At 38.3% G+C, this 72,089-nt stretch overlaps 2 protein-coding genes across 2 annotated transcripts in view; both read left to right on the top strand.

The window, feature by feature from the left end:
* The window catches only part of LOC145784472 (kidney mitochondrial carrier protein 1-like), an 8,193-nt gene extending 1,430 nt beyond the window's left edge, over positions 1-6,763 (top strand). Inside the window, exons 4-10 of the mRNA XM_082596293.1 lie at positions 541-629; positions 1,381-1,464; positions 2,360-2,484; positions 3,088-3,148; positions 3,687-3,752; positions 4,258-4,338; positions 5,082-6,763. Coding sequence (XP_082452419.1) covers positions 541-629; positions 1,381-1,464; positions 2,360-2,484; positions 3,088-3,148; positions 3,687-3,752; positions 4,258-4,338; positions 5,082-5,108 — 533 coding nt within the window. The 3' untranslated portion in view covers positions 5,109-6,763. The remainder of the gene's footprint in view (positions 1-540; positions 630-1,380; positions 1,465-2,359; positions 2,485-3,087; positions 3,149-3,686; positions 3,753-4,257; positions 4,339-5,081) is intronic.
* Positions 6,764-14,206: 7,443 nt separating this feature from the next.
* Positions 14,207-44,429, top strand: LOC145784559 (condensin-2 complex subunit G2-like). The gene is made up of 27 exons (XM_082596402.1): positions 14,207-14,374; positions 15,841-15,954; positions 20,605-20,725; positions 20,987-21,150; positions 21,382-21,510; positions 21,915-22,013; positions 24,019-24,321; positions 24,796-24,961; positions 25,253-25,392; positions 25,800-25,952; positions 27,815-27,937; positions 28,083-28,182; positions 28,528-28,610; positions 29,211-29,325; positions 29,735-29,915; positions 30,814-31,018; positions 31,395-31,619; positions 32,807-32,942; positions 33,225-33,340; positions 33,882-34,065; positions 34,607-34,719; positions 37,119-37,205; positions 37,468-37,613; positions 38,706-38,923; positions 39,183-39,229; positions 40,259-40,311; positions 44,097-44,429. The coding sequence occupies exons 1-27, from the start codon at positions 14,207-14,209 to the stop codon at positions 44,128-44,130; spliced, it is 3,723 nt and encodes a 1,240-aa protein (XP_082452528.1). The 3' UTR covers positions 44,131-44,429.
* The last annotated feature ends 27,660 nt before the right edge of the window (positions 44,430-72,089 follow it).

Raw genomic sequence — 72,089 nt, 5'->3', positions numbered from 1 at the left:
AGCGCTGACAGTTCGATTGATTCGAGGACAGCAGCGCAAACACGCACCAATTGTACGAAAGTGTTGAAGAATACAAACTTCCATGCAACGAAAAAACAATGATTGTCGAATATGAGTTTATTACTTTTCAACATTTAATAACAGATATTTTGCGCGACCTGAACATTTACGGTAGCAAACAACGAGTTAAAAATTAGATTACACGGCTACACATCAATTGTACACCCCTGTTGGTGTTACCCCAATAACGATCTACATCTACAGACGGGCTTTTACAGCAGATACGCCATGGTCCCGGCGCCGCGATTTTAGCACGTTGTTGATTCTCAAGGGATATCAGTGATATTCCAGCCAGGGAATTAGTCGTTTTAGCTTCAATTTAACGTCTGCAGGTCTACGTTAAATCGACGCAGTGGTTGCTGACTGGAATACGTTGTGTGGATTCCAATCCAGTTAGAAAACCAAATCACTAAACGTATCATTGTGTGTTTTGTAGCTTCCTTTTATTGTTTGACTGAATGCACAGCGTTTTATTTGCAGCACCACCTGGTTTTTCACTCAATTTTATCATGGCTTTCACATCTGGAGCTACTTCAGCTGTCCTCTGCAACCCTGTTGACATATTGAAGGCGAGTTACTGGTTCGGTGGCTTATGACTCTGCCGTTTACTGTTGGTTGGGCTCTCTAGTTGAGCTTCTTGAAAATACGTATTTACAGAATATTTTTAAGACAAGTTTTGATTCGTTTTTTATCGTTTTTATTCAGAGAAAGATCACCTATTTTTACATTTCATTTAAGTTATTGTACACATTGCAGATATCAACTTATTAGTTCGAGCTAAACCGTGCAAGCCTTTGTGGTAGGATCGTTGTAGTTGTTAAACTTTAGTAGCCAGTAAGTTGCAAGACAGTACTAAAATAAGATGACTTGATGACTACAATCAACATATGGATGTCTTCATGCTATACAAACTCACGGTTTCGATTTGTTTTGTTAAACTTTCGTCATATTACGCTGCTCATAATATTAATATATTTTTTAAACCGCACGAGAAAATGTGTCATGCGCAAACAAACGGTACACGACATCTGGGCGAGACAAACTGGGCGATACCCACTTGGGCGAGACCAAGTGGGCGACGAGCCAAAGTGGTCGACGTTAGCGAAAGTTTAGCCGTTCGGAACGGAACAAATGACCCAATCGTATTCTCAACTTCGTTCAAAAGTCTAGATATTTATATGCGAAACACGTTTAAAACTTTGCATGGTCATGAATCTTTATTTCCATTTTTAAATTGTAAATATAGGCTTTGTGCATTATTTTGGATACTTCACTCAGCCGAGTATAATTTGAGAAATTTCAGTTGATTGTCCGTTCCAGGTGCGAATGCAAACCAAGCGCATCCCTCTCCGTGAGAGCTTCATACAGTTGTACAGGCGCGATGGGGTCCGCTTCTGGTTCAGGGTAACTTTTGAGATTTGCACATAATTGAAATTGTTCTAAAATTCATTGTTTTGTATTAATTTATTTTTGTCTTAATTGTTGTATCTTATTGATGACTTTTTGCAACACTTCAACTGTTAATCAGATGGCGCATCAGTTAAATGTCTCAAGAAAGAACAACATGTGCTGCACAATATGCACAAACAATTCTTGTTTACGTATTTGCCTTTTCCGCTGCCTGCAGGCCACGCGGCCGTGCACGTTGAAAACTATAATAATCCAATTTATTTCTGGCCTTCCTTCAAGCACCGCAATACGGAAGTAAATCTGGTTATCGCTTTCAATATATTGTGATTAATCAAGCTTAGAGTCACTACAAAATTTTTAGAAAGCATAGGATTAGATACCTGGTTAACAGTCAGTCTGTTGATGCCTTTTGGTGTGGAATCATTAACTCTTTATATATATTCTTTATCGATGTAGTTTGTTTTGTTCATTAAACGCATATTTCAAGGAGAGTGTGCATATTTTCTATTGTGCTTTTAACACATCAAACTTTCAGCAAAATATTATATACAAGACAGTGTGATTGCTGCTTACTTGTCAGTCTGTGGTTGAAGAAAAATAATTATTCCTCGTGCAGTAAAATATGAAAAATAATTGGCAGGAGCTGTAGGCACTGAACTCAATTCTCAAATACCCTACTTTGTTGCTCCCCACATTACCACAAGCTTGGTAAATTGCTGTGCTTTTGCTCCCAATTAAGGGTTCTCATTTCGATTTGTAATATGTCACAAATACTTTAAGCTTCTTTAAAAATCTGAAATTCTTCTTGTCGTCAACAAACTATGTGTGTATGTACTTAATGTATGTCAACAAGAATTCAACATTTGCGCAAAGCTACTTTCATTTCCAGGGGGTTTGGCCTAACTTTTGGCGGACTGGTGTGCTTGTTGGAACGACCTTCTCCATCTACGATGAAACCAAGTACATAGTTGCCAACAAGTACGGGTTGCCAGATGGGATAGTTTCGTACACTTTGTGAGTAGCGCCTATGTAGCCGCTATTGTGCACGCTTGCTGCCCAGTCAACAGATCAGTATTATTACATTGATTCGACGTCTGAGCTGTACCAATGCATCGATTCGTTGTATCCAACTGTTGAATTTACAGCTGAAACGTTAACTTAAACCTACGAAAATATTTAGTTGCGATAATTATATAACATTTTTATTTGGGAAGTTTTTCTTTTAGCTACTGTGCGTAGTGCCCGATAAATCCTAGAGTTTATGATTCTGTTTGAATAAGTCAGGCTTGTGTGATGAAAACTATTAAAAAAAAATGTAAAGGCAAAGTCTTCTATTGTGAAGCTTTATCTTTTCCTTCCTGATTTTATGCATTTTTTTCTCATGTGCTTTGGCTAGCACAGACTGAAGACAACATCACGAAATGAGTGGTTATATTTCTGAAAGGTGCAGGTTATTTTGAATACGGTACGCTAAAGAATGCTGCGCTTTTACTGAGATAACCGAAAATTGTTTTATGTAAATTTAGTGATCAATCGTCGTCTCTGTGTAGTGATTGTGTGGATGCAAATTGTATTTGATTACAATATTTAAATGAAATGTTGGTTTTTGTTTAACAGATCGTCATCATGTGCTTCCTTCATAGGCACCCTGGTTGCTAATCCGTTTGATGTTATCAAGGTATTTGGCAGTTTTGAATTAAAAGCGGTTATATGTCGCTTAGATTGTAGCCTGTTGGTTGTATCGGGAAAAACGACTATTTTAATGTTTTTATTCATATGGTATTGTGCTTGTTCAAGGTTCACGACATGTTACTGAGAAGTTTGTTGAAAATTTTTTGTCTCTCTACTACCACTGCTCTTTATGCTGCTGTTGCTGGGTGATCTGATTGTTGGTGACGTGGCATAGAAACTTATAGGTTACTTACGGTCTACGGACGAGAAAATCACTCTAGTGAAACCCACAGGCTGTGCCACGCATAATCTCCCACGTATGGTGATAATATTTTCTGCGTATATTCATTGCAGTGTATAAATTTTCAAAACCTGCCTTTACAATCAAAAGTAGCCCGGATGTTCATGGACATCCTGGTGAAAACAACAGTTAAGACTTTGTTACTTTTACTTTTCTATTGTCAGACCAACATTGTTGCATCAGAAAGTAAAGCAATGCATGATGTGTCATTTTGACGTCACTACTTTTCAATTATACTTTCTAGTCACGCATGATGAATCAATGTCGCAATACTGTCCGATACAACAGCACGTACCACTGTGCACTGCAGGTATGTCAACTCTCGCTGGTACCAGAAAAATCAATCCTCCTTTACATCGAATGGGGATTTTTAAAGACGTTGAATTTATGTAAAAAAAAGATTGGTTTTGCAACCTGCAGATAGTCCCCAGATAGCCGATCAATAGTTTTTTTACATTGATTCAACGTCTGCACTCTGCAGACATTGACTTAATGTAAAAACAAATTGCTGATCTTCTGTATGGGTATCTGAACTTTCTTCCAGAGATCCAGACAGTCTAAGTAGCTTCGATCACACGTACCTACTGACCATAAACAGGTTTATAAGTGTGTTTCAAAGTTGCGATGAAACGTTTTAGACTATTTCCATGATAGTTAATGCATTTGAACAACATCATTCCTCGAATCTTGTTTTTCCATTTTCCAGTGAAAGAGATAAGCTTGTTAATTGGGGAAGCAGATGAGGTATGTCTTAGAAAAACATCACAACAGAAGCTTTGGCACTTTGAGCTTTAACCTTTCATATTTTTTTTCAGACTTGGAAAAGCGAAGGTGTATTAGCTTTTTATAAAGGATGCTTATCTTTATTATGCAGGACCATGCCCTGGCACTTTGTTGTATCCTTTATCATTTCTACTAAATACTATGTAAACAGAATTGGTTTATCTTTCTCACAAATACAGCTTTGGCTATTGTGTTAGCTATTTCATTGTTGATAAACCGTTTCTTTGCATATAGAACGGCTATTTCATAATCATTAAATCAATCATTTTATTTTTCGTCATTAACGCGTCCGGGACGAAAAAGAAACTAAATACAAAAATCGATATAAACCTACCAGCACGTTAACGAACGTGAAAAGGTGGCAAAACCTTGAAAAGTTTAAAACGTGCCTGAATGAAAAATTATGTAGTAGGCTATATACCAGTAGTTAGCACGGTTTATTGTTTTGTTCTGTTGCTTTAAATTAATAGGCTGATTATGGGTACCGTTATGTGTTGCATGGAGCTGAACAACGCAGAGAGTTTCATGGCACGTAGTAATTGACTGATACTGGTTTATAAATCTCTCCAGCTTTCTTTCTGTAACTGTAATTAGGCTTACATTTCCTTTCTAGTGAATGTTTTTTTTCAGTAGTGAAAATAGTTTCTCTCCCATTGTAATTGGCCTGTCGACATAATACATTATTAAAATCCAAGACGTAGCTTTGCACGTATTAGAAATGAAGTTTTTGGTTGAACGACGCTCTGTGTAAATAATTAAAATGTCTCTTTAGCAAATAGTTACAATTTCATATTCAAGCCTGAGTGAGCATAATATACAGTAGTTGCGTTTTTCCTTAACAAACATTTCATTCCAGTTTTTTCTAATGTGCGAACATTTATGACGAATCCTCACTTTACGAGCTTCACTGTGTTGATGTAATCCACCACTGCCTGACGATGGGTGGAGACGTCGCTTGTGTGCGGAATGATCAGGTGACTGCACCGAGACGGTTTCTGGAAGGACTTTGATGGATTGTTGGCAAAACTTTGCAGTAATTTTCACAAAGAAGGTTCATGATTTGTCACCGACCAAATCATCGGGACACAACTCGCAGCTCAGCGGATGTCTTCTTTCACCATTGCAGATGACCCCGGTGCTATGTCTTGTATCGTAGCACTGTTTTTGTTTGCCAAACAGATGAGTACACACACTTAAATGATATAAGAGAGGTGCAATGTGAAACACTACATTTTGTCAAACCTGCAATTTTGCTGTACATGATTACGAGTGAAGATTTAGATTAAGCCGACGGGAAAGCAAGAAAGTCACGCTTCATTACCTTCAAGCATGTCAAGGGTCACCGTGCCACGTGCTCTTGAGTGGTGTCAAACCGGCGCCATATTGATCGTCATAAGTTCTCACAACTATTCCATACAGATGGTTAAACTTGCGAATAAAACTAAAGAACACTTTTCCTGCGCATGCTTCTTGGTGTCCATTGCGTTCACCTGTTCAAAGCCAGAGAGCGACGTTTTTCATCTGTGTTGGAACACAGTTTGCGCAACAGAGATGCCAAAGTATTTTACAGCGGAAATTGGGAGCTAAAAATCCATTTATCTTTAGAAATATTTTACAGATTCATGATCCTTGTGATCGTGATCAGGATGATGATCGCGATCAGGATCACGAAGAACCACTGTGTTGTGAATTTTTTATTGCAAGAACTAAAGAATGAAATTGACCTTGTCAGGCACTTCTTGATTTTGTTGAAAGTATCTGTTTTACTTATCCACCAGTGAGCTGTTGTCATCTTGGGTTGATACCATTTAAATGTGTTGTCGAAGCACATCAGATTCATCTTGCCATGGTTAATACATATGTAAAAAGCAAATGATTTGCGATTTTTCTTCTAGGTTGAATGTTACCATTCTTTAAAGCTTGTTTGCAATACGCTTGAAATAGCCAATATCAAGAAATCATAGACACGTTACGACAGAATGTAAAACATCTGTTTTCGCTTGTTTCTGAAAACACATCCCAGCCAGTAAATCAGTCTTTTTGCGTTGATATTACGTTTCTAGATGCTGAACTGATTTACTGGCTCGGAGCGAGCTGCAGTAACTTATATTTTCTTGTGTCACTTCAATCATGTTTGGTTTGCATCAGAAATCGCTTTTTACCTCTGAGCCTTCATTTTTATCCGTTGGTGCGAGCAAGCCTATCATTCACTTGGCATTCGAATTTCGAAAGGTTGTTGGAGCAACACCATTTTCTATCACTTGGAACAGGCTTTCTCGGACAAGGATATCTTCTTTTTTTTCTGTGTTCTGTTCTAATATTATGTTATTTAGAATGTATACTTTACTATTTCTTTTTGCTTAATTTCACACGGCTTGAAATGGATTTTGACTATTGAAGCAACCCCGTCGTATGTAGGCATACCGCGATACCACGTTTACTGTATCTTATCGAATGTTTATAGGCTACAGCTTCCTGAGGCCATGAGGTTTCATTGCTAGCTCATTCCCATACGAAATAAAACAACTTCTTTGATGAGATTTGGTTGGCTTATTCTGAGACAAGTTTTGCGTACCGGTAGCCTATATGTTTTCAGAATATCGCTGTTTTTATAGGCTATATCAGGGTTACTCAACTAATCTTAACAAAGGTCCAGTTTGACAAGTTGAATATTTTTAGCGGTCCGGTGAATAAGTTATTTCACACGCAACCACGAAAGTTAAACTATCTGTACCAAACCACTTTTTTAGGTAAAATGTAACTTGAATTGGATTTCTGAGAAAGTGTAAAAACGGCTTCCTCCAAGTAGAAATCTGTTTAAAGATGCCCTGAAACGTGGCAATGAGGTTATTCTTCCAAAAAGCTCAAGGTCCACCATCAACACCCAGAAGGTTCGGACCGCGGTCCGCCAGTTGAGTAGCCTTGGGCTATATAGTATAGGGCTACCGTAAAACAGACAAGGCACAGCAGGCTCAATCATTATAAGAATATATTTCACGTGTTTACAAAAACTGTTAACGATCGAACGTTTTCAGCTTAACCTAAGTCGTTGTGGCACGAACCAGCCAAATCCGTTTCGGGATTTTGCTCTACTTCCGCAACACACACCTAAGTTGTTTCTGACACGACACAAAGGTCGACTTGCCTTCGCTGAGCAACTCAACATCGGAGCTCCCACGTCGACCAACGGGTGTTAAGAATTATAGTCACCCTCATCAAGTATGAAACTGTATCTGAAGATATTTGTAAGAAACTTCAACTTAGTGGTTACGTTTTACCTTTGAAATTTACACTGCACTCTAGAAACGTCTTGCTAGTACCAGGTGGAGTGCCGAGAACGAGTAGTTAACGCCCCCGGTGAAAATTGTGCTGCCACTTGATGCAAAAATTCCCTCACTGACCTTGTCGAAATGCCCATCAACAACTGCATGCGAGCTGTCATTTCTTTTCGGCCAACTCCAAGTGACTGTTTGCCTGTCCTTGGAGGCAGTCAGCTACTTTGTGATGCCAGCCTGCAATCCTTTTTCAAAACCCAGACCATTTGCTACATGCAATCATATTGAAAAATCACCAAAGTACCAATTAAAAACCAAGAAAGCAATTTCTACGGCTTACATTTGGTTTGATGCCCTAATAAAAAGTGGTGCCATGCGGCGTGGTGTGAAACATGGTCAGGCAGCATATCTCCTTCGTTACGTCGTCGGATCTCCATCTCAATAACGGCCTCTCTAAACCTGCCTCGTTGAGATGTAAACGTTTACTCACTGGTGTAGAACGCTATGCTATGGTACAGTAGCGTATTTAGGGGGGAGGATAAGGGGCGATGGCCTCCCCCTAATGATCACGTAAAAAAATCATAAATTTTGCAAAAAAAGTTGTAGCACAAGACATAATTGCTTGGGTGATTCATCCTGCGCAACTGTGTCACAAGACCTAAGGGGCGATAATAGGCTTTTTCACCAACTTTTGGCAAGACTTGCTCAGTTTTTGGCGAAGAAATCCGAATGCCGCGGAGAGCACCTAGACAACAACATTGACCTAACATTCCAGCTGAAACCGCCGAGATCTATTTCAAACCAACAGTTTTTCTTCCTTTTCTTGACAATTGCATGGCACAAATTCACGAGAGATCCAATGAGCACTGCTCGCTAGCTTTTAAAGTCAGCACATGATATATCTGCCTTCATTGATTCATGAAGATGAGAACTGCCTGATCGACGAGATTTTCGACTTCTACCATGCCTACCATGAAATGCTGGATGTTGAACCAAGCAATTGCTTTGCAGCTATTAAATTACTAAAAGCGAATTGGCTTGCAGTTTCTGTGGATAAAAGACATGCGACTTTTGTGGATGCGTGTCAAGCTGTTGAATAACTCGGCAATTATCCATGAATTACTTCGAATCTTTGCTACGCTTCCAGTTACAACTGCCTCCAATGAGCGATGTTTCCGTTCACTAAAGTAGCCTACCTGCAAAATTATTACCGCACGACCATGACCGAGCCACGTTTGGATGGTCTAGCTCAGATGTATTTAAACAAGGATATTGTACTCGAGTATGATGCAATCATTGATATATTTGCCAAGCGCAGCCATCGCATTAAACTGTAAATTGTCATTGCGAATCGCCGAGAATGTTCAAAAGGTATTCGAGGTCGGAAGGACTAACTTATTGTTTATGTTCTGAAGTGTTTGATATCTTTTGTTGGTTCATTGATTGGAACAGTAACTTACTTCTACGGATTCGCTCTTGATTTTGGACCCCCTCCCCTCCTATCTGACGGCTTCAACTAACCCTCTCCCCCCATTCTGACGCATCATATGACATTTTGGTATAGCCTACTCCCCCAATTTAAAGGATCAAACAAGTCTAATTTTTACCCAAGTAGAAAAAATTTGAAACAATTAACAACCATTTTCACCAAATTTGAGTTTTCCATGTAGGCCTACTACCGTTGAGACTACCTTTATTGGCCTCCAGCCGCTGAGTCAGCCGCCATGCGGCTGACTGACACAATGTCTTGCCCCCCCCCCTAACAAACTTTCTAAATACGCCACTGCTATGGTAGGCTATATGCAGTAGGCTATGCACGTTGCGTTGGTGCTTGGCAGTGAGCGTGGTTGACCCACACAATCAAGGAATGTAGCCTGCAGACCTCTCCATTGTATGGGCTATTGAGGGCCTAGTCTCTATTGGAGACGACACCACGCAGTGGCTAACTGCGTGTATTATGATATTTAGCGACAACACGAAAGGTTGGTTTTAAATGTTTATTTTCGGACTGATAAAGTCTATGATAAGTTATTCCTGACGGTTTGAAGTGTTGTTGTATGTTAATTATTCCACCCACTAGGTGCCGATGAATGGAGAGCAGTTTTGAAATGCGTTGCTTAAGCGCACACCCCTATAGTTGTAGGTTGTAGCCTACCAGCGCTTACCATCCTTACCTGTGACGAAACGGGTTGGACAAGAGGCTTTTCTGGGGATTCCCCATGTAGGAAATCATAATTGGGTTATGTCAATTACAAATCTTGCAACCGGAACCCAATGTTATCACATTTTATTGAAACAATCACCATAGCCTTGCCTAGGGATGGTAGAAATCCCTAGCTCTGCCGCTAATATGCGAACCCAGGCTGGAATCTTGCTGCTATAACAAGCCTGCGGGTAGGGTGGCTATAAGTTCTCACACCCGTTGGTCGACGTTGCCTTATATGCGAGAGTCGGAGCTCCCGATGTTGGGGTGCTCAGCGAAGGCAAGTCGACCCATATGTTCTACTAGAAACAACTTTGGTTTGTGATACCGAAAAAGCAAAGTCCCGAAAGCGGATTAAGCTACTTCGTGCCACAAGCCTGCCAATATTACTGCAACTCGTGGTGTCATCGCCATTGAACTTTGGAATTGGTCCAAACATTGACATTTGTCACATTAAGAACAGGGAAGAAACTGAATCGATGACTGATGTGGTCTTTCGCTGCTTCGTGTCTGTTGTGGCACCTAAATTGCTATGTTGTTATACAGGGTGCTCTGGACACTTCCTGAGAGTAGGGGGGTAATTTAAGCAGGGGCGGGAACGATGTTTTGACATCGACAGGGGCTTATTGAATTATCGCATCACATATACTTCTGGAAGGTCGCTCCCCAGACCCCGTTCGCACCTACTGAAAGCTTCAGTTTCTTATACAGCATCTTCAGTTTCTTATAAAGCTGCATGTTTCGCGCCGAAGGCGCTAAATGTTTGCCTTTCAGCACGATTTAAAATCGAAAAATTCTTTCAACGAATCTGAAATCACGAGCAAAAACTTTTTAACATTTGCCACATTTTTTTGAGGTTTTGAGACAATTTTGACTGGAAGAAGGGACGTACGCAAAATCCCTCTCTGTAGCCTATTCTCCCTCGGCTCAAGTCCTCCAAATTTTGCACTTCAGACGCTAAAAGGTTAGAAAGTAAAAGGCCAAAAGCGTTAAGGTCAAAGCTATAATCTATAAAACTTAATTTACAATTATATGAATATAGCACGACAACCTGTGCCATAACATCCACAGTGAAATGAAACGTTTCAGCATCTAGGCTAGGGTTAGGCCTACATTCAACTCAGAAAAGAAAAGCTAAAATGCATTAACTTTTAGAAGAACTGAAAATAAGGAAACATCTTGATCTTGATCGATACTACAGGAAGGCCTACCATCTGCGTTGTATAAAAAATAACACTAAACAAAAAATGCCATAACACCCAGGTAATAGGCTACCTTGTGCCAAAATCTCACAAAAACTACAAAGAAATAACATTATAAACGAACACCTCAACTCAAACAAAACACTGTCTGCACTCTGCTTCTATTCTAAGCAGAACAGTCAGAAGTCGCCAAAGACTTTAAATCTTTGTGCATTGTTAAAAAAAAAGTCTTTGCAGATTTCATCTAGGCCTACACTTAGTTCATCCAAATAGGCTACACTTAATGGGCATGGCACATGGCAATGAAATTATGAGTCTTGAAGCAGTCATTGTGCTTTGGAGCCATGTTTTTAAACGGCGTAGCGAGCTAAACGATCTTTCAGCTTCTGCAGAAGACCAATAGCAATTTTACAAGTTTTTCCACACTGGCATAAAACTCTTTGACAATAATAGGCCTAAGTCCCATTAACTTGTTTCGAACATTGCGCACATACTTGATCGGCCCAAATGGAAGTGGCTTAAATCTTGGCTTAAAGTTTTCACGTCGAAGCCATATCGTTCCAACGCTGCAACAGCACTGTCGTTGACTGTGCCAGAAACTTCAAGCATTTGGTGAGTTTTAATTTCTTCGCCATTGAAGCGGTGGGTGAGGCCTTGCAGTATGCTGAATAGATGCATAGAACTGCCTTCTGTAATGAGAAGCGAGGTCATGGAAAGCACTTTGCTCACAGCGCTTTCTTGAAATTTGGACTTTAGCTAAGCCTAAGCTATCTACTTGCTGCTGAAATTCCTTGTATAACTGCATAAATTGTTCTTCATTTCTAAGACTCTGGTAATTAAATTTTGAGTTTTCAACCAGCTCCATCATGTCGCTGATGGTGTATAAGACTTGATCTGCAACAAGCCAGTCATCTTTTCAAGTGGTTTGAATAAAACTTGGCAAAACTGCAATGCAAAATATGTGTTGCGTTGCAATAATTGAGAATAAAGGGCTAATGATTTCGCATTGTTGAAATTTTGAAGTGTGTTTAGCAGGGCTTCGTAGTTTGACAACACTGAAGAAATGGCCGGTACACGTATCAGCCATCTTGCTTGGCAAAAAGTGTGCAAGCCATGGTGGGATTCCTCCTGCAGGGCGATTTTGAACTTGCCAGACTGATTTTGCAAACTACTTAGCTCCTGAACATTTCCCATAGCATTATGCAGGTCTCTATTGCATATTTGTGTTGTCTTGCGAGTCGGAGTGTCCAAGCAAACAACTAAAAAGTTGTGTAACAAAATAAAAAAATGAAAATAAAACACAAAAGTATAAAAAATATAAAAATTAAATTTTTATCTCTACATTAGTGGGGGGGGGGGGATAATTTTGCATTGCAGTAGTTACCCCCCACTCCAATTGGTGGGAGTTAATCACCCCCGCGACCCCCTTCTAATGGAGCCCATGGTGTTATAGCCTACTGTTATTCGTATTGTTTGTAATTGTACCGTGCTATTTTCGCACCGGTTTTCGCAACAGACGAAATGAAAGTTTTTCTCACTCTCTCTCAAAGTTGACACAAAGACAAAGCCCAGTAATTTTTGCATTTTGAGCGTTTGTGACTGCACAAAAGACACCCACATATCAATGGCCAGGTTTACCTGCATGTACAGTAGGCCTACACTGCGGTCCAGCACAGTCGAAACATGCAACTTCGCTGGAGATAAATTAAAAAATGTATTGGTAATGTTGTTGTGGCAGCTCTGTCATTGGCGGGAGAATGTTGGAATTTGGTAGGGGATTTTTTTTCGTAGATGTTGACATCGTTGATAATAAGGAATAAGGATGTTTGTTGCATTGTCCCAATGTCCCTTTACCTTCAATCTGCTTACTCTGCTGCATTGTTAACTGCACTTTGAAATTTTTTAACTGAATGCAAACACTACATCGATGTCAATTTTGGTTTGGGAAAATATAAAGATTATACAAACTAGTCACCAAAGGGTGAATTGGTAGACCTTGCCTACATGCTACAGTTGGAGCTTCTGATGGGTTCTTCAACTTACGTTTGTGGTACCGGTACCGAATCGAAATAGAGCAAAATCCCGAAAAGGATTAAGCTGTTTCATGCCTCACAGTCCCCTAATGTTTACCACATGTCTGAGACTGAGAGAGAAACTTTACTGTGTGAATGGTGCAGGTAGATAAGATGTAGCATCCTGTAAAATCAATCAATCATAGCATCCTGTAAAAAAAGTTTCAGTGACGTTTCACGGGTCTGCTACTATTCGGTGAGCCCGATTCTGTGAGTTCCTAACCTCTAACCCTAAAACGGCAATAATAATTAGGCTACGATACCCGATAACTTAAAAAAAAAAATTGAAAAAATCTCCCGAAAAAAGATCGGACTCACCGAAAAGGGCCTTCCGGAGTTTCACGAATGTTGTTGAACAGTAGGAGATTCCTGCATCAAACGTTGTGCTTTGAGAAAAGTAGAAATAATTCAGTTCTTAATTGAAAATAAAAATACTTTGTGTGCAAAGTCAGGCGCTTAACCTACAGACAGGTATAATTTAGGGAGCTAGTATACAAGTCATGAGAAAGACAGGTAACTCATGACAAAGACAGGTCTCCACCAAACATATAGGGCAGTGGCGTAGCCAAGGGGGGGTTTTGGGGGTCGCAACCCCTCTTTGGCACGCGTGTGACGTCACAATATTGAGAATGATGCTTTCAGTCTAAAAAAAAATTGCCTAATTTTAAACAAAACTGCATTAAAAACTGTGCGAGTTTTGCCAATACCAAACATTCAAACATTTCAGTCAGGAATTAGCAACAGCAAAACATAGAGACTTAGCTTTATTTCCAAAAAATGCCGAAAAAAAAACATGATCTTATCCTTTTTCTGTGCCACCGGACAGCACCATTTTTCAGGAATATTCATACCCACATTTTTGTTAAAAATGCTCTCAGAATGCACCAAATTCAAAGTAATTTTTCAAAATTTTCTGGGAGAGGGCCCCCAGACCCCCCGCCGCTGGGTCGTCAAAACCCCTCCTTTTCAAAATTCCTGGCTACGCTAGTGATATAGGGTGAAACTACTTTACTTTTGCTTTACTGTTCACACACTTCAATCCACATGTTTTAGTCAATTCCTCTTTGTCATGAGTTATCAAAGGGGGGGGGGGGGGGAACTTGTATACCAGCTCCTAATTTAGCAGTGCTTTTATGAGTAATTTTGGCTGGTTGATTTTAATTGTTTACTTTTGAAATAAGCTTTGGAACAAAGCTTAGTAATTTTGCTTTACAGTCTGAATAGTAATAATGCGTCCACGACTTCAATTACTTTCTTCATCACAAGCTGGATCTAAAGAGTTTCAAAAGTTCTTCTCTTCTTTGAAAATTGGTCATGATGAGTATCTTGTCAATACTGACAGGAAACAGAAGATAAAGAGTAATAAGTTGGTTCGCCATTTATCAGAAATTTTGCAAGTAAGCTAGGCTATAACACAATTTGTGTTGATTTCAAAAACGTTAAGTTTGTGACTTATATATATATAATATATCATATTGACTTTATTTTTGTTTCCTTGCTATTTGTATATATTTGCAAAATCTCAAGCATTGTTTTGTTCTGCCAAACCTCATATGCAGGTAGGTTGTATGTGTTTATGCTTTTTATCCTCATCATCATTAAGTTCCTTCCTTTCATCGAGGGTTGGAGGCAATGAGGTGCCAAGTTTCTTTGTAGTGAGATTTTTCTACTGCAGTTTTGTAATTAAGTCCTAACCAGTTTTCAATATTATTAGTCCAAATTCTTGGTGGTCTGCCTCTATTTCGTTTGCTATTCATTTTTCCTTTTAGTGGTTGTCTTTGAATAGAATTATTGCAAATCATGTGGCCAAAATATTTCAATTTTCTTGATGTAATTGTTTGTAGAATTCCATGTTGGTTTGTATTTTAGATAGTACATCTTTGTTTGTGATTTTATCCTTCCATGTAATTTTAAGCATTCTTCTATAAATCCACATTTTAAATGCCAAATGCCTCAAGTCGTTTTTAAAACCATTTGTGATGATAGTGTAGTGTCTATGTTTCTGCATTGTAAAGTAACGTAGTCCATATATAACATTTCATAATTCGTTTTCGAGTGTTGATGTTAAGTTTGTGTGTTGTTAATGTCTTTCATTTTTACAAAGTTGTTTCTTGCTATTTCTATTCATCTCAATATTTCCGTATCGCATCTGCTATTTTCAGTTATTGTGTGTCCCAGATAGGTAAAGCTTTTGACTTGCTCCACCAGCATTCTGTCAATAGTAATATTTAAACTTGGTAAATACATTTTCTTTTCATGTAATAATCATCCTTTTCATCTTGTTTGTGTTGATTTTCATGTTATATTCCTTTCCAATATTGTTCACTTTTTCTATTATTGTTTGGTGAGCTTCTGCTGATTCCGTCAACAAAACAGTATATATATCGTCTGCATACCATAGGTTGGATATATCCATACCTCCTATGCTGATACCCTCCATTCCAATAATCTGTCTGAGGATCATTTCAGTATACAGGTTGAATAGACATGGAGATAGTATACATCTCTGGCGAATTCCACGTTTTATGTCCATTGCACCAGATAAACCATCTTCCATCTGAATATATGCCTTTTGCGTCCAATATAGATTAGCTATCAGTCGCAGATCTTGTCCATTTGAACCTATATCAGCCAAACATTGCATCAATTTTTCGTGTTTAACTCGGTCAAAGGCCTTTTCATAGTCTATAATTATAAAGCAGGTATAAACGTCTTTATTTATTTGGTTGTAGCGTTCACATATATATTTCCGGTTCTCATATTAAAAATAATTTTTATACATCACGTCATTTAAAAAAGCTACAAAAGCATAAACTATAGTATGTATTATAATAGCATTAGCATTTTTTGATTCTTATTGCAGGAACTTGATCATTCAAAAACTGACAATCTATGGGAAAATGTTGGTAAAATTTGTACCGAAGCTTTGCATGACTTTGCATCTTGTATTGCTCAAGAGAATGAGAATTTGAATAAGGTATACTGGTAGTCATTAAAATGTTAAAATTGTGGTATGCATTACAGAATTACTGGCATGGTTGTTGGAAATATCAACGACAAAATGTTATTTGACAGTGCCATTTGCTGCTTTGAACCTGTTCCAGACAATTGTTCACCTAATCAAACGTCATATAAAAACCGTTCAAGTCTACTGAATATTACGTCATGGAAGTTGCTAGAAAATGTGCCAAAATTGCACATCGTTCATAAGACTTGTGTCAAACCTGTTTAAACCTGTTTAGGCCTGTTTCAGTTTGAAACCTGTTTAAACAGGAAACATAGGATTACCAGCTTTGAACAGAACACCTGTTTTGAATTGCGTGACAATGTCTTTTTATTGCGTCACACTAACTGCTGACGTGCCTTTGAGTTATCACAAATTTTTCTGATTCATTCGTGAAATGGTTGCTTGAAAGTTGGCCGCACATTTAACTGTTGGCTTAGTGCTTGCTAGCTGGACAAAAGTTCCGTCTTTTATCCAATTAATCTGTTCTGTAGTGACAGTTTTTAGTGGTGTACGGCGTTGCACCCCCTCGTTTTCGGTAGCCGCGAGCTAATTTTACAGAAATACAATTTGAATAGACGTTTCAAAGGCGTGTTTCTTGTTCGGTCATTGCATGCAGACAAACGGATTTGGGAATCTTATGTTACAATTTTCCCACGAAGAGATTATGGTTTACCGCTGTGACCAGAACCTACAAAATATCCAATTCAACTGCTTTTTTTTAGGTTGAATAGCTGTTAGATAATTCTGAAAGGTTATGTATTGTTGAGCGTTCAAAAATCTTTTATGAAGTGGTTTTACAAACTTACTAAACAATGATAATTTGTGAAAAATAAACCTCATTATCTTAACTTGGAGACTTTTGTTGAGTTTTCTATATTATAAACAGACGTAACTCAGCAACAACACTACATTTAACATTACGGTACACAAAAAACAAACAATAACCAAACGTTTTCGGCTTGTCATATGCTCGAAAAGGGCTGTCGCCTGTATGACTAGCGAAAATGTTCGCTTTTGTTTTTATATATAATGTTAAATGTAGTGTTGTTGCTAAGTTATGTTTGTTTACAGTTTGAAAAAGTTACCTTTCTACCCAAATTGTATTTTCTATATTAGAAAACATTCATTGCTCAATAACCTTTTATTATCATGTTGGCAGCTTTCATGTTTTGAAAGTACTGTATTGATACTCTTTTAGTGTCAAATAGCAAAATGGTCACTGCTTTTCTACTATTAACTTCGGGTCTGCTACTATTCGGTGAGTTCCTAACCTCTAACCCTTAACCCTAAAACGGCAATGATAATTAGGCTACGGTACCCAATAATTTAAAAAAAAAAAAAAATCCCCCGTTAAGGGATCGGACTCACCGAAACGGACTCACCGAAACGGGCCATTCCGATTAACTTCAAACCCTGAGTACTTACACAGTAGGGTCATTCCAGCTCAATTCACCCAGTGCTGTTAACACCACCATCACCGATTTACATCAAATTTGGTTTGTGGTTAGGTTTTGGGCAAAAACGCATAAATTTTAAATTTTATCAAAATCCGGCCAGTGGTTTTGGAGATATGGCCCTGTGAAATTTCGTATTTTGGGGGAAAATTGGGGTACCCGGCTTATTTCAAAATGCCATTTCTCAGCAACCACTGGGTGTATTTTAATGAAATTGGTGTCATTTTGCAGGAAATTGGTCAAGGATTTCATTTCTGTGGTTAATTTTCAAAAATAAGGATGTTTAGGGGTAATGACCTTTTGACCTTTGCTTTGACCTTGATTTTGACCCTGTGGATCACGTGATACAAAAAACTTGTCTACATGAAAAATATTCCTTGATACCATCTCTATAACATATGAAAAAATGGGAGAGGTAATATTTTTGTTTAGCCATAGTTTTCATTCAAAGAGGACGATATCTGTGAAATTTTCATAAAATCCGGTTAGCTTAAACCTTATATTGTAGAATAATTCTTGCTGCTCTTGCAACAACAGTGTACCAGCTTCATTTTTAATATGAGAAATTGATTTCGCCATACTGTTATAGCATGGTCAGTCTGATAAGGTATATCGTTATCCATAGGCGCCGAGTTTTCAAAATAGCTCGGCGGGCGAACACATACTGTCACGTCATTAAGGTTATTTTGTGCGTTTTACAAAAGGGCGATTTTGCTAGGTTGTTGGGCTAGCCTAGTTTTACATTTAAGTCTATGTCTCCTCTAACACGATTTGGAAATAAGTAATAAATATAATTGGTACGCAACAACGTCTGGTCCTGGTAATTCAGTTCAGCATATTTTTTGTGATTGGTATATGCGGGTTGCGGGACGAAACTTGCGAGTTTAATATCAGTGACGTAACAAACGCAACTGTGATGATTGAGACGACAAATTTAGAGCATTTTGGCAGCAGAGTTAATTGATAACGTTGTTTGGGAGAAAAATTACTCCTTTGAAGAACAATGCTACAGTTTTTACACCGATTTAACATCTGGCGATGTTAAAACGATGTAAAAGCAGTGGAAATTGCTGTCAGACTTTTGCCGCAAATGAACTTCCTCACAAGTTTGCGCAATTTACTTGATTTAAAGCACTGGGCTACCAGTAGCAGAGTGGAGACAAACAGCGCGGCTGGACACTTTTGCTCCTTTAACGGCGAATCAACGTTGTTTGACGTTGCGTGAATGTAACAATAGCAATAATTGACAAAAACTAATCGCTTAATTAGTAGGTCTAGTAGGGCCCAACATACAAGGAATTCAATTTTTCAATGTCAAGCCTGACCGGATTTTGAAGCTTGCAAAGAAAAATTGAAAAAAAGATTCTCGTTGGCAAAGACAATAAAAGAAACACTAAAATTCCATAGATTTGTTCCGATTTCTGAAACAAAGTTATTCGCGTACAAACTCAGTGCTCAAAAAAATCTGCCTGAAATAGTGTCAGTGAGATGAAGACCTTGCACTTGAAGCATTGAATGAACCTATCAACATCGCAAAACAGACATATGTGTGCTGACTGCTGTATACTGTATATGATTATGAACCGTGGATAGGTTTGGTGAAAGACATTTCTGATGAGTTTGGAGACTATCATGTAAACTTTATGCATCCTCATGGTCCAGCCAGAATCTTCTACTGGCCTACCTCTGCTGATAAATGCTGGATCGATATTAATAACATTGTTTGTATCATTGAAACTCCTTCCATGATTGCATCTGGTAGATGTCGTTACACTATTTCCAAAAACGATACAATTAAACTTCACAGGTTGTGTAAAAACTGGTCAGCTCAGTGATTGCTGTCTATGGAAAACTTTCAGAACCTAACATTTTGTCTGTTGTGTCTTGACTAAACTGTGTCATTTAACTCATTTTTATGCAGTATTAATTGGGAGCGTTTATGTATTACATCATCAGAATTTGAGATATTTTACCCCTTCCCCCATTTGCCATCATTTCCCAATGTTATAAGCTTATTTTACAAAAAAAACAAACACCCCTCATCATCATTTTGGACCCATTCTTTCTGATGATGCAATGTGCATATCGTTCCATTTGTACATACCATAATACTATTTTTGAAGGTGATTTTAAAAAAATTTGTTGAAAAATCATGAGACATGCAAACTTTGAGTGAAAACTATGGCTAAAATAGAAATATTACCTCTCCCATTTTTTCATATGTTATAGAGATAGTGCCAAAGAATATTTTTCATGTAGACAAGTTTTTTGTATCACGTGATCCACAGGGTCAAAATCAAGGTCAAAGCAAAGGTCAAAAGGTCATTACCCCCAAACATGCTTATTTTTGAAAATTAACCACAGAAATGAAATCCTTGACCAATTTCCTGCAAAATGACACCAATTTCATTAAAATACACCCAGTGGTTGCTGAGAAATGGCATTTTGAAATAAGCCGGGTACCCCAATTTTCCCCCAAAATACGAAATTTCACAGGCCCATATCTCCAAAACCACTGGCCGGATTTTGATAAAATTTGAAATTCATGCTTTTTTACCCAGAACTCACACACAAACCAAATTTGAGGAAAATTGGAGATGGTGGTGTTAAAAATTTCATTTTTTTTGGGTGATTTGATGTGGAATGACCCAGTAGGCTATGTCAATTCTTCAAACTCTTCAATACTGGAAAATGCTGACTGAACAATACTTTGATCAATTGGTGGCGTCATATTCATCGTCACTTTGAACTATATTTCTTAAGTAATAAAACTCACAAGTACGGTATTTTTATATAGTCAAGTTGTTCCAAATGAGTCCCCTCAGTTTTTACTGAAACAGCTTGCAAGCAATTGGTTTGTGAACACGTTCTTGTTTAGTAGGAATGAAAATCTTCAATCGACATCCCATTATTGAGTTATTTCTTATATTCATATTACTTCACTAAAAATTTGGATTAAATTACATGTTGTATAGGCTATTAGTGTACTGCATTTCATTTGCAACAGCTTAATGTTTTGATATTTGCAACTCTATATATATGTATTCTGAGGTTTGTGTAACCGAAAGGTTTGTATTGTTAGTGTATATATGTGGGAAATATGTGCATTGTGCTTGTGTAATTGATGTCATCATCTGCATGGCTGATAACTTGATGTTTTTCCCAGGACGACCTTGCTCAAACTACAGAAGTTTTAAAAAACATAACTTTTTTATGTACTGCTGCTATACAATTTGAAGAAGCATACATTTCGGAGGGATTGCTTGGTGTGGTGTTGATACTGCATGGTAAGACAGTGATATAATGTCATGAGGCATAGTTTTGTACAAAGATTTTAAGACGTAACATTTAAAAATATGTGCTGGAAAAAAGAAATTTACAAAATGCAGATTTGTAATAGGCTATTTATTTAAAAGAAAAATAGTCTCTACTGTCATGCATTTCTTTTCATTATAATTGTTACATGATTTGGATTTTTTTTTTAACTAATTCTATTGTGAAATTAACTTCCTTGTTTTCATTGGAAAACTCTACGTTTTATTTTTCAGGAGCACTTTTGAGCTTCACTTCCACTGCTGCAGACTTGGCATCAGCAGTTTGCAAGCTATGTGTTGAGTGGTGGTCCAAAGACCTTGCTAATAAAGACAATATTTGTCTCAATGCTTTGATCTATATGTTGAGTGAAATGCTCGGGACTGGGTTGACAACTGAAGTATGTTTGACACTAACAGACAGTTTATAACAAATAAGAAAATTCTACTGACATTTTGTTCAACGCTGGAGTAGATTTCATTTATGTACTGTATGTACCGACTGTACTGTACTTTTAAAGTTTGGCATTTCCAGTAGAATACTTTGAGCAAGTACTTTTCTTTAATTTGTTATTTCTGTGCAAGTTTGTTTGCTTAGTTTCAAGTTTTTACTATTATACATTCATTCACAGGACAAGGCTTCATCAACAAATATTTTAAAGGAACTATGTCAGCTACAAAAGGCACTTTTCAACTTTTTTCCTCAAGCTACACTTCCAACAGAAATTACAAGTAACTCAATTACAATGGAAAATATACAGGTATATATTATCTATTGGTTTGCTTTATTCTAACTGTAAGCTATAATGTCAGCTACCCAACCTATCATGACAAAACATATTATTTTTAGGCAAATAAAGATTAAAGCCTGCTTTGTAAAAAGCTCAACTTTTAGTCGTTTTCACTCTCCTGTAAGACGTTGGTCTTAAATGGCTTTAACTGTTTTTTCTATGTTATGGAGTAGGCTACATCAGTAACCTCTTCAGGTCAGGTAGTGTTTGAGCAGCCAGAGTAACATATTACCATGATATATTATGTTACCTTCATTCTTCAGTACGATAGTTTGTTTATTCAAATATGATAAATTTACTGCTAGCAAGTGTGCTGATAGTGTAAATAAAAAAAAGCAAATGATAGGGCCTTATGTCATATCTTTATTTTTCAGGAATTACGACAGTTATTAATATCAGCATATTTGCATCCTGTGTTTTTGAAATCAAGAAAAGGACAAAAGTTTTTGTCTAATACATTATTGCTAGATGTGGTGAGTAAAATTAATTCTAACTTTAAATCACAAATTATTGTGTATTCTGTTTCCGAAATGTGACAGCCTTGTGCTTCTTGAATGCCTATTGCCTAGGCTATTCCATATTTTCGTCATTACAAAACCCCTTCTCGAAGCCCTTCTCTGTCTCGTCTTTCGTCTGAGACAGAATTGTTTACTTGTTCAGATTTCAGAGTAGTTGATGCAAAGCTACGTGAGTGTAAATTTGTCCAGTGCTGCTATGCCGTGCAATCGTGCATTCCTTGTTGGTGTCTTGTAAGCGGGACATTCAAGAATGTCAGCAGTGAACTAATAAACGAGGTTTAATGGATTTTAGTTAGTACTGAGATTGAAACCACATACATTTATGTCATATAGGCCTAAGTAATAAAAACTACAACAAGTGCTCAATGCCAAGCAGAGTGAATTACATCAAATGCAGTTGCTAATCACTGAAAATATTTTCAGGCTGTGTCAGTGTGTCACCCTTATTGGAATCATGAGAAGGTTCTTATTTAAATAGAATCTTTTTCAATAAGAACCTTCTGATGAGTGATGACCCCAATAAGGTGAATCAGCCTGATAAAGTTTTTAGTGAATACTTTAGTAACTGCATTTGATATACAGGATGCTGCAGCTGCAGCTCATTTTCGCTTAATTTTCTTCTTTGTTTCTCTAATAGAAACTTTCTGCAGATAATTTTTAAAGGTATTCTAAAAGATAGTATAGTAATATTTAGACAAACTTCTTTAAGCATGGCAGATTGGCAGCATTAACAAAACGGATAACCATATGCGAAGGGAGATGTGCTGGGAGCACTCCTTCAGAGATTATTAAGAGGACTGGCTACTCAAAGACGACAGTTCATCGAGTTGTGGCCAAGTTTGATGCCGAGGGAAAAGTTGAAAGAAACCTTCACAGCCCTCAAAAGGATCAAAAGCGAACAAAACTTTTCTGGTGGGGCTAAAAAGGTCAACAAAGGCAGACCCAACACAGTTAATGACAAACTGACCAAATGAAGCCATGTCAGTCACAAAACCTTCAGTAGAGCAGTCAATGAACACCTTGCGATGAAGTCTTATGAGAAACCATGTCCCAACATCCTCACTGCCCGCTCAAGATCAATCAGGGTTGAAAGATGTCTAATTGTCCAAAGCTTCTCAAGAACAAAGGAGTACATGTTCGTTAGGGTGTTTCATTTTTTCACCATTTTTGAAATTCAAAATGCCTGGGGTCCCATCTGGTGGTATTTGGGGTGTAAACTTTAACTTGGGGTGTAAACCTAATGTTCGTATTGTTGTCGATGAGAAAAAGTTAATTGTGGACAAGATTACAAATCGTCAGAACACACTAGTTCATGCCTGTTGTGTTCACAATTCATGCTGTTTTGTGATGGCTTTTGCAGCCGTGGCAAGTGATGGCAACGTAATGCCTCCTCATTTCATCAAAGCTGAACTTAGAATCAACACAACGGAGTATCTGAAGAGTGAAGATTCTAAAATTCTAAATGATATTTTGTTGCCCTGGATTCGTAGAAACTACGATGCTACCATAGTCCAGATTTATCTGAAGGAGAATTTTCCCATGTTTGTCCCAAAAGACATTTGGCCGAGTGGCTCTCCAGATCTGAACGTTTGCGACTATTGGCTATTCAGCGTGATTTAAAGACAGTCTAGCTCATTTCCACACCCTAACCTTAACTCTCTTAAGGGAGCCATTCGAAGAGCATTCTAGAATCTCGATACCGATGAAGTGAAGAGGAGGTGTTCACGGTTTTGCCAAAGAATATCTAAAACTATCGAAGCAAAGGGCTATTATATTGAATAATTATGTTAAATAGATTATAAGGATTACACTGATAAAGTTAAAATAATAATTTTACCCTTTTCATCCTTAAAATCGGAAAATTACGAAAAAAAAGCTGAAGCCCTAATTTATCTGTGGGACCCTGTATATGCAGTTATGTATAGATGATATTAAAGTGCAGCTAAACTTTTCTTTACAGAGTTTAATGAAAGCAGTTCATCCGGTGATCATGGGCAACATTTTAGCACATCGTAAATTCTCCAAGGAATATGGCGATGTCTATTACATGGCATGGACGCTTGCTGACGAAGAGACCAAAGAAAAACTGGAAGATACTTGCATCCAGGAATCCATGTTCAGAGCGATCCACACCACGCGGGATAAGGACTTGTTCCATGTGCTTCAATGTTTGATATCTTCAATAACTTGTCACAGCGGCTCATTGCAAGTTCGCCATATGCTCACAAGGTGTTACAATCCCATCATATGGAGGTCTCTGAAGGTAGGATTCAGTTGGTGAAGACAATTACAAGCAGTATTTGCATTGATATGAAAGCTGACTGAAATTTAATGATGTTTTTTAATTTGTCAGTGAAAGTAAAAATAATTACAAAGGAATTTTTGGAATTTTTTGCGTTTTTTTCCTGTAATGTGTATTATTTTACATGAACACTAATCTAACGGTATACCTAACTTCGTAATAAATTTTGTAATTTAGTTATCCACAGTCAGGAAAGGTATTTCTCCAATCTTCATGCTTTTTAGTTGCCCTTGATTGAATGATATTTGCTTTTTGAAATGTTTCGCTTTCAGTTTGCTCTAAATAACAGAAAGCATAAAAACAATAAAATCGATTATAAATCCAGACAGCAAAGCAACCATTTTTTACATTGATTCAACGTCTGCAATGTACAAAACGATTGATTTACTATCTGGAATTTGTTGATATGTGAAATGAAACAATGATCAACCACAGGCGAGCAATGCACTAGTTCGGGCCAATGCTGCATCTCTGTTCTTCGATACATTCCCTCTGATGAGCCCTGACTTAAATGGCGAGGAGAGAGATGCCCTTCTACAGCGCCAGTTCACTGCCATTGATGACTTGGTGATGGACTCAGTGCCCCAGATAAGAAGCATTGGTACGTATACCATTTAATAACATTAAGATGATCTAACCAATAATCTAGTTTTACAAAAATCACTACCGGTATTGTTAATTTTTTTTTTATGTTACATAATTATGTGTATTTTTATTCATGGTGAAAGTAATAGATAAATGTCTGCTTGTATCATGGTAGATATCTGCTTGTTGCCAGTTTTGGTCTTCAATTCATGTTATCATCCAGTACTGGTGATGTTTCTTGTTCAACGTTCAATGCAGTGTTGTTTTTTATAATAATTCACATTTTTAAAACAATCACATTTTTTAGCTATTCTTGGGCTGTGTAAGGTCCTCAACCTCTTTTGGGATGTGATACCTGCTCAAGTGATAGCAGTGCAGACTCGGAACTTATTTACAAACATGGCCTTCGATTCATCATCAATTGCGGTCAGAGCTTCCGTATTTAAGGTAGGCCAGCTTGGTTCTCTATTTTTTGTTTTGCTTCCGCTGCCATACCCTGTTGCAGTGTTGCAACCTAAAATCAATTATCATATGACGAAATTCCACTGGTTGAATAGCCTATTGTCTTTTATTTTTCCTGGAACTTAGCTGACATCTTCAGTTGATCATGATCTGATGGTGATCACATCATGTTTATCATCTGACATCATCGTCAACTGACGTCATCTTTACCATATGACATCAACTTTACCATATGACATCATCCTTAAACTTGTGACATTACTGCCCTACTTTTACACCCAATAAACAGTTGCTGAAAAACGAAATTGAACCACGTTGTTGCGGTGACCCAGGGATATCTTGATGCTAGTGTCTAGATATCCCTGCGGTGACTGTTTGCTCATTTTTTTCAGGGAACCATTATTTTGCTCGGAAATCCATGCAGTCATCCATTGCTTAAGAAACTCTTGCCGTTGATTGGTCAATGCATTCATGACTGTAGCGAAAAAGTTCGCATTGAAGTGTGCAACGTGCTGCTTGCAGTTAAGCAAACTGCAACAATCCAGGTACAAACCGATTCACGACTCATCGTCGCAGCTAATTCGGAAACATGCTTTGGAATGGTCTTTTCGACGCTGCTTTTATTTAGTTTGAGGAATCATTGTTTGAACTTTGTTACATTGAAGTGAATGTGCGACTTTGTCCGTGGTATCAACCACAGCTTTCAAATGGGAGCTGTTGATGTTTAGATGTTATCTTTATCATTTGCTTTTACAACACCTCTTTCACCACCTCAGTCAAAATCTCCAAGACACCTATCCGGCGTCTTTGTTTTGAAGCAGCATGGCAGTAAGCTCCGACTGGAGTTAATTAGCTTATTTCTTTCGAACGAGTCACCGTCTTCGGTGTAAGGTCGACGCACATGCTCATCAAGCCCAAGCCATATTCGACCTTCTACTGCTTAGAACAGGGGTCACCAACTGGCGGCCCGCGGGCCGCTTGCGGCCCTCCACGCTGTTAATTGTGACCCGCGTAAGGCATCAGCGTACAAGTATAACCAAAAATACTTTGTTTAGAAGTTAGAGAGCGCAAAGGCAAAAAATACTTTCCAGAAAGCATATTTTTGCTTTGCATACGATTCCACCGACCGACCAATCAGGTTGTAGTTCTAGGTGGGGGTCACTTAAAGTTATTCCAATGCGATGTCCAGCCACACTGTCCCAGTGCTTGATTGAAACGTCTGTTTTCGAACTTCGAAAAGGTCTGTGAGCATAGGATTGCTTATTTTAAGTTTGTAGATGTCATGTAAACACTAGTGTGCGTTTCACAGTTATTGTGTTTCACGAGCAGTGTTACCTTTATGCAAGTTTTTATTGGCAAAATAGGTCGGTGTGCCAACTCAATTTATAATGTATTGGCAAAATATTACATATATATTTAAAGACTTTTTCTGGTTGTATTATGAAAATATTTAGCTCAGTATTGCAAAATGTTGTTAATCAACAATTCTTACCATGCTGGTAGGCCTAAGCACCGCAAGTGACAGTTGTCTAATAATCAAAGAAAGATGGTTTTATAGACTCTCACGAGAAGGATGAAAAACCAACTCATTGCTTTTTTAGAGGGAACACTGTTCATAAGTTACGATAGAAATGTTTTTTCGGTGATTTTGACAAGCGTTTGTTTCATGATGCCTGATGTCTTTCTCCCTGTTATTGGAGCCTATTTTTCGCTGATATGTTTGCAGGTCATTATTGTTGCCTGTATTGCGATGTGTCAAACATTTCCTTGTTTACTGAAACTGTTAATTGTAAGATATTTTTTGTGAAGCAAAGTGATAACACCAATCTTGCTTGGCGATGAATATTTTGATGAAACCACTCGCCTCGATGTAAGTGCGCAAAACAAGGGGCCTCGTTTATTAGGCAATGTTAAAAAAGTCAAAAGTGTTGTTAAAGGAGCTTGGCCTGGCAGTAGTGTTGTTTGACTAATTTTGTTGCTGCGGTATTCTAAGATAAATATTAACAACGTGTAACGCTGGATACTGGGTACGAAATGGGTTCTTTTCTAGGATAAGAGTCAATTTACCTAAAATTTTATTAGTGCGGCCTGCCCCAGCTCTCCTTAGTGCCAAATTGGCCCGCATGCAAAAAAGGTTAGTGACCCCTGGTTTAGAATATTTCGCAAGGTAGCTTCAATGTAATACAGTTTGAAAAGTCAGCTTACCTAAATGGTCCCTACAATTTATCTAAACAAACTGAAACGAAATTTTCAAAAACGTCCGCACCACAACGGTCATCTCTGAAAGCTTTTTTTCCCAAAGCGGGCACAGTCCATCTACCTTGATATCGTTTATTTATTATATATATGTTATTGTTGATGCACCTCAAACTACGTTGTTGCATTATGAGCATTATCTTTCTTGCAGTATTGGGATGTGTGTCCTGTTGAGAGCATCCTTCCTCAGCTGGAGGTCGAGAATCCGAGTGGAACCAAGAGATTGGTCAAGCTGCTATCCGGGTCGTTCCTCCCATCCGGTCAGTCAACTCAAGTAAGTGTCCTCTGTGCTTACTGGTCAGTTGCTAAGTGAACTTGACCAAACTGAACTTGCTAAGTGGTCCTCCGTTGGAGACAATAGCTCAGATAAAGCTGGTTTTCACTGAAGCTACTATTTTTTGTTGTAAATTTCAATATAGACGTGGATAGAACGCTGCATAAACTTTTACAAGCGAAACGCTGCTGCCGCTCGGAAATTCTATCTCTATGCCAAAGATCAGTTGACAGCAATGGAAGCAGGTACTCCCTACTATGCTACATGTTATCATATTTGTTGAATATGAATGCTGGCTCTTGTCAGAAAGTAGCAATTTCATTGTCGATCGAATAGCTTATATCATATGTGTGCAGCGGCATGTTGATGAATCTTCGTAGTCCCTACCCTCCGCTACCCATATCCATGGAATGCAGGCTGAGCTTTGGAATACAGACCAAAATACAAAACATCTAATGTGAACAATCCACTGCAAAACAAAATAGAGTAGCCTATGACTTCACGCTTCTTTTCTTAAAATGCAATATTATACTTTGTCGTGGTTTTTAATTTCATGATACCATCATTATAAAAGACTGACGGTATTTCAGGGGAATTTATCTATTTGATCAGCGTGTTCGTTTTCAATCAAGTATCGAAAAGTCTTGAAGAGCATCAAGAAGAGAATGATACGGTAAGTTCTACGTGAGCATTTGTATTTCTAATAGTCAATAAAACTCTCTGCTGTGACCATTAGTGATTTCTTCGTTTACGAGGTTGGTTTAACACAAATTTCATCGGCCACACCTTAAGAGATTCCAGGCAATGAGCTTTGTTTTTCCTTGCACCACGTTGGCATCAAAAAGGCATTGCAACAATATGGCACGATGATACTGTCTGCGACTGTGTCTTTCCACTTTCACCTCCCATTAAGGCATTGGCACCTAGTACGGTTGATAAAGATCTTAATGTTCTAGTGTTTCCTCCATAGGTTATCATCGTCATCAGGTCGTATTGGTAACAGTCGCTCTCCGGTACAGTGGTGGACTTGTTCTTGTATTACTTTTAAAAAGGTTTGCTTCGATCAATTACCGAACCTTACTATTAGTTACTAAAGAGCTAACAACCGGCAGTCATTGTGATCTTGTGTAAAGCAGTGAGAATAAGCCGGGTTATGATGTGTTCATTCGGCTGGTACAATGCTGTTGTTGGAACGGTACCGCAATAAACAAAGCAATTTAAAAGATTTATGAAATTATGTTATATTTTGATTAAATCGAACCATCGTTCCCAGCCGTCGGACTCCACTTCAAGCGTCGCTGAAGACAGCGGCCTGATTGCTGGACTTATGGATACGATTTGTATTTTGTGGATGGAATTCAGCAAGAAGATGAAATCTGCGTCAGTTGGTGAATACGGATTGTTTTTTATACATCATTTTATGTTGTAATTTGGTTTGCATTGCTGTGGTTATTTTAAACAGTTTTCCACATGTTAGTGCTGTTGAAATTAATTAGACGTCTTTAGAAGTGATCTTTATTTAACGGATGATATGCAAAAAGTGAAATCATGAAATTGTTGTGCCAGCTGCAACAAACAATACAAAAACAACTATTCCATAAAGCACCACTTTTAAAACACCATTTTAAAAAAATACAAAAGGTTGTGCCATTTGTATGGATACCTTTGTTGATATCCGAGATTAACATTTTGATGTCAATCTAGCAACAAATTTCAGCTTTGCTTTCTAAATCTTTTGTTTTTAAACTTAACATTAGATTTTTTTTAAAACTGATTTCTACCTGACATTTTGTTCAGACCACTCCGGCCGTGAGAGCGGCGATGGACCGAACAGTGTACGAGAGTTGACCAAGCGCATCATGATCCAGCTCCCTAGGACCACGCACGTTTGTTTCCGGAAGTACTACGATGAGCGCTCCTTGAATGTTCTCTTGCACCTTTCATCGTGTCTTCATCCAGCCAGCATGCCGGTCTTCAGGTAGTTTACCCGGAGGGCATTTTGTTATTTCCTCCAACTTCATTTGTTCCCTTGGTTTTCAGCGCACCCGAGATTAAGCAGTGTTTGTAAATATAAGACTTATTTCCAAAAAAGTAAGTTGTTAATGTCGGTGTATAGAACCGACTAGGAATTGAACCCGGATGAGCTGATCTTTAAATGTGACATCAAACTAAGGCCAGACAGAAGGTAGTTTTGCTGATTCAGCGATTAATTTAACACTTGGTGGCAAAGATTCAATTCATTGTGAATTCCAGAAAGATAATGCAAAAGCTGCAAACTAAGTTTTGCTTGACCAGACACAAACGTTTCGGTTTAAGTTATTTCATTAATAATCTTGCTCCTGTATTGCTTTGGCATGGGTAGTGCTGTAGTTCTAACTGTTCTGATCAAGACTTGTTACTCTTGTTTTCATCACTGGCTCTGCTGTTTGTGCATTGTTTTTGCAATTTTTGCATCGTATCGTTCTTTCTGTATCAGACTTGTTACTACAAGTTAGATAATGAGATAACTTTTTCAAAACTACAGACATTACAACGTCTCGCTGCTAGCTTGCTTTCAACAAAAATTAAGTTACCTTAAAACCAACTTCACTCTTATACTGTACAGTATAACCCACAAACATACACAATATTTTTTAAATCTGAAAAAACGCAACCCTTCTTGTGTTGCGGATAAGTCAAAAACGGATGTAGCTTCGCATCCCCATGACTTAAAATCCCTAGTTAAAACCAAGCAACGACTCGGCATTTAACAGAATATATATACAAAAGTAAACTAAAATTGCGATCGTTTTCGTCCATACATCATGTTATCCTCTGGTTAGCATCTGATCAGGCTTGTCACTACTGTAGTTTAATTAAGTATATAACTTTTTTAGCAAAAATGTTATACCAAAATTGAAGTCATTACCCGAAGAGGCGGCCCGACCTTATTACAGCATGCTCATCCAATGTGCTCTCAAATGGAGGTGGAGCAACAAAGTCCTACAGCTGATCAATGATTGGCTAACGGCCGGAGTGATTGACAGCCAAGACAACGTCACTTCTGATACGCCTACCGACCAAGAAATACCGATAGACGAGGTAGTAGCTGGTGATGATGTAGAATCCGTTTTTAATGCTTATGCAAGTTTTTAATTTCGCTTTTCATCAAAAACTTTCCAAACATGTTAGAGAGAAGCGTAAAGACCGCCCTGACACACCACACGTTAAATCTTTCTTAGAAAACAAAATGGCTGATTTTTATAAAAGTACTGTCTCTTGTTGTGATGGCGACTTTTCTTATATAAGCAGTTAAGCACCCATATTGAGAACTTATGAGAGGCGTTTTAAAAACAGTTTGTAGTTGTTGAATTGTTGTCTGAAGCACGGTTATAGCCGCATTTTTGCTCACCGCATAGTCAACTTGATCCTGTAGAAAAAATGACCAAGTTTTTGATCCCAAAACTTGATGTTCCAGGTGCCCGCGAAACGAAGGTCTGTGAGAAGCGCAGCCAGCAAACGTAAGAAGCAACAAGCCAAAACTGTTCAGTTTACTGTGGCCAAGCCCGAGCCCAGAGTTTCCCAGGCTCTCAAGTACACGTCATGTTTGATTGGTGCTGATGAGGAATGGAGCTCCGTCATTTCTGACGAGAAGAACACTGAGCTTCTGGAGGAAATATTGCAATGCCTGCAAGTTTGCTTTGTAAGTTGAAATAACACTATGTGTTTTGACCAGGATTGTAAAAAAAAACGTTTTTTTTTAATAAAACCCAACCCGCCCTAGTGTTTATGGGCAAAAATGGGGTTTATCACGTAAAAATAGCTGAAAACAATTTTTTGAGGCATTTGTTTATTCATTTAAAAATAAATTAACTATTTTTTATGCTATATGCACTATACAGTCATGTGAAAAATCACGCTCCCAGACAATAAGTGGCTGGTTGCTAACCTGCTACATGTAACAAGAATTTGAGTACTTTTTTTAGCAATAGTTTCAACAAAATTGACGCTAGAAAAGACAACATTCTCGATGAACATCCAAACTTTGCAATATTTATTAAAAAGCTTTGTTTCATCATAGGTATCGCCATAAGATTTTTTCTTGAACAGCATTGAAATTTTCCCTAAAGGAACAGAATTCCTTATCTGGCAACACTAGTTTTGTAAATCTAGCCTAGTCCTTTAAAAAAAGGTCTTTTTTGTGGGCTATTTTTTTGGCTGTAGTGGGCAGCTACCCACTACAACCCTGGTTTTGACTGAAATAACTCTCAGCATGCAAGCTCAGTAACGTATGTAATAGTGTAAGTTTACGAAAAGTTTGCAGCAAAATATATGAACTAAACTCACATTCAGCAAACGCTGTTTCTTTTTGAAGTGTAAAAATTAAATCTAAGTATGTTGAGCTTTACTTTTTGAAAGGAATTATCGCGAATTTCTGCCACTCGCAAACCATGCTTTGTTTTCTGTGAACCTCCTGGCATTTCATCTCACAATGCAGAAGGATTTATGCTGACCTCGTGATACCACCAGATCAGCCGTCAGTTTATCTGGTCATCCTGTTTTACGTGTGAACGATCTAAAATCTTTTCATTGTCACACCGTCACAGGAGCTTGAATTGATGACTTGATATTGATAGGACGATGTATCAGTTGTAGTGGAAACGTCGACCCGCTCCTGTTCCAAATTCAACCCATTTTGAATCAAGTACGGTAAAGAACACTTGGTCCACGGCGTAAAGTCAAGAGTTCTTTACTGTATTTATTAACGAGGATTCATGTTCGTTGTTTTTTTAATTATTTAGAATTAATCTTCTCAGTAAGAATTGACTTGAATTAATCTTTTGTCTAGATAATTACAGTCCCTTTAATTAGTTTTACTTCCCTGTTCAGGCCGAATTGGTATCCCGTCTCCATGGTAACGCCCCCTCCCGGCCTCCCCTAACCGACCAGATGTTGACAGACTCTCTCGACTCGTACTTCAAGTTACTTAGACGCATGCAGTTGGCGGATACGAAGCTTCATCAAGGTTGGTTCGGTTCATAGCGGTCAATGTACACACAGGCCTTGCCAACGTGTGACTCTGTAATCATGACCGGAGGCCGATGTAGTTTTGATTTGTAATTAACCTGTCTATTCCTTAGAAATGATAGTTAAAGTGAGAATGTCAACATTTTGCACTTCTTTTGCTATCTCCTTGGTTGACCAGCTTTCATCTCTGTAGTGTACCTATGGTCACCTAGAAACAAGGCAAACAGCTCCAGGGAAAATTTCCCCTCAGCATGTCTCATAGTTCACGATTCTTTTCCAGATTCAGCTGAAAACGAAAGTGCTTGTTCTGTGTGGTTACAGCGTCTTCAAGTCCTCCTAGAACGCGTGGAAGCAGATGTCGTAGGCCAGCTCAAACTCTCATCACAGGCTATGGAAGTAAGTGTGACAACACCTTGATGAGTAAAACACACCGCTCCCAGTCAGTGGCACCTATGGACTAATTTAATGGGCAGCAAACAGAAACTGCAATCGGTCAATTTAGGTGACTAGTTCTGTGTCAGTAGTTTCTGTAAATATGCGAAATTGCCAGGATTAAGCTTCGTATAAACTTTCTCAGTTCGAGAACAAAGATTCCCATAATTATTCGTTGTTTCACAGACTAGCATCGTCGATCTAGCTGAGGTAATTATATCTTGCAAAACGACAATACTGTTTAACCTGTGATGTGACACGCTAAAAGTAAAGAAACGACCTGTAAATGCGATAAAAGCAATATAGGTCAAAATGGAGAAACGTCCTTTACAGATTCTAAAACTAAACTGCTTCTATCATTGAGGCTGTGAAACATGTACTGAACGACGAGTTTGACTATTTTATTTTAAGCTTTCTTGTTTTAACTGTAAATATCCTCTTCGTAGGAAATTAGATAACCAACATCTTACAAAATCCCTCTTCATTGCCCAATGAATTCTCTTAGGACCCCAACTCTTCCATTCTCTCAACGACACAAACGATTCCTCAGAACCAGAACATACTCAGCATGCTGGCGCTGGTGAGGAATACACTTAACGTCGCGTTTCCCAACATAGTTGCATTGTTGGAGGTTGGCCTACCTGTGGCGGATCGTGCTCTCCGCTTTCTTGAAGCTTTTACCTCAGCAGGTGAGATCTTTGTAGCCCAGCCTGCAAAAACCGTCAAATTTACATTGATTCAACGTCTGCAGACGTTAAATGTGATGTAAAACTGACGGGATTTTCTGGCTAGGATTATGCTGCGTAGTTTATGCATTCCTGGATTGTTACGAAAATGGTGACGTTCATTGTTTGACGTGTTCAAACACTGGAAATAAAGACTCGTCGCAATGTAAGCTTAGAACGAAGTAAAAACTTGTGGCGTTTGGATGGTCCAACCTTTTATTTCACAAGATGTTAACATTGGGATATTTTACCCTTTCGATAGATGGCCGGTCATACAGGCTCAAACGACAAGGGTTGAGATTTGTGAGCAAGATTGAAGTTTTATGTCTGCAGTTGAAATGATCATCATCATTCTTCTGTTAAAAGTGACAACTTTCTAGACATCAACATCATTCGTTTTTGCATTGATTCAACGTGTACAGACGGATGGCGTTTTGTAGAGGTTAAGTTATTGTCCGGAATTAGTCATGTCCTGAATTATGTATCGATTTCTTTCTCTGTCCAGGTGTGAAGACTGTAAACTATGCCGGTCATGTGTGTGCCTTGTTTCATCAACTTCTGGAATGGAACATTTTGTACGTTTGGGCGGAGAATAGCCAAGAAGTTCCATCTGATCAAGTGAGCTATTTCTTCCAACAATTTTGAATGTTTTTGTAGTAATACCACACTATGTGTGGTTTGGTACAAAGTATTTGACTTTGAGCTTTTATCGTGCGAAATATACTTTCAAATTTTAATGACATATATGTGCTACATTTGTATATAGATTAGGGTGGGTCAAAATTGGGACTTGTTCTCCGATTTCATTGCTACAAACTTTTTTTCTTGCGAGTAGTCATAAAACGACATTCCTGAAAGTTTGAGCTTGATCGGACATCGTCTTCATTTCTAAAAATCGCGATTTGTAAAGGTACGAGATTTGAAAACGACGTCATAACTTACTTAATTCTGATTGTAAAAAGATGATTTATGCGTCAACAGATTCAATATAATTAGGAGAATCCAATTCATTATGTACTGCGTCATTAAACAGTAATTTGCAAATAACGATAAAACTGATAATCCTACATGCTTCATCTCTAAGTTATTTGATAACGAATTGATGTACTTTCCAAACATAAACATCATGCTGGTACTTGATGACGTAATTGATGACGTCATCTACATTATTAAGATGAAACTGTCAAGATAGCATCAAGAACAGGTGGCAACATTTTTGTTCGCGAAGAACACTACAGTGTTGTTCAGAAACCTGGAAATCAGTATTAATTTTGACTGCTGTCAGTCCAATATCAGGAACAGCTGAAGATATTACAAATGTTCTCATTCATGGACTGTATCAAAAAATATAATATGGTGCATTGTGTCAAAGTAGTTGGGTGTGATTCTGTGAATGTACACACTAGATTTAAATCAGGTGTGATAACTGGACTGGAACAACGCCTTGGTCATCGTGTGAGTTGGTTTATATGCATGTTGCACAGTTGCAGCCAATCAGTTACTCCTTCGGCACGTCTTCGCTACATTAGATGGACCTACCAGTGGTGACAAACCTAGGGACGGTACATTACGGGACGCGCAACTCCGTTGTTCCTTCAACATTAGAAGGGTCAATTGCCAATTTGACATTTTTTTACGCTTTACTGCAGGCTTGCTTTCAACTAAAAACCTTAAATTACTTTAAAACCAACTTAATTCTTCTTATATAACCCATAAAAAGTAAAATATTTTGTAAATTAGAAAAAAACGTAACCCTTCTAGTGTTGCGGATAAGCCAAAAGCGGATGAAGTTTCGCATCCCTATGATCTACAATCCCTATGACAGACCATGTAAAAGGCCAATTGAGAAGCTTCTAAGTAGAGTTGAAGAAGTCAACCCTTTATTTGTGCCTGTGAAGATGGGGCCAGGAAATCGTTTGCTACCTGGGCACATAGTAAAAGATCTATCGACTGATCAAAGGTATCTGTACGAGATTAATGCCATTAGGAATGACTATGTTTCATCTAAACTAATGTACGCAAAGATTGGTCGGTTAAATCATTCGCGGTGGCTAACTTTCGCTTCACTTTGCTACAAACTACACATCAGTGATCACAAATTGCCAAGTGACATTGCAGAAAACTTGAAAATAATTGTTGCGCATATAGTCGTTCAATATGCCCCATGTTGGTTCGATATAAAATGTGAACCATTGTACAAAGACGAACCGAAGCATATCCTTAAATCATTGCAGTGCTGTTCACTTTTGCCTGATAAAATTCGAGACATACCAGCATGTAGTTTATGTTTGGAAAGTACATCAATTCATTATCAAATAACTTAGAGATGAAGCATGTAGGATTATCAGTTTTATCGTTATTTGCAAATTATTGTTTAATGACGTCATCATTTTTCGGAGTCAGTACATAATGAATTGGATTCTCCTAATTATATTGAATTTGTTAACGCATAAAGCATCTTTTTACAATAAGAATTAAGTAAGTTATGACGTTTTCAAATCTCGTGAAAACAACTTCCTATTAAAAACAATGCATTTTCAAGCCTCGAAAAAATCGCTTCAGATACCTTTACAAATCGCGATTTTTAGAAATGAAGACGATGTCCGATCAAGCTCAAACTTTCAGGAATGTCGTTTTATGACTACTCGCAAGAAAAAAAGTTTGTAGCAATGAAATCGGAGAAAAAGTCCCAATTTCGACCCACCCTAATATAGATGGGTTCACAGTCCATGGTGAAATGATGCAGTCGTCATCCGCTTGGCTGCTCGTTCTTGTAGTGCCGTAGAAAATACTTTAACTCAGGCTATCCCTTAAGTTGATAACTTTTGTATTGTATCCTGACCTGACCTATTTCTATCTACTAAAATGGATTCGACAGGCGAGTGCTTCAAGAATTGACAGCGTATACACCGTGTTTCGCCCATGAGGCTTGGTTCATCAGTATCGCACCACGAATTCATGCCAAGACCTCTCAGCGCTCCTCCTACATATTGGCTAACAGTTGTTTTTTCGCGCAGTCCAAGGAATCGTTGGCGCAGATATTTGACGACATTCTCCTTGCTATGATGACGTACAGCAGGAGCAACCCGGACGGGTTTCATCGGGTAAGGGAGTTGAGCTACCAACCAATACACGTTGAAACGTTCTTTTTGAATTGTTTTATTTTGTGATCCTTAAGAAAAGATTGGTTTTAAGTGAAGTGAAAGCATGTGAAGCATGTATGAACGCAAACAATACAAAGAACATGGGGGAAATGAGGAGCACGAAGCTTGTAAGGATGTACGGTTGCACACAGACCATTTGACCAATTCTACTTTTGTCCTTTAATCTTTTTTATTGGAAATCGTATCTTTTTCATCTTGGCAGTTGTTCCGAGCGGAGGTGCGCCCACATCTTCGTCGCTGCATGACCTGTTTGTTCCAGCTCTCCTCCGACCTGACCAAAGACATCCACCATGTCATGATGAGGAAACTCGTGTCTGCCGTCCTTGCTGACATTGCTCATCACATGAAGTAAGTTAACCATAAGTTGATGCAACGTTGAAATGGCAATTGGGCCAAGGATTTCCGCTGTTTCACATTTACTGTTTTTTTTTAATGAAAAACAATGCAAATAATTATATCGTGAGGTACTTATTGTAGTGTATGTAGAAAGGAGCAATCTTCCTGGCGTCAGCACAAGTCTGAGCACTCACCACACAGTAGAACAGCGAGCGTTGTGTTTCGCTAACCACACCGGTGTAACTTCGGCAGACGAGTGCACCAAGATTTGACAGTGATAGGCAGATGTCCATCGTGTTGTGTCATGGACCATGTATGTAGAGATAAGGCCTGATTTGTCATATTTTGCACAATTTTCCCTTTACTGTCTGTCCCAGGTGACACAATGGGTTTTAACATCATCAGACGTCGAAAAACGAAGGCAATTTGATTCCTTAATTTCAGTCAGATTGTTAATTACTCAATTATAGTTTGATTGGACGTATTTTTAACTTACTTTTAAAAGTTTTCAGACACTAGCAGTAGTTGTAATCAAAACGTGACAAATGAGTCTGCATCTCTAGATGGCCATTTTGCTATGTTTGACTGCCGAGAAACAGGTGCATATTTATCAATTATACAGCAGGCTACATATCAAAACTGAAGATTGGCAGGACAGTTATATCAATTAGTTAGTGAAGGTATGGTGAAAGGAAAGAAGTGCAGGGGAAGAGGCGAACTTGGAGAGATGATGAAAAACAGCGGGCTCACCTGTCAAGCATCGGAGAAGCAAAAAGAGTAGCGGAAGAACGTGACGTGTGGAAGCAACTGACAACCAACTTTCGTCTCGGAGACGGAACATGATGACATGTCAATGCAATCTATCCGGTATACGGGTACAGTGCTGATAAGATCCGAAGGTCGAGACAGTGTTACTATCTGCAGGCTTTTTACACCCGCACAGTGCTATTGCTACACTGGTCAACAGCAAATTAAATCTGAGATGGCCCTAAGTGTCTCCAAACGTATTTTTGACTCTAATTTCAAAAATCTCTTCAGACTGCTTTTTACTCCTGTACAAGGTTTTTAAAATATTTTACATTTAAGCCCTATACTTTGTTTCAGCATCATCTCTGAGTATCGAACTCGGGACAAAATATCCGACCTCCCTCAGTTTTGCGCATGTTTTCTAACTCTGGTCGCTTCCACTTCCGCCGAATGCAATTACATCTGCTGTGATACACTCCCCGAGTTATTTGCGAACACTTCACTACCTGATGGAGATATGAAACTAGCCGCAGCGATGAAAGCTTGTGTAGTTCTTCTGAAAGTTCTTATTAAAGGTGAGTTTGCTAATGGTTATCACAGGTCTGTTGCGCAGCTTTTAGCTTGGTCGTAATTCCTTTATAAAAAATGCAAAGATTTCCATATCAGTCGGGGCCAGTGATGATTTATTAACTCTGAAAAAAAAATGATTTTTTTTCAAAATTCGATTCATTTTACCAAGTTCGCGGTAGTATCACTTCAGACCTGACGCATGGTTGTGCAATGTGCATCTTCATTTCATGTCCGGTTATCGCCAAGGTAATTTTATTCATTTAGATGGAAAAAATCCAGCTACAGCGAGGACTTGTTTACAGAAACTACAGGTGAGTTCCACACCCTGCAGTACAACTTTTCACTTTGACATATCTGCCCTGAAAGCTCAGTTGGATAATAATTGCCAAACTTTATGAGTGAAGAAACACAGGCCCAAGCCTCGCTGATATGATTTGACTCTCGGGGCGTGCGCAGAAGCAACGTATCTCTAGGACAGTTCAATCTCTACCCAGCTATCCCAAGTGGATCGAATAATTCACAGACAACCAGTGGCGTAGCCAAGGAGGGGGTTTTGGGGGTTACAACCCCCCCTTTGGCACGCGTGTGACGTCACGATATTGAGATTGATGCTTTCAGTCTAAAAAACAATTGCCTAATTTTATACAAAACTGCATTAAAAGAGCGAGTTTTGCCAATACCAAACATTCAAACATCTCAGCCAGGAATTAGCAACATATTCATACCCACATTTTTGTTGAAAATGCTCTCAGAATGCACCAAATTCAAAGTAATTTTTTAAAATTTTCTGGGGGAGGGCCCCCAGACCCCCCGCCGCTGGGTCGTCAAAACCCCCCCCCTTTCAAAATTCCTGGCTACGCTACTGCAGACAACGCTTCAACAAGAAGAAACTTCACCCCTGTTAATCTCGGTGACTAGGCTGGCGTCAGTGGTTTTAAAGCCTCTAGTCTACATTTACACGTATGCGAAACTGTCAGCATTAAGCTTCCAAAGAGACTTTCTCAATCAATAGTATGTTGTTGGTTTGAGAGGCCAGTTCAAATATATTCTCGAGATTTTTGCACTGCTTGGAACACGAACTTACGGCATGTTTTCAGCTCTATGTCATTGTCAAGAGCCTCTAGCCTACAAGTATGCGAAACTATCAGGAATGACCAATCAAGGCTTTGTCAGTCCGATAAAGATTCAAAACCAACCAACCTATGCACACCTCAGCAAGTAAAATTCGTCCTTTTTAGCTGCTTTGTTGCAGAGATTGCCGAGGAAGTCGTGTTACAAAACCGTCAATAAAATTCTTCAATTTTGTGCGTTGCAAAACAAAAGTCTCAAATGTTTCACAGGCACGCGAGGATTTCACGCAGCTCACTGAGAAGATGAACGAATCACTGCTTTTGTGAGTTAAAACAGCTCTGAAAAAGACTGCGATAGTGGCCAAGAGGTCGAGGAGATGACTAAATCAAGGGACAACTCTCGTCAAATGCGCCAGTTTTCACCAAAATTGTTATGCTGGACTGTTCAAATACGGGGGGGAGCTTGAGTTTCTCGTGACTACCTGCTTTTGGTCAAAGTTATTCTCATTTCCAGACAGCTAATGAGTCATTTTTTTTACATCGATTGTCTACAGACGTTGTATCAAATGTAAAAAAGACGACTGATTTACTGTCTGGAATGTAACATTCCTTTCAACTCAGCGTGTTCGCCGCCTACGTTTTATTGCACAGAATTTGCGTTATAAATCATGACCACTCGCATTTGACCCTTGCTTTCTGTTCACTAAGAAACTGCAACATCAAGTAGGCTAGTGCTGGCTCTGAGGGTGCGCGCTTGAGCAACGCATTTAAGAACAGCTCTCTGTTCAGTGGCACCTAGTAGATCGAATATTACTTCTTCAACAATCGAACTTCACTATGTCTCCGTGGTTACGCGCCCGGCTCAAGATCACGCGGTGCAAGTTCGACTCTCGGGGTGTGCGCTTGAGCAATGCACTTTCAGGACTGCTTTCCATTTAGTGGCGCCTAGTGAATGGAATAATTCCCCGGCAACAACACTTCAACAATCGGAAACAGTCCGCGAATAAAGATTCCCACAATCAAATTGATCACGTCAGCCCTGTCAGTCTCCGGTCATCATTGGAAGTTAACATGGATAGGCAACGTCGTATGGTAGACTAGTAACAGGCTCATCAGCCCCGATGCAAGTTGCCGTCAGGTAGTGTTTGCACATATCGACCTTGGCGTTTGTCGCTGACACGGTCAGAAGTGAAATCAACTACCGTACAGAAGTGAACTTGCACCGTTTATCGCATACCGGTAGTCCATATCTGGCTCGTGCGTGAACTCCACTTGAAACCAGCCAGATCATACGCTTATTGCTATATTAGACGAAATCTGCCGCCCCGTTAGCTCAGCGGTTACGTGCCCGGCTCTTGGGGTGTGCGCTTGAGCAATGCACTTTCAGGACTGCTCTCCATTCAGTGGCACCTAGTGAATGGAATAATTTCCCGGCAACAATCGGAAAACTTCACTCTGCCAGTCTCGGTAACCGGCCCTGCGTCAAGAACCTTTATAAATGCGCGAAACTACTAGGAATAACCAATCAAGGCTTTGTCAGTCTGAGGATGAAGATTCAAGACCAAATCATAGTTGCTTCTGTGGAAATAAAGGCTTGGGCTATGGTACAATCATTTTACAATATTATCAAACGATAAGACTAATTGCTTGAAGCGCAGATAAGTGACGATGGTCAGCAGCGCTGGCAAAGACGTAAAAACCGGTTACTTTTGCGTTAGTTTCTTCATCAGAATTTGCGTTAGCTGACCTACCATTATTGAACAAATAAAACGAATAGGATGTTAACTTGAATGCTGCCTACAAAGATAAATTGCGTGGTGTGCAGTCAGTCGTGTGACACACGATGATGATTTATATTGTTGAGCATATTGGTTGAAGTGTGTTCGCTCTTTGCTTGCACTCAGCAAGCTAAAGTAAGAGTTTATTTATTTTTCAACTTTAGGCTACTTACTTTCAACGGCTGTGAGACCTTTGACAATTTTGCTGTCACAAAACTTAATGACCAACTGGTCGAGCAAAACGTTGGTGGAAACGGGGCACTTCACAACAGAAGTCATTGCACCAATTTCAACTCGATCTTGTTGACGAGTTTAATTAGTATGTCCGACCCGATAGCTCAGTTGGTGAGCGCGTGACTTCGTGAACGAAGAAGCTTCAAGACCTAGCGGCGCTGGTTCGACTCTCGGGGTGTGCGCTTGAGCAACGCGTTCTAAGGACTGCTCTCTATTCAGCGGCACCTAATGGATGGAATAAAGTCCCAGGCCATAACAGAGCTTCTGCAGCTTGGAAAACAGCTATGCATCACACCCAGTCAAATTTCGATCGAATTATATCGATCCAAGTTTCTTAAGAAAGCGAAAAATTGCTTAGCTTCGTCGTGGGAGCGCAAAATGTCCAGTGAAGCAACCAAACAATACATATGTTATTACTTATTTATTGGGTAAATAGTGCAGCTTAGCATTTAAAGAAGCGATTTAATCAGTTGATTGTGAAGGCAGGAATATTATTGACTAAGGAATCGAAAAAGTGTCTGCACTAGAACCTATCGTCAGACTAATAAAATAATGGCGTACCGGTAACTTACTTTTTGATGATTATTTTATTGGTCTTACCATATTATGATGTTACAAGTGCAACAAAATATAAATAAGTTTTGAAACAATCTACGGGTGCAACTATAATGTAAAAAACGAACATATACGCATTGGCACATCGATGATTGCATAGAATTAGATTATATTGTAAAAAAACAGGAACGTTTTGAAGACAAGTGGCAACTATTCTGCTCATATGCAATGGAGGCAGGATTAGGGAAACCGAATGCAATGACGTCAAATTTGCTGTTACTCAGACTTTGCTACACAATGATAGCATTAGGTCCTATAAAACAGTATTGAAAAATTACAGTTGATGTAACATGCAATAAATTTAGTTTAGCGGCGAGCAGCGTTCAGTTAAGAATTTTCAAAATTCCCGGGGGACTCCTGTTTCATGGTTGGAACGCGGAGTCGAAAGCAACATGGATAACTTATGTTATACTGTTACAATTGCAGCATTTATAATAGGAGAAACAAAGTTCATAGACTTGCAATTTGTAAAAACAACGTAAATGACCACATGGTTGCAACAATGTGGTATTCAACACTCACACGCAAACAACATAGTTCGGTGAATGCACCAGAAACGATAAAATTAAGTAAAATATTTTAAAGCAGGCCATCCACAAATAAGTCGGTGTACTGTGCATTGTGCATACCCACATGAAATGATGATACGCTCTGGCTGTGCAATAAATCCATCAGCTAAGTAAGTTCTTAGACATTCTTTAAAATGTCGTCTTGCTATCTGGTCTGTGAGCAACACTGACTATTACATAACTAGACAAAGACGTTGATTTTGGAAGAAAAAATGTATATATAATCGAAACTAAAAATTCATTTTTTTGAAACTGTAGAAATCAGTGAAACCAAATACAACCATTGCAAGGAATTTCATGAAACTAAACTTGATCACAATTATCAAAAGTTTGGCTCCCTGTTCAATTTCACGAAGATTTGCTAAAATAAAGTAAACAGAAACTTCTACAACAGAACTTCTCAGCCACTCGAGAAACAAAAATTATATTTTTTACAAATATCCACGCGTCACGCGTGGTAAATGTTCAGTGATCACTGATGAACCTTTGTAGTTCACAACTTTTCATAGGATGTTTTCCTCATAATATTTGCACTTGGAAGCTTAAAAAATGTTGAAAAAATATTTCAATGTGATTATTCTTTGCATATGTGATGTATATCGGTAAACTGTACATGCTGTGAAATTTTCAATGCAATTCATGCTAAAATAAACTATACAGACCAAAAAAAGTAGAAATTGGTGCATTGATCCCATATCTCCCCTATATTTAAGAAAACTCACTTTTCCTGATGTCGATGCTCAGCTACGTAGATACCATTTGGAAAACTTTGCAGCATTTTCGTTTGAATCTTATTTGGGTAGTATTAAAGAATTAGTTCAAAAAATGTTGTCTTAAGAATTACAAATATTGAAACTAATTTTAGCCATGCAAAGTTATCCTATCGTATAACACTTTATAAATGTCTTGCAGATACAAAAGAAAGACTGCTGTTCACTGCAGTTAAGGACATGAAAGAGGAGCTGAAGGCTGTGAGGAGGACACAGTCCACCATTTTGTTTCTTTAAAAAAACAAGTTGATTGTGCGCACTCAGATCCCGTTGTCTCAGAAAGCAGTGTTTTGCCTTTGGCAAACAAACGCTCACTTCGTAATCTGGAAGAAAAGTTAAACAATGCGGATGTTTTGGCAACTAGGCCTATTGTAAGTCACTGTACTCATTTGTCATACACTTATATGCCACAAGCTACACGTTTGATATTCCGACATGGCTACACCAGCCTTATGTCATGCAACAACCGATCAGTTAAATTCTAACATGATGTGTTGACAAAATATTTGTTATTACACCTATAGTATGAACTAAGTGTTGTCATTCCACTTCGTTGTTGAAGCGTTGTTGCAAAACAAAAGTTTCAAATGTTTCACAAGCACGCGAGGATTTCACGCAGACTGAACTGAACTGAGAAGATGAACGAATCACTGCTTTTGTGAGTTAAAACAACTCAGAAAAAGACTGCGATGGTGGCCAAGAGGTCGAGGAGATGACTAAATCAAGGAACAACTCTCGTCAAATGCGCCAATTTTTACCAAAATTGTTATGCTGGGCTGTTCAAATACGGGGGGGGGGGAGCTTGAGTTTCTCGTGACTACCTGCTTTTGGTCAAAGTTATTCTCATTCCCAGACAGCTAATCAGTCATGTTTTTTACATCGATCGTCTACAGACGTTGTATCAAATGTAAAAAAAGGCAACTGATTTACTGTCTGGGTTGTGACATTCCTTTCAACTCAGCGTGTTCGCCGCCTACGTTTTATTGCACAGAATTTGCGTTATTAGGCTAATCATGACCACTCGTATCTGACCCTTGCTTTCTGTTCACTAAGAAACTGCAACATGAAGTAGTGCTGGCTCTTAGGGTGCGCGCTTGAGCAACGCATTTAAGAACAGCTCTCTGTTCAGTGGCGGCTAATGGATCGAATATTACTTCTTCAACAATCGAAAACTTCACTATGTCAGCTCCGCCCCGTTAACTCAGTGGTTACGCACCAGGCTAAAGATCACGTGATGCAAGTTCGACTCTCGGGGTGTGCGCTTAAGCAACTTTTCATGACTGCTCTCCATTCAGCGGCACCTAGTGAATGGAATCAATTCCCATCAAGAGCCTCTACAAGTATGCGAAACTACCAGGAATAACCTATCAAGGCTTTGTTAGTCTGAGGATAAAGATTCAAAACCAATCAACCAGCTCTGCGTCAGTCGTTCAAAATCTTTTTAAGTATTGTATGTGAGACTGCCATAATGTATCCAATCCGCGGATAAAGATTCCCGCAATCAAATTGATCAACTTAGCCCTGCCAGTCTCCGGTCATCATTGGAAGTTGACCTGGATCAGCACCGTCGTATGGTAGACTAGTAACAGGCTCATCAGCCCCGATGCAAGTTGCCGTCATGTAGTGTTTGCACATATCGACCTTGGCGTTTGTCGCTGACACGGTCAGAAGTGAAATCAACTACAGAAGCAAACTTGCACCGTTTATCGCATAGTCCATATCTGGCTCGTACGTGAACTCCACTTGAAACCAGCCAGATCATATGCTTATTGCTATATTAGACGAAATCCGCCGCCCCGTTAGCTCAGCGGTTACGCGCCCGGCTCTCGGGGTGTGCGCTTGAGCAATGCACTTTCAGGACTGCTCTCCATTTAGTGGCACCTAGTGAATGGAATATTTACCCGGCAACAACACTTCAACAATCGGAAAACTTCACTCTGTCAATCTCGGTAACCGGCCCCGCGTCAAGAGCCTCTATAAATGCGCGAAACTACCAGGAATAACTTATCAAGGCTTTGTCAGTCCGAGGATGAAGATTCAAAACCAAATCATAGTTGCTTCTGTGGAAATAAAGGCTTGGGCAGTGGCGGCTCGTGGCCTGTAGAAGTGAGGGTGCTGCAAGTGACATGTCCCTGCAGAGTTCGCCAAAGGCGAACGTTCCGGCGGGGGGTCTGGGGGGCCTCCCTCAGAAAATTTTGACAAATTACATTGACTTTGGTGCGTTCTGAGCGTATTTCCAGCAAAAATTGCAATCAAAATAATCGAGATTAATGTATTGATTACCTTTACAAAGAGTTTTCACAGACATAAATTTCCATAATTAAGGTGCAAGTAGATTTTATATAACAAGAAGTCTCAAATACAGGTGGAGTAGCCCTACTGTTCTTTGAAAAACTCCATGGTGTTATGGGGTGCTGGGTGTTATGACGGAGGTTTATTTAATTTCTTCCAGCGCACACAAACAACGACAAAGTGTAAACACACGAAAATAGCACTAGAAACAGCAGCCAAACGATGATCGTTAAAACACGCATAGGAAAGTGTGTATTACTGCAGCGAAATAAAATGCATGGCTACTGCACCTGAAATGAAACAAAGGCCTTTACAAAACATATACACAGCTCGGACAGCTGTAACTTCAGCCAGGGATACTATTTGGTAGGCTACTACACCTTGTCCCAATGAGCAACGACAATTAAGAGGTAACACCATTCTGCCTCAAAGTGAAATTTCTGCTGCTGGTTGCAGTTTATAGTAAGTACCCAAGGACCAGGACTACATCACATACGGTGATATTTAAAATAAACAAATTTTCTTTGTTTATTGCGGTAAAGTCACTTGTATTTACTTTATTTTGTTGAGCAGCCAACCATAGACTATAATAGTTTGGAAGATGTAATCAAACAGTAATGTCGAAGTGAATGAAGAGACTAAGTTCAAATAATATACTGACATAGTTCTCGTAAATTTTGCCTTGAATATTATCGTTTGACCGTGTTTTTCGATACAACCCTTTTGACGTACGGAGGAAGGCAAGTGCATTGCAGCAACAAAATTGAAAGAACAACATGGCAATGACACACACAGCTAACTCAGACAGACAGATAACAAACCACATAACACATTTAGAGGTGTGCTGACTTACACATTTAGACGATAGTGTCTACAGTCGGTCCGGTGCCGTGAACCATGTTGTTACGAGGGCTAAGTAGAAATAATTTTCACGCATAATATACTAACATTTACATAGCACCACATCCACAGTGCAAACTATGCCCCTGGACACTGTGCACTGTGCATGACAATGGTGATAATTAATACGGTACTTTCAGTTATAGGCCTAATGTTCAGTGAAATAGAACGTTTTGAATTCATTTAATTTTTCAGCTTCTTTTACACAAATAGGCAAACAATTCCAGCAACTGGCAGCAAGAGCTGGGAAAGTGCGATTTCCACATTGTGTCTTACATGAAGGGTTGCACAAGAGGAGCAATGTTGAGAACGCAAAGTTCTGGCAGGTTTATAATGAACAAGCAAAGTGTCCAGACAGTTCTGAGCAAAACCATGGAAAACTTTATAAATTAATAGACATATTTTGAAACGAATACGATACAATACTGGAAGCCAATGCAGGGATTTTAGTATAGGAGTAATATGCTCATGTTTGCGTGTTAAAGTAATTAGTCGAGCGGCAGTATTCTGAACTCTTTGAAGACGCAAAATAGCACAATGTTATTTAACAATGAATTTGAATAAACAAGCCTGGATGTGCATGAGTTAAAGTTTTACAAGCATCAATATTTATGAACTGTCTGATGGAACCAATATTTCTGAGATGAAAAAAGCACATTTAACAGTGTCACTGACAAATTTTTCCAAACACAAATGTTGATTTAATGATACACCAAGCAATTTAATTGAATTAGAAGAAGAAGGAATAATATTACTCAGGGTAAGGGTCATGTCGTTAAACTTTGAAATACACCGTTTTGGAAAAAATACAATAAACTTACATTTTTCTTGATCCAGTTTTAACATATTAGCCTACAGTAGGCTATAGAACACCCAATTTGAAATATCAACCAAACATTTTTGATTTTTAATACAACACGATGAATCTTCATCAGTAACATGCAAATACAATTGTATATCATCAGCATATGAGTGTTGTAAAACTCTATGTATGAAAGCCTATGTCGCTTCATGATGTCAAACAGAGGTTTGTAGAGGCAAAACCAGACAGGGCCGAGAACAGAACCCTGAGAAACTCCAGAAGAAAGGAATGTTGCAGAAGACATTGAGTTTTCAATTGCTACAGACTGAGTTCGGTCAAAAAGATGAGAGAACCAGTCAAGTGTCATTCCTGTAATGTCAAAATCTGATTTGAGACGATTTATAAGAAGTTTGGGAGCTGGTATACAAGTTCCCCTCACCCTGGTAACTCATGACAAAGAGGAATTGACCAAAACATGTGGACTGAAGTGTGTGAACAGTAAAGCAAAGGTAAAGTAGTTTCACCCTATATGTTTGGTCGAGTCCTGTCTTTGTCATGAGTTACCAGGGGGGGACTTGTATACCAGCTCCGTATAAGTCCAAATGAAACTTCCAGCATAAAACTATGAGATATAGCATTTACTAAAAATTGTTTATTTAATGGTACAAAACTTCAAAAATTACAACTAACCTCTGGAATGCATTGATCGTTGCACCACTCATACGTAGTCATCATGCGAATGAAGCGATTTCAGAGAAATTAAAAACAGTTAATACAGCAGGTATGAACTCTCATAAAAGTAAAATCACAGCGTTGTAAGGATGAGTGTTAGATGGTATGTAGCAATAAAAATTAGCTTAAGAATGGCTCTGAACATAATGAAAAAGTGCTTAGTAACCTAACAAGAAAAAAAAAACTAAAACCTAAATCTTAGTGTAGCTACCACTTTGCAAGCAACTTCTTTGCAATAATGGATCGCTACCTCATCATGACCTCTGAGTGGCAACTCAAATTTCTCACACAGTTTGATGCAGTTGATAATTTTTGATAAAATTTGCCGATTTTCTATCACTTTCTCACTGTGGCGAGCAATTGATTATATCTGTATCCAGAATCAAGCTGGGAAGCAATATTAGCTGTACCTAAAAGAGGTAAATTTACCATTTTGTTCAAATGAAATTGTGATTTATCATGTCTTGCAATGTTTCAATTGATATGATTTAAATCTTTAATTCTAGACTTTGTCCATGATGTATCACCACCAAACAGTAAGCATGGAAAACAAAATAATGCATTTTTTGCACTGCAGCCACATAGCCACAAGTTAGTTTTGTATAAATGTTGATTAAAATGCCGGGTATAACCTTTAGCCTACTACTGCTGGATGGTGCTCTTTGTGAAATTTCAAGGGAAGGCGTTGGCCTACCTTCAAGTTTAATATTGATTTTTTCTTGTAATGATAACCTATTGAAAGTTGTACTTTGCAAATATTGAACAGAGTTGTCTATGATCAGATCAAAAAAGCTTTAACATTCAGTATAATGATGATAGCATAATTTGAAACATTAATCTTACATAAGCTATGTGTAGGTAAAATGAAAGATAGTCAGGCAGTGTAGCCAATTTAGCAGCTTAGTTAATACAATATGAGTTGCCGGTTCTTATTTGTTCTACCTGTCTACAGTAGGCTACACAATTAACAATTCAAAAGGGATAAGACAGTAGAAACTAGGAATATATCAATACGGTACTCAGGCTATAGTAGCCTACTTCAGACTGGTTCAACATCCCACAGGTTAGTCTTAAGTGCCCTACCTGCCTATTGCTCTTGCAACCATGTATGCCAAAAATTACTCACTGTAGACTGGTATAACAAAGTCCTGAAATGCTATAAGGCAAATCTAGCCAATGAACAGCTTATTATTGGTCACAGCGGTAAACCATAATTTCTTCGTGGGAAAATTGTAACTTAAAGTTCCTGGATCCTTTCGTCTGCATATAATGACCGAAGAAACACACACTTGAACTTCTTTTCAAAAAGTGTATTTCTGTAAAAATTAGCCCACGGCTACCGAAAACGAGGGGGTGCAACGCGTACACCACTGAAAACTGTCACTACAGAACAGATTACTTGGATAAAAGACGGAACCTTTGTCCAGCTAGCAAGCACTAAGCCAACAGTTAAATGTGCGGCCAACTTTCAAACAATCACCTTACGAATGACCAGAATAGATAGCAATATCTCAAATTCACGTATGCAGTACTGTGACGCAATAATGAAAGACAATTATGAAGTCATTCCAACAGGTGTTTAAAGCTGATGTAATATTTCCTGTTTAAACAGGCCCAAACAGGTTTGACACAATTCTTATGAACGCTGGTGCAATTTTGGCACATGCTTTAGGAATTTCCATGACGTAATATTCAGTAGACTTGAACGGTTTTTATATGACGTTTGATTTGGTGAAAATTGTCGGGAACAATTATAGGCAAAGTTATGTCAAATAATAAAACTTTTCTGCATTTCATAGTCTATCGTCAATGACCGGTAAGCTGTCTAACGAAACCAGCAGTGTACGTGCTGACCTGAGCAACATTGGAACACAGTCAAACTGTTGGGAGCACAGCTCCCAGAGGCTATCAAGAGTTACCGCTTTTGCCTGCGTTTGTGTTCGCGTCATTGGGGTTTTCCCAAATCGTCATAATAGAAAGAACACCCTTCGTGGAGCTTCTTGGTTGCTCAGCTCCACTGCAGTGTTTCCATTCAAATTTTTAAAAAGAATGCTAAAGAGTGAATATGCAAGAACAGCGAAGGCAAGTTGAATCATCACGAGGACGTTGAGGAAAATTTTTGTAAGGGTATTTTTAACAAGTTCTATTTAGATGTCACATCGCAGAGGGAGCTGCAGCTCCACAGCTCCCTTTTACGAGCCGCCACTGGGCTTGGGCTATGGTACAATCATTTTACAATATTATCAAACGATAAGACTAATTGCTTGAAGCGCAGATAACATTGAAGATAAGTGACGATGGGCAGCAGCGCTGGCAAAGATGTAAAAACCGGTCACTTTTGCGTTAGTTTCTTCATCAGAATTTGCGTTAGCTGACCTACCATTATTGAACAAATAAAACGAATAGGATGTTAACTTGAATGCTGCCTACAAAGATAAATTGCGTGGTGTGCAGTCAGCCGTGTGACACACGATGATGATTTATATTGTTGAGCATATTGGTTGAAGTGTGTTCGCTCTTTGCTTGCACTCGGCAAGCTAAAGTAAGAGTTTATTTATTTTTCAACTTTAGGCTACTTACTTTCAACGGCTGTGCGACCTTTGACAATTTTGATAACACGAATTGGGCCATTAACTACTTTTTGCAGCCTAAGAGCTATTGATCTTTGCAACACTATGTTGCATTTTATCCACAGAACTTAATGACCAACTGGTCGAACAAAACGTTGGTGGAAACGGGGCACTTCACAACAGAAGTCATTGCACCAATTTCAACTCAAGATCTTGTTGACGACTTTAATTAGTATGTCCGACCCGATAGCTCAGTTGGTTAGCACGTGACTTCGTCAACAAAGAAGCTTAGATCAAGCGGTGCTGGTTCGACTTTCGGGTGTGCGCTTGAGCAACGCGTTCTCAGGACTGCTCTCCATTCAGCGGCACCTAATGGATGGAACAATTCCCAGGCAACAACACTTCAACAATCGGAAACTTCATTCTGTCAATCTCGATAATTGGCCCTGCGTCAACTCAAGAGTCTCTAGTCTACAAGTATGCGAAACTACCAGGAATAACCAATCAAGTTAGTCCGAGAATAGAGATTCACAACCAACCAAACCAATTACCGTAGCATTGATGAGAGCAAGCTTCTGCAGCTTTGGAAAAGAAGATAACAGCTACGCATCACACCCAGTCAAATTTCGATCGAATTACAGTAGAATTCGCCTATAACGGCACCTCTAGGGGATTTGCAAAAACTGACGTTATAGCCGAATTGACGTTATAGACGAACTACCGCAAACTATTCCACAACTGTCTTTTGATTAAAGAAAGAGGTGTATAATCCAATCAGGGTTACTGGGTAGTACAAAACTGACAAAAGACACGCAAAAAATTCAGTAAAGAAATTGTTTAAAAAAAATAACCCACAGCGAAAGATACAGGAAATTTGCGCAATACAGCTTGTTACATACAGTAGTAGAAAAGTTCATTGTTTATTAGCAAAAAAGGCATTGATCTTAAGCTGTTTCGTCTTTTTTCGGATTTGACACAGCTGTAGAGCTGCTTTTTACACGTGATAATTTTTCACGCGGGAAAAAAGTTAATTCAGTTGAAGTCCCTGCTGAGAACGACGTAGCGAAATAAAGGGAAGACATTTTGCAAGCAGCAGCGCTAACTGGATTAAAAGACTGACCGTTCGTGGTGAAAGTGATGGCTTAAAGTGACGTTATAAACGAACAAAAGACGTCTGGGGACCACTAAAGGGTGCTGTTACATGCGAATTGACGTTATAGGCGATGCTGTTGTAGCCGAACTACAATGTATGTAAAAGATAGGAATTCTGCCGGGACCGAGCGAAATGTGACGTAATAGGCGAATTGACGTTATAAACGAAGCCGTTATAGGCGAATTCTACTGTTTATCAAACCAAGTTGCTTAGTGGAAAGCGAAAAATTGCTTTTTAGGAATGTATTGCAATAGGCCCACCATGACCTACTAGAACACGGCCAAATATGTTGCTATTTGAGGAAATTTCTAAGAGTCTGAATTGTTACAATCATAGCCATGACAAACCTGTCATCTTCCCATTACCAGAAGTAAGTAAAATAAGCAATATTTGCACCTAGACATATGTTTGGCATGTTTAACCAGAGATTAGGTATGTACGTTGAGCACACTTTACACAATAATAATGTACTGTATATGAAAGACTTTTCAACTGCACCCTGGAGGTAGTATCGTTTGGTGCAATTGCATGTTCTATTTAAAATATGGATTTTTTGTTGATTCTATGTTGTAAGATGTTGATTTGATGTACCAATTTAAATTTTAGTTTGTTTTGTTTTTCGCCTTTTTTTCGTTTTTGTTTAGTTTAATTTGCAAGTAAAATAATGTCTTTTGGCGAAAGATCCTGCTATACAAAAACCTAACGACTTTATGATGAGACTTAGAGACTACCTCCAGGATGCAGTTGAAAAGTCTTACATATTTGACATTATTATTGCACAAATCGTGCTTAACATAGCCTACATATCTAATTTCCTGCAAAACAAGCCAAACATATGTCTAGATGCAAATATTGCTTAGTTTACATACTTCTGTAAGTGGGAAAATGACAGGTTTGTCATAGCTATGATTGTAAAGACTCTTAGAAATTTTCCCAAATAGCAACATATTTGGCCGTGTTCTAGTAGGCCGTGGGCCCACGCTTGCAACAAATGTGATGTTATGCTTAAAACCAAAGATGAGCTTTGTCGTGGGGGGCGCGAAACGTCCAGTGAAGCAACAATACAATACATATGTTATTGCTTATTTATTAGGTAAATAGTGCAGCTTGCTACAGAACCAATATCTATGTTAGGGTGAAACACATACAAGATAAACGTTTAGTAGAGAAACAATTCTTAGATCTAGTTTCTTAGAAAGGCACTAGATCTAAAGGTGGATGGGAAGAGGAAACGGTGCACGGTCGTTTGGTCGACAGACATTTGGTCGACAGGACGTTTGGTCGACAGGACGTTAGGTCGACAGAACGATTTATTTTAGGGTTAGGGTTAGAGTCAGGGTTAGATTAGGGTTACGGTTAGCTAACTAACCCTAACCCTAAAATAAATCGTTCTGTCGACCTAACGTCCTGTCGACCAAACGTCCTGTCGACCAAATGTCTGTCGACCAAACGTCCTGTCGACCAAATGACCGGGTACCGAGGAAACGCGGTCGTCCAAGAAGAACGTGGAAACAACAAGTGAAGGACGAGTTTAAAAAAGTCGGACTGAAGGAGGAAGATGCAAGGGATAGGGTGAAATGGAGAAAAGGGATTAAGACAATTGCTGCGCGGAAACAATCGGCCACCCCCACTAGTGGGGAACAAACCGACGATGGATTATGATGATGAATTTCGTTTCACTATAAATTTGTGGCACACCGCACAAGAGCTTAAGTCAAACAAATGTAACAAAAAAAATCAAAGGTAAATTGCTAAAGCACTGGTTAGTAACAATACTTGCTTTTGCGATATTTCGGTGTAACAAATGGCATCAAGAGCATTTAAAGAAGCGAATTAATCAGTTGATTGTGAAGGCAGAAATATCATTGACTGAGGAATTGAAAAGTGTCTGCAACAGAACCTAAACATCGTCCGACTAATAACATAATGGCGTAACTCACTTTTTGACGATTATTTTATTCGTCTTACCATGTTATGGTTGCTGGTTCTCATGCACTGCCAACTCTTGTCAAGCGACACAGCATTTTCGTAACACTTTTATAGAACCGTTACGGCGTTTGAACAGCCTGCTTCGAATAACCGACTTGGATGATTATAAAAAAAACGTTGAATGCCGTTCTGTTGATGCTACAAGTGCAGCAAAATAAATACGTTTTGAAACAATCTATGGGTGCAACTATAATGTAAAAAACAAACATATACGTAGGTATTGGCACATTTGCGATTGCATAGAATTAGATTATATTTAAAAAAAAAACAGGAACGTTTTGAAGACAAGTGGCAACAACTCTGCTCATGTGCAATGGGGACGGAATTAGGGAAACCGAAAATAATGACGTCAAATTTGCTGTTACTCATACTTTCCTACACAATGATAGCAGTAGGTCCTATAAAACAGTGATTATTAAATGTGTGACATGGCACACCTAGCATTGAACGGTTATTGAGTTAGGCCTAGCCTATACGTTGACATAGTGTCACAGCATATGCTCAAAATAATACAGATTCTAAAACTGTGAGCACATTGGCAAATTGCGGTTGATGAAAATACAATTAATTTTGTTAAGCGACGAGCAGCGTTCAATCAAACGACTAAAGAATTTCCGGCGGACTCCTGTTTCACGTTTGGAACGCGGAGTCGAAAGCGATGAAAGCAACATGGATAACCTATACTGTTACAATTGTTACAACTGCAAGTTACAATTGTTATACTGTTACAATTGCAGCATTTATAATAGGAGAAACAAAGTTCATAGACTTGCAATTTGTAAAAACAACGTAAATGACCACATGGTTGCAACAATGTGGTATTCAACACTCACACGCAAACAACATAGTTCGGTGAATGCACCAGAAACGATAAAATTAAGTAAAATATTTTAAAGCAGGCCATCCACAAATTAAGTCGGTGTACTGTGCAATGTGCATACCCACATGAAATGATGATACGCTCTGGCTGTGCAATAAATCCAGCAGCTAAGTAAGTTCTTAGACATTCTTTAAAATGTCGGCTTGCTATCTGGTCTGTGAGCAATACTGACTTCTTTATACAGAAGTAGATTAGAAGTAGGCTGCACTTAAAATTTTGGGAAAAAAATTCAATCTTCTTTTTTTCATTTTAGGTTCGAGAATTTGCATACAAACTTGCAGTGAAATACAAGTGCAGTCATTCCAAGAGTTGGGAAGAGAATGAAATAAGCCGGAGCGGATTGGTTTACATTTTACAGGGTAGGGGAAGGTGGGGTGAGTTGAGCAACCCCTAGTTCCGGGCAAACGGAAAAGCTAAAACGAATTTTTCCGTCACCAAGTTATTTTACCCATAATGCCTTTTAAGCCACTGTATCGATCTAAACAACTGGAAGCTTTGTTTAGGAATGGTTGAACTTTTTTGAGTTTAGGAGTAAATTTTGGCAGCGACGGAAATTTCTGTTTATTGAATTATTAGTAGAGATAGATGAAATTCATTTTGCAATTGAGGTTACATCTGCCTCGGCTTGTGGCCAATAATACAATATAGTTTTCTAGCAGTTTTTGAAAAAAATAACTTTTTTTTAAATGGTGGAGATGGGGTAAGTTGAGCAATTGCTTAAGACAGAAAATAACTCAAGACAGCTGATTAGGTCAAGCCAGCTAATTATCTTGTTTTTTTCTTTCCTTTTCATGTTAAAGCTACAATTGATGTACACTGTTGTACAGGTTACCTTTTCAAATATATTGCTTGGTCAGTTAAATACAATGCCACGTGTATATCAAAGAAAAACAAACAGGGGAAACATTCAAGATGCTGTGCTGAGGAGTGCAGCAGATGATGTTATAAATGGAAAATCCGTAAATGCTGCTTCTGTTGATCATGGTATTAAACGGATGACGCTGACTCGTTACATCAATCGACTGAAGAATGCTATCGCTGCCGATAATGTGACTTCACTTCATCGCTATGGCAATGTTTCCGCTGCCAACCGTGTGATCTTTAAAAAGCATGAGGCTGATCTGGCTAAACATACAAAAGAACTTTCCGATCAATTCCATGGTTTATCCTCAGCAAAGCTGCGATTGTTAGCTTTCGAATTTGCAATGAAGAATGATATGCTTGTCCCTCCAAGCTGGCATACTAACAGAACAGCAGGTATGCTGCACTGCAACTAATTAATTATTGTGTAAAGTGATGTTATAAAATATTCTATCGCCATACTTGTGGATGCCGTTAAGCTTTAAAATTAAATTGAATGTTAGTTTGTTGCATCTTAAGGTGTACATTTAAAAGGGAGTGACTACGGTATTTCACCGATTGTTATGCCCAAATATAGTATATTTTTTCATACTTTATCGTTGACCGAAGCTTGACACTCGAAAAGTGTTGCCAGTTGGGTTAGGGTTAAAGTAGGGTTTGAGTTAGATAGTAGGGATAAGTGGAAATTTTAAGTGGCAACACTACACTTGAAGTTGTGTGACCGACCATCGGTGAAATTAAGGCTTCCTATTTAAAAAGTATATATATTGTTGTTATACTAATGGAGTACTTAAACTATAGCACTATATTTGTTAATAGGTCAGGAATGGTTCTGAGGGTTTATGAGGAGGCACCATATGTCTAAACGCAAACCAGAAGCAACATCCTTAGCAAGAGCTTCGCCTTTAACAAACACACTGTTTCAGAATTTTTTAGCAACCTTGCATCTGTGATGGACAGGTAACCTATTACTATTAGCTTAGTTAGAATTACTATATTTATTAATATAGATTTTAATCACATTGTTAAAACAACTTACATGGGTTACATATGGCTGGTAGGGTGCATCATTTCCCCCTTACTTTCTAGTTTCAAGCCTACCTTTTTTCTATGAGTGAGATTAGCTTGGAAAATAACTTTTCCAAAGTTTGATGTTGATCGGACAAAGTTTGACCCCCAAGCGGCCAGTTTTTAAAGGGTCCGAAGCCATTTTTTCATGTTTTTGCACTGTATTCAATAAACAGAAAAGTACTTGATTTTAACAGATGCCCTTACTTCTTCTGAATAATTTAAAACAAAAATTGCAAAAATATGGTGAGAGGAAATGAAAATATATATAACTAATCTACAAAACTACGTAGTTTATTAAAGACAGAAAAGTTTGGTCGTCCAGCAAGACTGTTTACTTGCTATGTTCATCTGATACTGAAATTAGATCAAGTCATAGTAGGCTACAAAAAAAGTGAAAATTTCCCATTTATAGCCCACTGCTATTTATATGTGATGCTCCTGCACGTGCATTTTTAAAATGCATAAAGGGTCATGCAGGCTATTTTGGATGTGAAAGATGTGTACAAAAAGGAGTATATTTAAGAAAACTCAATTTTCCTGATGGCGATGCTCAGCTACGTACAGATACAAATTTTTACAGTAAGACCAATGTAGAACATCATACTGGTGACACGCCACTGACAGAACTGTCGGTTGGTCGGGTGTCTCAATTTGTTTTGGATCCAATGCATTTGATTTACCTTGGAACTGTCAGAAAAATGTTATGGGTATGGTGTAAAAGTCTGTTGCCATGAAATTGGAAAATTGGTTCTGTTGCTATGAAAATGATCTCTGACAACCTAGAAAGATTTTCCGAATGCTTACCAAAAGAATTTACACGCAAAGGCCGATCTCTAGTTGAGTTTGAGCGTTGGAAGGCTACTGAATTTCGTACATTTTTGCTCTATACTTGCTTGTTTCTACTAAACAAGCTCTTCCTGAAAGTACATACCAACATTTTCTTTGCTTTTCTGTTGGTATCTATTGCTTATTAAACCCTTATCTTACCACGCATCGTGATTATGCAAACAAGCTATTTAGTTTTTTTGTTGAGAGTTTTGCAAAAAATCTATGGTTCAAATATGTTTTTAATTCATTTAACTGCAGATGTTGAAAATTTTGGACATTTGGAAAACTTTGCAGCATTTTCGTTTGAATCTTATTTGGGTAGTATTAAAAAATTAGTATAAAAAATGTTGTCTTAAGAATTATAAAAGTTGAAACTAAGGACTGCTGTTCACTGCAGTTGAGGACATGAGAGAGGACCTGAAGGCTGTGAAGACGACACAGTCCACCACTTTGTTTCTTTTAAAGAAACAAGTTGATTGTGAGCCCTCAGATCTCGTTCTCCCAGAAAGCATTGTTTTGCCTTTGGCAAACAAACGCTCACTTTTTAATCTGGAAGAAAAGGCATAGTATAAACTAAGTGTTGTCACATTAGTTGCATGTTTTTTTTTCGCTTTGCAGGTGGTAACTATAGTAAATCATACTCAAAAAAGATTAGACCCCTCTAATTATTCAACTGCTCAGTTTCAATTTTTAAAACTTGTTTGTTTTGCTCTAAACGCTTCCACATACATTTTGTGTGCAGAAACACTTTAGTTTGTAAAATAGAATCTTAAACCAATTTATGATGATTTTTAAAGAATAACCTAATAATTGACCAATATAATTATAGAACATGTACGGTAGTTGTTTGGTTTGAGTTCACGATCTAGACTTCGTTTGTTACCTTGTTCAGCTTTAAACTGACTATCGAGTAACGTGTGGATGTTCATTTAACAGCGATGGAAAATAACAACAGTTGGAGGAAATGATTGTACCGAAACTGTGTGGAGAGTTATGTGACTTTTAATGAATGACGATATGGCCGCTCAGTTTAATTGGACTGGAAAAAACGAAAAAAAACCTGCCCTTCTTGATCTAAAAATAAAAAAGGTGTTATTTGGTAAGTTTGTATTTATATATATTGTATATTTAAGTAGTTTTACGAGCTACCGTCAGTAATAAGTGCTGCCAATACTAACATCATGCATACTACAGTACGATGGTGGAAAATGCCAGGCCTCTTTGTTTTTATGAATGTAAGTTAAATATAAATCAAATCAACTGAGGATTGACAAAGTGGAAGTTTTATCAAGGAATGGAATATTTTTCTGTAATATAAACATTAAAATTTGACAACGTCCTGTAATAGATCAGTTTCTACTATTTAGCCATGCCTTCCCAATATCACATGAGTGGTTGTTGTTGCAGGATCAAACACGGGTTTCAGCAGCACCTTATCACAAAAGATGTTTCAATAATGCTGAGTATTATCACTGATGATTCATCAGCCGCCTCTTACGACTCACTTTATGGGCGTCTTCACTATTCTGTCCCGGTAAAGCACGGGATGGTGGCCAATTTGTCCCACTATAAAAAATTGGATCCCCAACACCAAAGGTGACCACCATTGCGGGGAACCAAGCAGTTGCCTCTTACGACACGTTTGCAAAAAGTGTGTACACTGTACAGTAAGGAAACGTTCAAATATTACATAAAGCTTTTTTTCCTAATTTTTGGCCTCCCTCCCCCATGTAACGCCAACGTAACGTTTTTTCAACACCCCCTCCCCCATGTAACGCTTTTTCACTACGAATTCAGCACAAAAAAAACTACCATTCCGTACTTGAAAGCGTTACGTAACGTTTTGCTTGAACCCCCTTCATGTCCTCATGCAGGGTACGGACACTTGCCATCGGTTCGATCCCTAATAATGAGTTAGTAGTGTAAATAAATTGTTGTTGTGAGCGAAATTTTTTTCACAGAGAGCTCATTTTGTATTATCACAGATGTGATTCGAAGGCAAGCCAAGGCGACAGACAAAGACATCGAATCTGCAGTGAAGCGGTATTTGAAGGCGACTGGTGACAGAAACGAAAAAAAAATAACCGGGCAAACAAAACTTCCGGCGTAGATAAAAATTCCGACAATACTTGTACTCTATCTGTTTTTTGATTGTTTTGTGGTGTTTGTTGACCTTTCAGTGTTCTCTTTTAACATCTTGCTGCGAATTATTATGTTTGCGTGCCTCTTAATTCAATTTGCTTCCTTCGTAGTTGCATTTGGGGACAATTTTATCTCGACAAGCTATTGCCAAACACTGTTGTGCCGTCTATTCACTAATATTGATTCTTGTAGTGAAGTGGAGTTTAATGTTATTAAACAATTAATTAATATGTTTAATGTTGTTATTCAAACGTTTTTGCCGCCAGTCCCAATCCCTAACATTACCCCAAACCCAAGCTCTTTGGCATCAAAACGACCTGTTCCCAGTTCGCATGCGCCTTCGGTTCATTTTCGCCATTGAAAATTTGAGCAGGCTTTTTGAAGTATAAACGAAGTTGTGGACAAAAACATATATTTGAGGTAAGAAAGTAACTTTTTCAGCTATGGTGAGAAACGAAAAACTGACAGAGGTACTACACCCATGCAAGAACTTGAAAGAGCTGCCAACGATGTGAAAAACCAAGGAAAATCAAGATTCGATCAGTAGCAAAAGAATATTCTATATGTCATGTCACAATTGTCACATTGTATAGATTTTGCATAGCAAAACATAAGTTAGAAGATAAAGGTTCAAATGAATTGCCTCCTGTTGGTTACCGCAGTGCTACTCAAGAAAAGGAGTTGACCAAATATCCCTTGTCAGCAGGTGCTAATTATGGGTTGTCTCCAAAAAATGTAAGACATTACACTTACTACATTGCTTTTTGTTTTTGTAGACTCGGTGATATCATTTCTAAATCACATAAATTAGAAGTAGGCTGCACTTAAAATTTTGGAAATAAAGTTCAATCTTCTTTTAATTTTAGGTTCGAGAATTTGCATACGAACTTGCAGTGAAATACAAGTGCAGTCATCCCAAGAGTTGGGAAGAGAATGGTAAAGCCGGAGCGGATTGGTTTACAGGGTACATCAAAAGAAACTCCATGCTATCTATACGAAGTGCAGAAGCAACGAGTCTGTCAAGGGCTACGAGTTTTAACAAACACAACGTCGGTGTGTTATTTTTCCAAACTAGATGGCGTGATATCAAAGCATGAATTGAATTCGACACCCCATAACCCAATCACTGGCTGCCTTCGCCGGCTTGCGACCGACATATGAATGAGTTTGTTGAAACCCGGTGTTGAGGCGAAGCATCTCAGCAGGTTCACGCATGTTGCAAAGCTCAGGAACAATTTGACAAACGTGAACAGGGTCTTTTCAAGACAAAAATGTCTCTTTGAACAGCAAAACTTGTCAATGTAGCGGTGAAGAAGAAAATAAACTCTCACGTAAAGGACTCATCAAAAAACAAAAAAACAAAACCCATTCACAGAACAAACCTATCTTGACGTCCTTGAAACCGGCGTTGCTGCATCTGGCAAAAACACAACATTTTGTGTTCATAAAAACGCTGTCAACACTTGTGTGCAACAACGTGCAAGCCTTTCCTATCTTTATATCAAACGCCAGGTTCTTGAAGACGGTGTATCGACAGAACCACTGCAAATTTAACTACTTAATTTTTTTTTATTATGTTCCTTGTGTTGGAAATATAGTAAAAAGCTATACAGACAAGGTAGCGATATCAGTTTGTTATTTTCCTTGTTTCAGTCTCTGTTGCTTTTTTTACCATGTTCATTGTGAGAATTAAGTTTCACAAAAAAAATATATTTTTCACTGTATGAAATGTCTTAGAACATTTTTTTTTCAATAATGTTCTTTTTTAGTAGGCTATGTAAAAAAAACTTTCTTAGACAATTTTTAATGACGTTAGTTTCAAACAAAAAGGATTGAAAAGTTTTGCAAAAAAAAAATATTTTTCACTGTATGAAATGACATGAAAAGAAAAATTTTTGAAAAAGATTTTTGAAAAAACAATTTGTTTTCAATAACAGAACGTCGTGCACGTTTCGATAATTGGGAGGATCAAACCAGGCATGAAATGCTGGAACACCGTGAGAGGGGTTTTTGCCCCTTCTGCGACAAGCTGTATAGGCGGCACGGCTGCCTGATAAAACATATTAACAATCGCGACAAGCGGACTTGCGTAAGTATTCTTTTGTTGATTTTCCTATTATTAATTGTTGTTTTCACCCATTTCTTGTTAAATTGAGTAGCTTTTATAAAAATCTCCCACATAGCATTACCTTATTTGGTTTCTATCTTTCGCTCTATCTTTGAGCTGTTTTCATGCATGATTGAATGTGTTTTGCTATTTCAGTATTTCTTTTGAGATTCTTAACATTTGTTTTTTCGGTATATAAGCACTAAAACTTTTGTAGAATTTCATTCAAACTTTTATAATCTGAAGCTACTTTTATAATCTGAAGCTATAAAAGGAAGAAAGTCGAAATATAAAATAGCAAACGTTTATGATCAAATTTAAGTCAACCATGTATTTATAAAAATTACACTGCTACGAGGAGATCCGTGTTTGGCTGCGGCTAGATTTCCAACCTATGTTTTGGTGTTTGCTCCTGATGTTGATGGTGGTTTAGAAGCTGCTAGCAATATCATTTTCAGAGGAAACATGAAAATGTGCTACTTGGCTAAATCCAAAAACAGCTGCACTTGGAGTTTTGGAAGCAGACATGGATATAACTCGTTTGGCTGCTTGCAACCCTGACACCAAGACTTTACTGTGGTCAAACCGACCACTTACTGCATTCCTGAATGCTTCGTTTGCAACTTCACCTTGTCTAACCAGAGGAATTAAAGCCGATTGGTTGGCTTTCCGCAACAACAATACTTGTTGTGAAAGATTAATTGGGCGTATGAAAGACGTCTTGGTTATGAAAATGCTGCAGGATGATCAAAACATAAATCACAAATTGCAAGGATATATCAATCATCATCCTTATTACTTGATTGACATTCTTTTGGTTATGCTATTTTTTGAAGTGTTGGTGCAAAAATGTTTTTGTTACGTAAAATAAATGTTAATTGAAAATATGTTGCTATTTGTCTGGTCATACAAGGCAGAAATTGCCATTAAATAGTGATAAACCATGGAAATATCACATTTTGGCCATTATCTCAAAAAATAAAAGGTTTAGACCCATAGTTTCTCTTGAAGTGATATATAAACTTGGCTATTCCGAGTGTTTTGACACTAATTTTAGCTCCTCACAACATTTGTAGCCAGAGTTAGACCAAATTCGTGAAATCGGGCCCGATTGCCATGGAAACGGGCCGTGGGGCTTGCTAAAACGACAACATTTTTCAAAAAAATTTTTGCCATTCATTTTTTTAGTTAGACCATTTGGCATTAGAAAATTGCTAACCAAACATAACTTTTTTTTTGTTACACCCTAATCAGCACCTAGCATCAGAAGAGCCGTTTCCTTCGATTGAAAGTTTGTGGTACAACGTCCTCACAAAGGAATATTTTTACCAGGATTTAAGTACCTGGTGCGCTGTTGCAACAAATGTGCCGTCAGGTCTTTCTGCTCCACCTACGCACTGCACGACTCGCGATTACGGCCGCTGTCTGACGAAGCTATTCAAGATGAACTATTTGTTGGCATGTGCGGCCCACCGATTTTTCTCTGGCGAAACCATTGTTGCGAAAAACACTTGACTGCCTGTTCCCAAATGGTTGGCATTTCTATCTTCAAAAATCAATCATACAAAATCCTGTCTAAAGTCATACACAGAAGCAGCAAAATCAAGATCTAGCAGCAAGCATGCCGCGGCATTAATGTTTGTGTTGTTACTAATGTTCGTTCCTTTTCATTGTTATTAATTAATTCGTTCTTGTGTTACTTTATGTGATTGCATTTAGTTTGTTGCAATGTTGTACGAAGAGGCTTGTTTGCCATCTCGGCACACCTTAAACGGCCGCTGTAGCATTACGCCGTTGTTTCGTATTATCGTAGTATTGTTCCTTTTTCTTTAATCTGCAGTTCATTTTTTGCTTTATCTTCGCTGTGTTTCTTGGTAACTTGCATGTTTCGCCCCTAACTGTGTTCGCGTGTGGGTACGACACGTGCATAATCATTTACCTACTAAGCGAGACTAAAGAGATGCCAAAGGGCTTTTGTGATCCTCAATTTCGCATTTACAACAGTTCTCTTCCTGGAGCAAAACAAACAATATACACGTCCGGTAGGTAGGCTACATAACTCAGCGCTGGATACTCCTTTGCAATCACTCAACCAGCGTGCGATTAAAAACTTAAGTAAATAACTCTGACGTACAGTACATCCACACAACTCGTTCAGTAATTCGCGGCCAAGCGCTTATCTATTACTATTTGACAAATAAAAGGAGAATTTTTGATCATTCGACAAGGAAGAAAAAATCGCAGCCCTGAGCTGGTCCAATACAAAGTCAAGAAGCACCGACTACCGACAGGCCTACCTCACAGAGGTCTGACAGACATACTTATGAGAGCTGCATCACTAATCCTGATCTATGCAACAATTGCATAAACGATTCTTATTGTAGCAGCTCTGAAGAATCGATTGATAGTGAGCAGGGAGAAGTGCAAAATGTTAATAAAGAACTTGGTGCATGGGCAAGGCAAGCCTCTATTACTAATGACGATTTAAAATCTTTGTTAGCTATATTGCGTGTGCAAAATCCAGAAGAATTTGTTACGCTGCAAAGTGAAGGTTTGCACATGGTTAAATTAACATCTTGAAACTTGTTCGATTAACTTCGCTCAACAATTGCTCAGCTGCATCGGTGTGGTGATCTTAGTGATATAGTTTTAGTTATAATTCCTCACTTCGCCTCTTAGTATTTTTTTATCCTTCATAACTCCCATCCTTACTCCAGAGCAGCGCGTTTTGAAAATTCACTTTCTCGAATTTTGGAAGATATGACGAGTCTCTCACTTGAACGCCTCTACAAGAGCATTGTTTATAAGTGGCAATATTATTTACCACTCGTTTTTCTTGTTTGGTACTTGCTTAAATCACAACTGCCCTAGCATGGGGCTATTTTTTCTGTATTGTCAAAGAGAAGCATCATTGCTGACACGGAATCATGTTAAAGCAACTACTTATTTTTCACACAGTTTGACGAATTCGAATTGCTCAACTTGAAATCAAAGAGATTTTAAATTCTGTCAATGAAAAACTGGATCTAATAATGACAAACGGAAGAAGCGCTCCAGTATTCACAGCTCAACAAATAGAGGAAACCCCTTCGGAAATTCCATCTTTGCCCATCAACAGCCTGGATGATTTTGATAAGCTTGAACAAACCCTTGGAAACAGCACTGTTCAAATTGGTGATTATTTTTTTACTGTTAACATGGCTGTGGAATCGATATCACAACAGCGACTCTCCTCACAGAATAGACATAGAAGAAATACTGGTTATTTTCACCAACAGTTTTGCAATGTCGGTACTGCTGCAAATTTCTTGAAAGTTTCAACAAGCATTGATTACAGCAAAACAACGATTTTGTTTGAAAATAGTTCAAATTATACATTTACAAAAGTTTTTAACACTCTGACAATGAATAATTTTAAAATTCCTCTCTATATAGAGCATCCCTCAATTTTATATAGGGCTCGGAGTTGGTGCAATTTTTAAAACTCCCAATCCTTTGGCCAAAAATTGTTACTGTTCTGACTCTGCCCTGACTGTTAACAATGAGATTTAACAGCTTGCAGTATGAGTGCGCTCTACTTTTATGCTATGGATTATAATCTTGAAGTTTAAATTTTGTATGATAAAAGTTGTTTTGCAGATTTCTTATTTTAGTCGGCATTTTTCCAGACTACAAAAAGAAGCAAATTCTTTCTGGAATTTTTACTGACACGCTGATGATGAAATTCAATTGGATGGGTTAACACGGTTCCAAGAGCCCAACTAAAGATTGCAAAATTATGTCTGTAATTCATGGTATGTAGCCTAAACTTAAAGATTTTGCACGCACCCTGCTTAGTGCTTAATGAAAATATGTTACAATCTATTTTTAATATATTTGAGCCGTGAAGGATTCCATATATCTATTGCTAGCCTATTGCTTTTGTGACTAAGCACTAGCTACTTTTTTGCTTACACTTAACTACATCTGAATAAAATACAATCACTTTTGAACAGACAATTGTATGCTTGCGGCTCGTCTTTCTTGCTCTCTGTATTTTAAAATTAGTTTTTTTTGCACCTTGCCTTTCTACCATATCATGTGATCTGTTTAGCACCTTTTGATGCAGTTAACTTTGATTCTCGTGGAGCTTATCGTTGAGTTTGAGCTAGTCAGAAGTACTGTGCAGTTTGTGTTTTTTCCTGTTTATAGATTTAGTTAACCATTGTATTTTATTCAGATTTAGTTAAGTTGTATGTATATTATTCCTGAAGAGGACATCTTGTGATGTCGAAAACGTTCGATATTTAATTGTTGCGTAGTTTTGTGTTTTTTTTTGTAAATATAACAATCTTTAAATATGTTAAACTTGATAACGTTGCTCGGCTTCGTATGCCTATGGTTCAACAAGTTGAAATGTTGACAAAACATATTCTAACACCTGCGCAATGCGCATCCTATTGGATCATCAGTTAAATCATAAGAAAGTTTGATGAAAAGCTTAGTAACGAAGTTTTGTTTTGGAATTTTATTTGTATCATTACTTGGCATCCTCTTGGTTCCTTTTCATTATAATTTCCCAAAATCAAGCAACAAGAAATTTTATCACGTTCCATGTTTCAAAAATGGCATTCTTTATTATTTATTGCAGACTATACTGAAGCCACACTTGTGTGGCAAAAGCTCTTATATTAATAAATTGATTGTTCTGATTTGGTGTGATATTCTTTACTTTGTTTCAAATATTTTGTCACGTGTGCAACTGTACATCCTATTGGATCATCAGTTGAATCATAAGAAAGTTTGATGAAAAGTTCAGGAACGAAGTTTTGTTTTGGAATCAGGAAGATACTTTTCAAAAAAGACTATATGTGCCAGCACAATCAGACTTGCACCAAAGGCAGGGATATCTAGTTGTTCTAGATATCCCTGCACCAAAGGATTGCATAAAGTTAACGGAAATGACTTGACACAGGACACGACTGTTCAACCATTAATCAAACAAATGTTCCTCAATAAACAGTCACTGTAAGATGTTTTCTCTACACTGCCCAAGTTTGCAACATGTACCTTGTTTTAACAAATTTATATTTTGAGAACATTTAACCAGAACTTATCAGAATTGCAAAATGCATTTCAACGTTGCAAAAATTCAAAACCTAAACTCCGCTCTCACGGAATCTAGGTCAAGCTTCCCCACAAATGCCACTCTCATGATAGGCTATTATTACTCACTACCGGTATATTATGAAATAAGCGGGGAATTCAAAAATGCACACACTCATAGAAAGAGAACAGACTGAACAACACCAGAACGGGAAGGTAAAAATTCACGACTGGAGAATGTCACTCTTCTGACACCAGTCGCAATAAACTAAATTGGTTAGACATATTTCTCAATTTCCCGAACTTGTAACTTTGATTTATAATAAATATTACATTTAACTTGTGTAACTTTTGTAGGTAGCCTAATCATACCCCTAAACTAGACAGAAGCCTAAATTATCCATTTAATAACTAAAAGGCAGCTTCAGATAGGCAAAACCTTACAAGTTCTTTGAAGTTAACGTGTTTACAAATGGCAATATATTGATAAATGCCCTTTTTTGGCGGTAGAGCAGCTTTCTCCTGACGATTCATCAACTGCAATTGATTAACTGGAAAGTTTCTTGGCTTGAAACAATATAGAAAAAAACACTTTGTTTTGGGAAATATTTTGGTGATTTCATACGCCCTTGCAAAACATGTCGGTTCCAAGGTTTTGTGACATAACAATTTACTGAAATCATAGCCACTTGGGATTTAGTTCGTTGCGTACAGAAACAACAATCCATGATTTATCAAAAATATTGTTTTCGATTTGTTGCTTTTTGCTCCAATTCAATAAAACATTTACATCTATATTCGACAACAGTCAGATTGCCTTTGCGGTCGAGCCTCGTGATATAGGATAAAATCATATTAGTTTTCAATCTCTCGTGGGACGGCAGATTTGTTGTTTATTTCTTCTTGCCCTCTGCAGGCAAAATTAGCATATTGTGACCTAAAGTCGGCACACTAGTTTTGGGGTTTTATTTTGCCTATTGGTAGACAATTAGTTCTAGTGCCTTTGCTGACAATTTGTTCACTGTTTGCAAATTGTTTTATCAAGAAGCTGTCCTTGGATAAGTGATTTTAGGCTTCCCATTTCTTTGTTGCTTTATAATCTTTTGTAGACTTGCGTCAATATGTGTGGTTGATCACTTCTTACTTTATACATTGAAAACTTTCAGCATTAAATAAAGATGTCTGAAACAGCAGAAACTCTATCTTCTGAGGAAACCCAGAACCGTCCTTCGGTATCAGCGTCGGTTTTACCGAAAACTCATGCCGAGGAATTCTCTCTGGATAAAGCAACACAAGAACACAAAAAGTTAGCTTCTTGGTTCGTATTATGCCAGAAAGCTGCGAGAGCTAAGAGTCTCATAGAATTTACAAACGCTGAAGAATCGTTTCAACGAGTTTATGACCGGCTGCTACCAATGATGGAGGATCACATACGTAATGCAAGGATCACATAAGAGGATCAAATATGCAAATAATGAGTTTTGCAAACTAGAGGCTACAAAGCAGACTTGCATTTAGAGGAAACTAGAAATTAGAATTGCTCGAGCAGAACTGAGCGCCGAACCCGAGCCGCATGTCGAAAGTTCAGCTTTGCGGTGAAGGGAAGCGGCGAGTGTGGTGTCTAGTCGCCGATCAAAGAGGACTAGCCGCTCGTGCTCGTCACGTAGTACATTTGTCAGTGAATGGCAAAGAACGGGGGGGGGGGGGGGGGCACTAACCAAGAAGCTTGCCGAACTTAAACTAAATACAATCGAAGAAGATCAAAGACTACGGGCTAATAGGGAAAGGTTCGAAGCCAAATTAGCTCTAGCGACAATAGCAGGGCAGTTGGAAGTTTTTGTTCTTGTTCTGTTGTGCCGTTTAAGCTATGGTTGCTTCACGGCCTAGGATGAATTTTTGAAAAAATTCATTTCTAATGACAGAAACTTTATCAGATATAAAGGAAGATGCTACAATTGTTTCAGCAACAAGCACATTGTTAGGTCATGCGATAAATCACCGTCTTGGACAGTAAAAGGTTGTGGATGTCGCCACAACACTCTGCTACATGAAGAAATGGGACCTACTGGCCCGAGGCAGCAGCTTAACTTTTCACCAGGTCCCAGCAACAATAATCAAAGCGTAGAAAATAGCAATAACGGCAGGCCATTGCAAAGTGCGAAACGTTGCCTGAGGAAAGGAAGAATTTCTTTTTCTGTGTTATCCCAGTCAAGGTTTTTACCGAAAATAAATACTTGATTGTTAACGCATTTCTAGACACCAGAAGTGACACCGTTCCTTACCGCATGTTATTGCATCTTTTCGGAGCCACTTCTTCCCCTAGTTGTGCTGGTTTCTGTCTTAAACAGGTGGCAAAGGACTTCAGAGACAAGTTTGACCCTGAAGGTTCTGAGGTGGTCAACAGGAATTTCTATGTGGACGATTGCTTCACCTCCACACAGACTCCAGAAGAAGCTATTGACTTAATGGACCAGTTATGAAAAATGATGCAACTGGGCGGATTTCGTTTGACCAAGTGGCTATCCGACAAGGACGTGATTGGAAGAACTCCGGGGAAGAACGAGCTAAGTCAATTGTGAATTTCAATAAAGGTAATTTTGAAAAAAATGAGCATGTGCTAGGAGTTAGCTGGTCAGTGTTGGATGATAAGTTTGGTTTCAACGCTATAGACGTTATGAAAGGAGGTCAACACTCAACGAAACATCTTATCCGCCAGATCAACTCTTTATGAGTTATGACCCCCTTTGGGTTCGTAGCTCTCGTAATCCTTGCTACACGCATTTTGCAGAAAGACTTGATAAAAAAGGGCTTAGGGTGGGACTAGGATACAGAATTGTCCTAACTTGATGTGGATAAATGGAGGAAATGGTTCTCGCAATTTTTCGAATGGCAAACGCTGTTTAAAGCCGCTGCAATTCGGCAACATAAAAAAATACCAACTGCATCATTTTTCTGCTTCTAGTCAAGGCTATGGCGCTGTCTCATATCTGCGCCTTGTCAACGAAAAAAATGAAGTCCACTGTGCCTTTCTGTATGGAAAGGCTTGAGTTCTCTTGTGCTGTGCACCTAGGTATATGGAACGAAAGCAAGCGCTTTCCAACTTTTGTATCTCTTTCCATCCAGAATCTTGAAATTTTCTATTGATTTGTTGTTTTAGGATATTCAATTGTGCATTAAAGGTGTGCCCGCTGACCAGAAAATAGCCCAAGAGAGAGGTAAAAGCAGTTGGTTTTTTATAAATAATTTTTGTTATAAATTTACAAAAAAAGTGTTTTAGAAAAGTGAAAATCAAATGTGGATCATGGGGAGGTGCACTAGATTTGTTTTGAGTAACTTTTTTCTCTTTTGAGTAACTGGTGCATAGGTCCCTTGAAGTGGTGTAGTGGTCCTATAGGTGTGGAACCAATGCACCACCTTCACAGAAAATTTCAAATGCTTAAAATATGTTGAAAAAATATTTCAATGTGATTGTTTTTTGCGCATGTGATGCATATCGGTAAACTGTACATACTGTGAAATTTTCAATGCAATGCATGCTAAAATAAATTATACAGACCAAAAAAAGTAGAAATTGGTGCATTGGTCCCACATCTCCCCTACAATCTACAACGTATTTAGGTTAACAAATAACCAACAAATTTGAAGTTTTAGTGATCTCTTCACTGTGCTGTTATCAATATCTGTATTTAGAAGAATATAATATGCAGCAGAAGTTTATTTAAGGGCAAGCTGGCCACAAAAGAGCTAATTTCTTTAATGATATTAATGGCAACACTGTGTTTGGAGCCACAATAAAAAAAATCCCGTTACTTAAGCCTTCTGCATTATTAAAAAGATTGCATGGCCTTTTCAAATTTTTATAACATCAATCAATAGTTTTTCACTTTCTTTGTGTTCATAATTATCAACGTCCTTTTTTTAAGAAAGAAAAAATCAAATCATGTGAATGTGATGCTGTTTTTTACCGGTGCCTTTGTGGTGATATTAAAAATGCACTTGTAACATGTACCTTGTTTTAACCAACAAATTTATATTTTGAGAACATTTACCGGAACTTATCAGAATTGAAAAATGCATTTCAACGTTGCAAAAATTCAAAACGTAAACTCCGCTCTCACGGAGTCTAGGTCACGCTTCTCTACAAATACCACTCTCACGATAGGCTATTTACCGGTATATTATCAAATAAGTGGGGAATTGAAAAATGCATACACTCAGAGACGGACTTTAAAAGAGAACAGACTGAACAACGGAAGGAGAAGGTTAAAGTCACGACGGGAGAATGTCGCTCATCTGACACCCGTCACAATAAACTAAATTGGTTAGACATAATTACTTCTCAATTTCCGAATAGCAAATTTTGTAACTTTTTTTGTAACTTTGATTAATAACAAAAATATAATTCCATTCAACTTGTTTAACTTTTGTAGGTAGCCTAATCATACCTAGCTAAAACCCTACACTGTGGGCTTAAGACAACCCAAAACCCTACACACTGAACAAACAATTATTTTAGCTTATGCACAGACACTGACGGTACAGTTGTAATCAATAATCATGAATTGTAAGTGTGGTGACATTTCGATTGTTGATGGCAAAGAACACCATAAGTGTACATGTGGGTCTGTATACAAACCTAGCACCGCCCCCGAGGCAAGTCCTAACGAATCCAAGACAATAAACATAAACCAATAACCAAAAAATAAAATGACTTTATACGCTT

Source organism: Aplidium turbinatum, chromosome 15 (assembly GCF_918807975.1).
Source record: "Aplidium turbinatum chromosome 15, kaAplTurb1.1, whole genome shotgun sequence".
Classification (NCBI taxonomy): Eukaryota; Metazoa; Chordata; class Ascidiacea; order Aplousobranchia; family Polyclinidae; genus Aplidium; species Aplidium turbinatum.
Note: the sequence above shows the minus strand (reverse complement) of the source record. Positions and strands in the feature narration are given on the sequence as shown.

Coding starts and splice junctions, on each gene's coding strand:
- LOC145784559 (XM_082596402.1), top strand. CDS start 14,207: ATGCGTCCACGACTTCAATTACTTTCTTCATCACAAGCTGGATCTAAA. Junction 25,953..27,814: donor AGCAAACTGCAACAATCCAG/GTACAAACCGAT, acceptor TCTTTCTTGCAG/TATTGGGATGTGTGTCCTGT. Junction 37,206..37,467: donor ACCCGGACGGGTTTCATCGG/GTAAGGGAGTTG, acceptor TCATCTTGGCAG/TTGTTCCGAGCGGAGGTGCG.